A 70,616-nucleotide genomic window follows, 5' to 3' on the forward strand; every position below is an offset into this window, starting at 1 on the left:
AATCATGTAAGCGTTGTAATGTTTTGGTCTGGTAAATGTTTGTGGCAAGAAAAATTCAGGCTGTTTAGTTTGATGTGAATAGTTTGCTGGCTTTACTATTTTGAGTTTCACAATGTGCTTTCATTTTGCTTTGTAATATGGTATTTATGAGGGTTTTTTGGACAGCCCTTTTTGTACCACTACCCGCCTTAAATTCTCTGTGATCATATTATGTCTATCATGGGTGATTTTTAAGTGTGTGTGTGTGTGTGTGTCTTTATCCCCAAAGATATTAGATGCCAAATAAACAGAGTATCTGACAAATTTCACAAGATGTGGTATGAAACTCGTCCCAACTTGCAGATGAAAAGTGTAATAGCAACACTTACATTATCACACTTGCACTCCAGTGAATAAGTGGGCATGTTAGGCTGTTGATTGTGGAGGTTTGTTTGCTTTCTGTCTCCTACTTGCTCTCTCATGCACATGCGCCACTCCTCTCTATCATAAAGGAGGAGGTCTCTCTCTTTAACCTTTGTGTGTGTGGCTAATTGTGCTAAGTGGAGTAGCTTAATAGAGTGGAAAATAGTCCTCATAATTTTCCCAGAGAGCTAGCAGTGACCTTCTCTAAAGACAACGGCTATCTCCATTCTCTCTACATCGCTGGTTTTATGATATGAAATGTCAAACCACTGGGTTCCTCAGAATAATTAAATCAAATAAATTATTGCACCTAGGCAGAACCATCTTGTAGCCTAACCCAATTATAATGCACTGTAAAGCTAATTATTAACCATGATTACAATTAGTCTAATTTGAATAAATGTAGTCATTAGCGGGTTCATTCTAGTCAGTGAGTATGAACTGTGGGGGATGATGGTCTCTCTCAATCTCTCCCACTCACCGAGGGAAAGGTGTGGATTTGCATCATTCTCTTCCTCCATCTTCATCCCATTTTTCACACAGTGACCTTCACAAAATGGCCTGCACCCTTCACCTTTCCTGAGCTTTATGTCTGCTGCTTCTAAGATTTATATTTGCTATTTATTCTTGTGCCACAGTGAGTACACTTTGAAATTAGAGGCACTTTGTGCTGTTTCTATTCTTTCTACTATTTTATTAGGAATCATGCATGTTTATTGTTGATGGATGAGAAGATTGATACGTATATTAGATTGTTAGCTTAGCATAAATACTGGAAACTGTTGGTCTGCCTTTTGTCTGAAGGTGGCAAAGTATTGGATCCATTACACCAGTTTATTAAATGTTTCATCTTATCCATGTTATTGCGTTAATATAGACCAAAATGTCCTCAGAGACATGATAGCGTCACGCAGTCAGCTGCACATCCACGATCAGAATCTCCGGTTTCACCACATACCCAAAGTGCACTGTTGGGTTGAACTCGATTTGATGATTTGATCTTTGTACCATGTTGGAAGCAGCTATCAGAAGATGCTGTGATCATAAAGGCATTGGCATGCTCAGCAACAACACAAGAAAATATCTTTCATGCCGTTACACCAGCAGCAGCAAACTCGAATCATTGATCCAAGACAGGATGAAGACATGCTTTCATCTTTTTGCACCAAATTCTGAGGCTTCTATCTAAATGTTGCAGGACAAATTGAGACTCATGAGACCAGGCAACTTTCTTCAATTCTTCTGTTGTGCAATTTTGGTTAGCTCCTATGAATTGCAGCCTCAGTTTCTTGTTCATAGCCAACAGGAATGGCTGCTTCAGCATTCAGAAACGCTTTTCTGTGCACCTTAGTGTGAAGCAGTCTGTCTGTTCTCCAACCTCAACAAGGCATTTTGACCACAAGAAAGACAGTTGAATGGTTTCAATCTTGTGTAACTTTCATCATTAGACGCAGAAAGGAGATTTCCCAACTTTGAAAGATTATCAAACATTCCTGTTATGTTTGTATATGTGTCTAAAATTTCCAGATTCGTAAGCAAAGTGGAATCCACCCTTCTTTAGAGAAAAGCTGCACTTAAAAACTGTATTTACAGAAATCAAACACTGTACTCTTTAGCATCTCTTAATATGATGTATTAGTACTGTAATCATAAATGCATTTCAAAACTGACTTTTACAGTGCCTTATTACACTGCAGTAAGAGAGCCTGGACAACAGTTTCTTCCCACACAGTCTCCTGAGTTTATAAAGAATAGTTAATGGTAAGAGCATTCTATAAACATCTGGCTCACAGGCCAGCAATGCCAACAAACAAAGAAACAAAGTTATGAGACCCGAAGCTGCTGTGCTGGAACTGGAACTGAACACAGCAAGCACAAGCCTCCCATTTACCCACACATGGCATACTTGCACCCAAAAAAGAAAACAAACATCATACTAACAGTTCATAAATATAGTCCTTCGGCTGCTGCACAGTTCCGATCGGAGAGCTGGATCTCTGCAGGAGGTACCAGGCTTACATGTTTACAGGTATTTCTCCTGGAAGAGGATCTGAGCATAGACTGTGTCGGGGCTGGAGGGTGTGGGGTCGGGGGTGGAAGGGACCGGGGGCTCCTGTCTTGGTCGGACAAGCTCCAGCTCTGCATATGTCAGACTTTCTTCCTGTGATATTCGAGGCTAGAGGAGAGAGGAATTGGGTAAAAGTACGTTCAGCTACAAAAAAAGAATTGTTGCTGTATATATGTGCAACAATTTCAGAATTTACAACTGGAAAAATAGTCACAGACAAGTAAGTTGTCAGCATTTCATCTTGTCAGCAAATTGTAGTTTTTGTCAACTTCCATGGTAAACATCTTTTCTGTTTCCCAGCAGCAGAATCTGTTTACGTTGTTTTCAGGACCTCTTGGAACATTTAGTTTACCCGGAAAACATTTGGTACAACAGGAGCCCTATCCAAAATCCTCAGATCCTCCTGGCTGCACTAATCTAATCAGCATGTTCGTGCTAAAGAAAAGCTCACATCTCCAGTGCTTCGTTTCAGTACAAAATTACAAGAACGCCATTAGACGAAATACTGATGATGCTTAGTTTGAGTAGTTTTCTTCTGTACACACTTGTTTGACACTTTTATTGAAGATATAAAACCAATGAAGCACTATAAATAAATAATTGTGTTTCAGAAGCAATAAAGCTAAATAGAATTATCAAGCTCATAACTGAATGAAGACATGGCAATAAACTGCTGTAGACAATCATGCAGTCGTGAGACAAATTCCCTCTTGCATGCATCTCAATAACAACTGTGCTCGCAGAAAAAAAATCTTTTCGAAACATTAATAAATACATTCTAAAGGTATTAAGTACCTGTGTTTCATAACTGATCTTCATAGTTTTAGTTCACATAGGTTTTGTGCTTGAAGGAAGAGACTTACAGTGGCAGATCTCCTTGGCTGAGTCTTCAACCTTCTGGGCTTTCGAGGTCTCTTTGCAGCAACGGGCACTGAAAACGGAGACAACCTTAATTGACTCAAAATAGCAGCCAGGAGGAATGAACTGGCAAATATTAAATTGTGGTTGAAGTCAAAATTGTCCTTCACAAGCACTTTGTGTTAAACCTAATCACAGTGTTGTTTAAAAACGGACGTGAATTCTTTCTTCTGCTGTTTTCAGTGACAGTGTTCATTTAATTCGTAACACACTAGGCAGGAATTTCACATTCTCTGACTGTTTTGTGCAAGCTTAATTCCTGCTTTTCTGCTTGCTGACAATTTACTGTAATTTACTGTTCTTTGCCAAATTCCTGCTCTTGGGGCTAGGGCCTCTCACGCCACTCTGTGACTCTGGTACCTCTAGTATGTTTCATCTTAGGTTTAAAATCTGAAACCTTACTTTATATTTTACTTTGTGAAGGACACTGCAGGACATTTTACCTTTGGCTGGTATGTGCAGTGGAGGCTCTTCAGGTAGCTTAGGTGGTGCTACTGCTTGTGTTCGGTCGGTTTTCTGTCTCATGTCTCTCCTTTGTGCGCTTGGGGAGGAACTGGAGCAACTACTAGAGCTTGTTACAGTCTCTCCTGAGCTGTAAGGAGTAGATAAAGTTGATCTTAATTTATATTAAAGCTAAAAATACTATTTTAAAAATGTGCAAATAAATAGACATTTAAAAATATTTCTGAAGCTCAACATAACGTTTGTTTGTTTTGCATATATATAATTGGCAAATACTGTGTTTGTCTCCCCCCCAGCTTTCTGATTTCTAAATAAAGAACATACTAGTACCTGCTTTCTGGACATTTGACCAGAGGGTAACTGGCTGTAGAGAAAGAAGCAATAAAGACAAACATTTGATGTGACGGTTTGTTTTAGATACAAATGTGGGAAACATAAAGCCATAAATCTACAGTTGCTTTGGGAAAACAAGTGGTTTTACATTTGAGCCTGTGTCTTCTGTAGAAGTACTGGCAGATTAGGATGAGAGTGAATAGGAAGATGGACAGCAGGCCCAGTGAGCAGATCAGCACAGCACACAGATACACATCTAAAAACAGAGACATCAGAATAGAATAAGCTTTATTTAAGCAAGATGTGTAAATGAGACAGAATTAGGAATAGAGCTGAGAACAGTACCTGCAAACAAAAGCCACAATCCTTCACTTCTACCATCCTCGGGTATAAAGTGCACTGTAGAAACAGACATTTTAAAATGTCATCAGAAACTGTACATAAAAGATGGAAACTGTGCCCAGACTGAGTATCTTTATATTTGTTGATGTCTGAGGGCTGTGGCTCTGTACAACAAACCCCAGTGGTTCTTGGAAATATCCAAACCACTGTCATAAAGCGAGAGTCTGCTTCACCATCAGCCAAACACAACATTAACACACACACACACAGACACACACACACACACACACACACATATAGTAGCTGTGTTGCTGTTCTTGGACCATGTTTGGGGGTTCCCCATTGTTCCACATATCAGCTATCAACAGTGTTCTCTTTGTCCTTATTAACAGGTCAGGGGTATTTAGGGAGAGGTTGAGGAGAGTAAAGACTGTCTCTGCTCTCCATAATGAGATTTTAATATGACTTTTCCACACAGGTTGATGCATATTGTAAGATATTAACTCTAATTGACTTTTAGCCTGTTTCCAGACCACTGAACTACATGCAAAATTGTCAATGTGTCTTCACTGTTCTGTTTCAGTAACACCCAATTAATGTGGAACACTGTGGGTTAGGGAATCTTTCTAGGATGGAAAAAGGTATAAAAAGTAAATAATCATGTTTTTGTTCTTCTTTTGTCTTGAAATGGAAGAATTTTTTTTCACAAATATTTTTCCAAGTCATCAAATATTGTCACTTGTTTTTAAAAATGCTCTTACCACATTCTATCTTTGCCATGAATATAAGTTTCTTTTAAGACTAATAAAGGTGTGGTGGGCCAGGCTATCATGTCTTTGCACTGTTAAGCTAAGATAAAGACTTGTGAAGCAGGCAAACTTTACCAGTCTTGTTCACCAGACAAGGCGACAGTTACAATTGGCTGGAATCTGGGCTGAGGTTAACCACCAGTTAAACCGCACATCTGATGAGAGCAAACACACTGAGGTCACCAGCTTCTCTGTAAGGGAGCTATTAAATGTAAACGCTCACTACAAATGTTTCTACATCATACCAATAGAGATACGTTTATGTGAAATGTAAATACCCTATACCCCTGTTACACCATCAGGTCCAAATTTAGGCTTATCTGAGGTCTTTCAGCTGTGAAGGTAAATGTGGAAAACAAATTACCAACCACTGAAACTGGCAGCTCAGTGAACTTGAACACAGTGTCTCGAAAGTTTACCAGTTTAGAAAATCAGCACGAAGCAATCAAACTTTCTTATTAAAGGTCTGAAGCTGGGAACTAGATATAAAGAAGAGGTTGGAGTTTTGTGAATGAAAGTAGTCCATTGACCTCTTTAGGGTGTAGTCTTTGCTTTATGCCCTGCAGACTGAGATCTGCAGACTAAGGGGTTCCCTCAATATAATTTTTTTTCCTCTTTGTTTACCCTCATAATGTCAGGTCTTCTGTTTCTGGTTCTGTGGTCAATGCATGGCGGAGATGCCTGAGGTTGTGTGGCTTCCTTAGTGGGACATTGCCCTGAATATAGGGCAGGGCGTTGTCAGGCTCTGTCTGACTCGAACCTCTGCGCTTTTCTTGTGTAAAACTATTGAAAGGTAAACTGAGTCACACACGGCCTCCACAAAGTGTGGCAAAGCATCATAAATCTCTAGTAAACCCCTTCACCCAGTGCATCTCACCGATGATCGGTCCAGTGTGTTGCACAGATAAAAATAAATATTGAAGAAATATTTATTACTTCATGTGATTTAAATGATTTCTTAACCCGTTTCTCTTTGTTTTGTTTGTTGGCACACTGAATAAGCTGCAACTAAACTCTCCAGTATTTTTTTATTTTTTTTCCTGAGGCTTGCATAAAAGTAAACCCAAAATGCTGACATCAGAGTTTTTGAACCCTGCCAGCTCAACAACACCCTACCTTTTACTCCTTACACACACACAGGCAGGGATTTTGTTAAGTGTGGTTTGGCTGTGTGAGCTCATTGTTTTGAGATGGAAATGCCAGAGGACTGGGGTCGCACTCAAACATACAGGCATGACCGTCTGCAAATATTGTAAGTTAAAGTTAGAGGACACATTTCTGCACAATCTTTGTTTCTTAGTAGAAGAAAATTGTGGCCCTTCCTTAATTTGGTTGTTTTTATTTCCAGATAACTTGGTTGACATTTTTACTAAAACGAATGTGGGCTAAGGGAATTCTTTGAAAAATAGCAGTCTGAAAATATTCTTTTTAATTATCTCCTGAAACAGTTTTATAGTTTTAATATGCAAATAAATAAACGAATCATCAGCTTAAATAAAGGTAATCATATACATATGATTACATGTGTATATGAATACAGAACAATAACTAGGAACATTGACAAGTCTCAAGTCCTCAATTCTCAGCATCCACCTCATAAGTCAGATGAGTCCATGGGTCTGTATTTTAAGAAATATGGCACAGAGATGTGAGGGAATACATCTTTTTACCTGTCAGCTGTGTGGTGCTGGTACCATTGGAAGTGATTCTCCATATGTCTCTGTGTTTGCGGATCTCCTGAACTTTACAGCTGTAAAAACCCTGGTCCGACCCAGTCACGCTGAGAATCCGCAACTGGTACACCTCTCCCTCAGTTTTCTCGTGCAGATGAAACTTTGGTTGTGGGAAACGGTAGGTGTAGTTCCCATACAGCTTCCTTCTCCTTATGCCCATCTTTACAATCAGAAACTGCGGGTGGTCGAGTACAGGAGGAGAGTTGGGTGGAAGGGAAGCAGGAGGCACAGGAGTAGGAGTGGTTAGAGGAGAGAAGAACCAGTGAAGAATCAGGACACTGGTGGTCCTCTTCCTTTGAGATACCAGACAGGACAGTGTCAGGTTGTCGTTCTCTGTTGCCAAGACGACAGGCCCAGGGGTCACTGTCACATTAAGAGCATGGCATACCTCTGTTGACAAAAAACCCCCACAAACGCTTTGGGTTATATATGCACAAATGTATACAGCTTTCATTTTAATTCGATTTTTTAAATATATCATTTAGTTTCAATCTACTCAGTATGTTCCTTTTCCAAAATGTCTGCTTCTGTTACTGTGTAATACTTTCTGAGTAAGATATCTAGGTAAATGTGTGTCAGAATAAAATTAAATCAAACCATAAGCCTCACAGAACGCTTATATGACTCAATCCTTCTTTCTAAATTAGTAATAAACTAGAGTTAAAAGTGTGTTTGTCTGCTGTCACAGCTTCAAACAATCACTGGTTCTATTTGTGCATCTTCCCATGATTGTGTGTGTATTCACTCTGTTTTAGCAAGGAAGCGTAAAAGCACTGCAAAAGAAACAGCTAAAGTATGACTTTACTTTCCTGGATGTGCTCTTGGTTTAGTCTGCTGTGAGCCAGGGCAGAGACAAAGAGGTCTGGACACAATATGTGTGACCAGACAGGCAAAGAGTAGCTACAGGTGGGAAACATTCATCCTCGGTATGGAACAACCCAGAACAGGCAAGGAGAAACATGGAAGGATAACAGGGACCATCTGGTCTTCCATGCTGCTTTTGCTTAATTTTTTCTTTTCTTTTCTTTCTTTTTCTTTTTTTCTTTTTTGGTCTTGTTTGTTGGGGAATCTCCCTTAGACTCTCTGGGGCTTGTCTAACACTATTTAATGTGGCAACAAAAGCAGCTGAAGTACTTCAAACAACATTATGCACAGCTGAAAAAATATATAGGACATAAAACACGAGTTGTAAGTCTGCTTTACAGCAGTTTTTAGGACACAAATTATATGTAAAAACTATACTGAGGTTTTCTCTGATCACAGACAACAAACCACCCTAACGCCACAACTGGTTGTTTTTTTTTTTTTGCTCTTTTTTTTGTAAACAACTTTTCAGCACCACACTATTAACACAATAACAAATGCACTTGCAAATTGTGATTATTGTAGATCTGATGACCTCTAGATGATAATTGTAGTTGTATGCTTTCTATTACTTTCTTACCAAAGGTCCATAATGCACTGAAACTTTGATGGTGGTGTGTGATGACAGCTCAAGTTACAACTCAAACACATATTGCCTCTTTTACGCCTGCTTGCTCACTTTCTCATTGCTGTATGCTGCGGTAAAGAAGGCACACTTACCTGTGACCAGAGCCTTAGTCAGGACAAGGATCACTACAGAGAAGTACATTTTCCACAGTCAGTGAATCCATAAACCCAGACAACTGCACAGCAACTTACACAAGCAGCTACATTCAAAACAGAGCCTGACTGCACAACCCACCAGAGCCCTTACCCACCATTAACTCTTCTCCTCTTTCTCCTCTTTTCTGTGTAATATGAAACAGTAAAGGCTCTGTTCCCACTTAGAAACTCCCACTCTCTCTCAGTACTCTCTGCCTCCCTCTCCCTGTGGCTGTCTCTCTCTCACTCTCTTTCTCTTGTGTGTCCTGCAAAACGTAGGAAATGTCATTTCCTGTGTTCCTGTGTTCTGAGTGTGTCCTGGACCGTGGCCCAAAACCCCCAGAACTCCAAAGTGATGGTCAAGTCTCGTGGTTTGTGTGCGCGCGTGTGTGTGACATTGTGTGCAGTTCTAAGAAGCATACACAGTAAACTGCTGAAAATGCATTTCCATCACCTCAGTCACCAGGAATAATGCTCATCTTGCATCTCGGAGTAAAGGCCAAATGCTGATGTTTATTTGTGTGAGGTTCATATTTTTGTGTATGTATGCATGTGTTTATGCATTTATGTCGAGGCACATTTGTCCCCGTGTGTGTGTGTGTGTCTGTCTGTGCTGGGACCTCTCCCAGCTGCTGGACAGAGTGGCATGGGTTTGTCTCTGGCTGTGGTTGTCAGACTGTCCCAGTGGTATGAAGCCTGCTGCTTTATTGGGCAGGCTAAACTGCTGAGGCAGGGCTTCTGCTGGCGCTTTGAGCTCTGCCAAAGCCAAATGGAATTACACAACAGATTTAACCCTTAAAGTCGTATGTAGTGTTCTCTTAAGAGGAACTGAGTCTGTGGGAATCTACTGGTTTGTTTGTTTTTTTGTTTTTTTTTTGCAAAGACAGACAGCTGTAATATAAGGTTAAGCCACAGTACAAGTTTTATAAATTGAGGATCATGTGTTAAAATGATACTTCTGATTTTGACTTCTTAACAAAATCTTGTGTTCAGAGTTTCCTTCAGGTTTTTCTCTTCCCAGGTCTTAAGTTCAGGTCTTTGCTCCAGCAGATGATTCACTCTGCTCTGCCCCACAGTGGTCAAAGCAGGTTACTGCTTCTCAGGGGATCAGCAGTATGGTTATGTTAAACTGGAGAGTATAGGCATGCATTCTCACCACAGCTCCGTACATTTAATTGGAGTGTGTGGATCAAGGGAAATAAAAGAAGGCACATTTTCACACTCTCGTGGGTATAATATTAAAAGATTTAAACATTTGGATTGCTTCATACAGTAAAAAGGACACAAAATAAATGCCATCAACAAAATGTTATTTTCCTTTATCTCTCAGGACATATTACTGCACATTACAATAGCACATTGTAATTGTCTTATGCAATCATAAAAAGACTCTTCATTTTGAATCACTCAGGCCCAGGGTACATTTCAGAAGTCAGAACAAGATGTCATTATATTACATTATATTATGGTTGTAAAATAAAATCAGCCTCTTGCATGAACCTTTTTATCTTTTCCTTTTGGTTTATTTCTAACTTTTACAAAGAGGTTTAAAATACAGCCACCGTGATGAGAAATGATTAATTGATTATTATCTGATTCAGCCCATGTCACGCTACTGTTTCACAGCAACCCAGAAACAATTTTTACAAACATTCAGCTTAAAAAATAGACTACTGTATGATATTAATTCTTAAAAACAGCAACAGCCACATCACCATTTTTTCACTCCATACATGGCTGAATTAAAAAAACTATGCTTCTGAATCTCAAAATCTCCAATTTGTGCTTAAAGGTAAAGCCGGCTTGTCAGTAGCAAAGGTTTTTCCAAACAACTTTTGATATACCGTATGATATATAATAAAATGCAATTAGGTTGAACAGGCAGTGCTAATGACACTGTTTACACAAGAAGCATAGCTTAGCTTCTCACATTCAAAGTCAAATGGAATGGTGAACTCTGTAAAACAAGTAAATCAACAGCGAATCTCCAAAAGCAGAAACAATATAACAGTTTGCTATAGAGACTTATTAAAACTACAAACCAAAAACATTCTGAGACTATTTTCACTTGAAAAAGTCATTTGCAACCACTTAAAATCATGTATATTATGATCCATTCACTCTTTACTTTATTAAATATTTAATATCAGTCTTTACTCTCACCAATCAGACACCTCCATAAAGTCCTCCAGTTCACTCATAGCTATTATATCACGAGGATTATATTGCGAGTGGGCTGAGTTATCATTTTCACAAACTGAGCTTCCTGCAAGCTGGCTGTTTGTGTCACACTCTGGGAACGACTCATATGAGCCATGTGTGCTGTAAATTGTGTTACAGGTTTTGTCTTTGTCATTAACTGTGTCCATGTACGGGGTCTTCTCTGGACTGTAGCGATGCCCATCAGAGTTTTGTCCCAGTTCAAAAGCCTGATGTCCAGGCTGCTGGTTCTGGTGGAGAGTTGCAGGAACCTGCGACTTGTTGGGATGCAGGGAATTGATACTTGCAGGCTGGTAGTGTTGGGGATAACCGTGGTACCCTTGATAAAGCACAAAGGGTTTGCCAGCAGGAAAAGTCTGGGAGAAGGGCTGTTGCTGGGACTTGATCTGCATCTCAGGCTGTAGGCATGTTTGCTGGGGTTGAGGTTGCGAGATGCTCTTGCCAGACTCGCGCACATTCAGTTGGATATACTTTCCTGTCTGTGGGTCAAAGAAAGTCTTCTTTTTCACTTGAACAGGCAGGTCCACTACAAAATACTGACCAGAACCGGGGTCTTGCAGCACCTTGCGCTGGGTCAGAGGGTAGGCCTGGGGATAGCTTGACTCTACATGATACTGTGTCACTGGAGCTGGGTGGTGGGCTTGGTGGAAAGTGGGAGAAGAGGGAACATGAGCAACAGTCTTAGGAGCAGCAGTATGGGAAGCAGGGCCAGTAGCATAATGAGACACACCAGGGAGGGAAACGGCGGCAGTATGAGGGATAGAAATAGGACCAGTGGCATGGGGGGAAGCGTGGAAAGAGTGGTGTTCTGTATGGGTGGAAGGCAAGCTGGACCCCGACACAGGAGCATTAGCAAGGGAGACAGGTGAGGAAAAATGAGGGGAAGCCATAGCATGGCGATTAGAGGATCGTACCTCAGTGGATGAAGAGGAACGAATAGTGGAGACCTCTTTCTCAACTCCAGAAAGGCTGTCTTCGCCAACTTTGGACAACTCTTTCTTCATTCTCCGGGTAGTTAGCCTTTGAGCCCTCCGTAGGGCTTTCTCGCTCTTTGGGGGAACAGCTGGAGGCTTGCCCAAAGAACGGGAGACATCACTGCTGAAGCTACATGCTGATTCTGGTCTCTCATAGTCATAAAGACCTCGTATGTCTGCTAGGTCTGCTGCACTGGTGGCAAAACTTTCCATATCTTCAGACATATTGCTGATAAGAGAGCGTGAGTCATCTTCCTCCATAGCAATGCTTCTCCTGGAATAGGGCCTATAATGAGGGATAGGGGCTGAGTGATCCTGTGGTGAAGATGCTGACTGGAAAGTTGAAGATTCACTGATAGCAGTGAGTCTATTTAAACCTGTGTGATGCTGGACAGGAGTTCCAGCACTGTGTCTTATTTTCTCCTGTCCTTCCTCTCTTTTCTCTAATCCCCTGTCACTGGGTGAACCCACCCGGAAATCTTCTCCAAAGCTCTTATAGAATCGTGGCTTAACCGATTTGGTGGAAGTGGAACCTCTGAAGGTGTTGTCCTTTACTCTGAACATTAAGGGCTTGACTCCTAGAGCAGGTGAGGAAGTGTTGGATCGGGGCAGAGATGGAGCTGGAGATGCAGGGGCATGGGGTCTATAAGATCTCGTGTGGGACCCATGGGACTCAGTTGACTCATTTTCTGATAGATTGTTTCTTTGTTGGGAAGGTGAAGGGGAGCATAGCTGCCTTTCTCTTTGTTTTGTCTCTGATTCTGTTGAAGTAATGGCATAGTACTGGAGAGCATCCACCTGTGCTACTCTTTTTTCCTCTCTCCGATTATCTCTCACCTTCTCACTGTCAGCTGTTAACTTTTCTTCTTCTCTCTTGTTAGCCTTGATGTTATTCTCTCTTTGAGCTAGCATGCCTTCTTTTTCCACTCTCATCTCATTTTTCAGTGCTTCTTGGCTGTTTTCATGAAGTTTAGGTCTCTCTTTGGCTTGCTTTTCTTCCTTTATGATGTTTACTCTTTCTACAGCTCTCATTTCTGCCTCCCCTGTTTGAGTTCTCATCCATTCTTCCTTTTTCTGCCTTTGTCTGTCTTGCTCTTCCATTTGTATGTGTTCGATCCTTTCCTCTTCTGAAATATGCATAACTTTATCTCCTTCTCTTGGTTTTCTTTTCTTTTCTGCTTCAGTATTGGCAAGTATCTTCTCCTCAATCTGTCGTTGTTCCTCAATCAAAGCTGCTCTCCTCCTCTGTTGAATCTCTTGAACTGCTCTCCTTTGTTGCTCTCTTTGAGCTACTCTCATCTGTAGCTCTTCTTCTGCAGCTTTCTGTAGCTTTTCTTGTGTAGTTTTCTTCTGTTGCTCTTCTTGTGCAGCTCTTCTTTTCAGTTCTTCGGCAGCCCTTTGTTTTTCTTGTGCTACTCTCAGTTGCTCTTCATGCACAGCTCTTCTCTGTTGCTCATCTTGTGCAGCTCTCCTTTGTTGCTCTTCTTGTACAGCCCTTTTCTGTTGCTCGTCTTGTGCAGCTCTCCTTTGTTGCTCTTCTTGTGCAGCTCTCCTTTGCTGCTCTTCTTGTACAGCTCTTCTCTGTTGCTCGTCTTGTGCAGCTCTCCTTTGTTGCTCTTCTTGTACAGCTCTTTTCTGTTGCTCGTCTTGTGCAGCTCTTCTTTGTTGCTCTTTTTGTGCAGCTCTTCTCTGCTGCCCTTCTTGTGCAGCTCTCCTTTGTTGCTCTTCTTGTGCAGCTTTCCTTTGTTGCTCTTCTTGTGCAGCTCTTCTTGTAAGGTCTTCAGCAACCCTCTGTTTTTCTTCTTGTGCTATTCTTAGTTGCTCTTCGTGCACAGCTCTTCTCTGTTGCTCTTCTTGTGCAGCTCTTCTTTGTTGCTCTTCTTCTGCAGCTCTCCTTTGTTGTTCTTCTTGTGCAGCTCTCCTTTGTTGCTCTTCTTGTGCAGCTCTTCTTTTCAGTTCTTCTGCAACTCTCTGTTTCTCTTCTTGTGCTCTTCTTAGTTGCTCTTCTTGCACAACTCTCCTTTGTTGCTCTTCTTGCACAGCTCTTCTTTGTTGCTCTTCATGCGCAGCTCTTTGTTGCTCTTCATACACAGCTCTTCTTTTTTGCTCTTCTTGTGCAGCTTTTCTTTGTTGCTCTTCTTGTACAGCTCTTTTTTGCTGCTCTTCTTGCACAGCTCTTCTTTGTTGCTCTTCTTGCACATCTCTTCTTTGTTGCTCTTCATGCGCAGCTCTTTGTTGCTCTTCATACACAGCTCTTCTTTTTTGCTCTTCTTGTGCAGCTTTTCTTTGTTGCTCTTCTTGTACAGCTCTTTTTTGCTGCTCTTCTTGCACAGCTCTTCTTTGTTGCTCTTCTTGTGCAGCTTTTCTTTGTTGCTCTTCATGTGCAGCTCTCTGTTGCTCCTCTATTCTTCTGTTCTTCTTTTCCTCAATTTCTTTCATTCTCACTTTTTCTTCTCTTTGTTCTGCTCTAGTATCCTCTTCTTTCTGTTTGACTTTTCTTTCTTCATCTGATCTCTCTGCTTCCCTCTGCTTCTCTCGCCTCTCCTTGATCTTAATAGCTACGGCCTCACGCTCTTTTGCTCTCCTCTCCTCTTCTCTCTGAGTGGCTCTCCTCTCTTCTTCAGCCAGAGAAGCTCTACTCTCATCCAATATGTGCTTTATTTTCATGTCTTCTTCTCTTTTTATCTCTTCAGACATGAATGCTTGCTCTTCTTCTAATTGTTTTTTCGTACGCTGCTGCTTTGCTATGATTATTCCATGCTGAGTTTCAAGACTTTCTTCTTTTAGTTTTTCTGTCCTCTCATCGTCAGTCTTAGGCCCCAGGTCTTTATCTTGATGTTTTTCAAATCTCCCATCTTGCATTTGTTGGGTAAAATTTTCTTTCCTGTTGCGCATTTGCTCCATGGTTGGATGTAGAGAGTCGTTAACTACAAAAGATGATGTTGCTGGTTGCAAAGAATGACTATTTGTCTGACAAACGGTTTGATCTTTTTGGCATCCCTTTTGGGGGCCAGCTTCAGATATTTGTATTGTCTGAGTTTTTGGTGAATGGTTCCTTTCTTTGTGTTGGGTGTATTTTGCTGCATTGTCTACCGGGCTTTCCTTCACTTTGGAATCTTGTCTTTCTTTTTCTCCCAGTTTGAACATCCCTGTTCTTTGATGCTCTTTGTCTGTGATGGGAAATACTAGTAGTTTGGGTACTTTATTCACCTTAGCACTCATTTCTGTCTTATCTGGCAAACTTTTCTCTTTTACAGAGTTCTCATGTGGGTCAGTAGTAAACACAGGACGTCTGCTATGACGGGTCTGTATTAGTGGAAAGAATCCTTCCTTTTTGTTGGGTGGGTATTCCTGAAAAGTATTTGCTTCTCTGTCCTCTGAAACAATTACTTTTAACCTTGCATAGTCTGCAATTGCTGATATCTCTGGTGTTGTGGATAGCTTTCCTTTTGGTTTTGTTTTAACTTCAGGTTTTTCTTGAAATGTGCTCTCCCTTGCTGGGAATGACTTTCTTGAACTTTGTCTTTCGGTTGCCGATACAGTGGAGTGGTTCTCAGTTTGTTTTCTAATGTGATTAGCTTGTTCTGCCTTAGCATTTTCATTATTATTCCATCTCTTCCTAGATCTGTCTGTCTGTTTTGATTCTAGCTTATCTTCTGCTTCCCAATTTTTCCTTTTAGCATCTTCATCTTGAACTGTACTTGAATCGGTTGTTTTTCTTTTACTTTGATCCACAGTGAACACAAAGGCTTCAATCTTTCCTTCATTGTGTGTTTTATTGCTGGCAGCTGTTCTGTTTGGTGGTAACCCTGGAAGTCCCCTTCCCTCTGATGCATCTCTATCAGTTTTGCTATTGTACTGTGGCTCATTGCTGGTTTCTGTTATCCCTTGTACTTGAAAGTAGTCTCCATCTGCTTGTTGTTCACTTGATTCACCCACCAGTTCCTCACATTTCTTTACTTTTTCAAGCTCTTCATTCTCAGATTGAGTATTCTCGCTTGTTGCATTGTTGCTATTCTGTTGATTGCTAAATTTCAGCGAATCAGACAGTTTTCTAACACTGGACAGCACATGTTTGTCATCAGAACTAGATCTCTCAGTGCATGCTTGTTCTTCTGTGCTTAAAGTGATAACTTTTTCTTGGCATCTAGATGATGTAACTTCTTTCTCTTTATTAGCTTGCACTCGATCAAATGGCAAAGTTGCACCATCTTCTTTTCCAACTATCGCCATGTTATCCGTCTCAGTTACTGATGGTACAACTCTGATGGCAATGCTGTCAATGTGCACGTTATCATTCTCTTTTTTATTATCCCTGATTTGGTTGTCATTATATTGAAATTTGTGTGATCCATGTGTGTTTTCATTTTTGAATAACTTGTTGGAAGGACTGGTGTTTAACATTTTTGGAACTATAGAGTCATGTTTGTTTTCCTCAAGCAGCGGTGCTGTTTTGCCATCTGCATTGCTGATGTTGGCCTGATTGTCCACATTTGTCATATCTTCTTTCAGAGCTTGCTTGGCAACCTGCTTTATCAGCATTTCAGCATCATTCATGTTGTTGATTCCAGTGTTCACTGTTGTGACAGCTAAGTTCTCATTGCTATGAGCTGTTTGCACTTTTTGTGGATTTTTCTCTTCATCTGTCCTCTCTCTTAGCATTTTATCTGTGTTGTGATCCTTTTCTTGTCTTGCTTTTATGTCCTCTTTGTGGTGAAGGGGTTGAGTTTCACCTGGCACTTTATTTTTAGCGGGTACAGTGATGGTACCTTTTTTGGTCAAGGTTTCTGGCTGTGTTTCTCCCTGAGGTTTTGTATTCATAGTAGAACCATCCTGCTGAGGATGTGTCCTTTCCTGACACATCTTCATATTGTTCTTTACTGCTTCTGAGAGTGGTGTTTCTTGCACATTTTCAGGATGACTTTCTCTAATAAATTTAGCCTGATCTTCTGTTTCCTGCGTGTTATTTTTCTTTATGACCTCATTTGAAGATGTGTTTCTTTCAGTTAATTCTAGACATGAGTTGGGCGAACACTTATCCAGGTCTGAACTGTTGTTCTCTTTCTCTGTTACATTCATATTGTTTTGAGCATTGTTATTCCCTTGACCAGTGTTCACAGTTGGCTTTCTTTCGTGTACAGTTACCATTATTCCCATAATCTGCAAGCTATGATCAGCTGCAGGTTCTTTTTTCTGACCAAAGACAATGTTTAGTGAAGGTGCTAAGTCTACATAAGCTTCTTCTTTACTTTCAGCCTTTTCTGTCATCACAGGTTTGGAGCTTGCAGCTTTGACACAGGTGGCATCTGCAGGATCTTCTTCCTTTTTGCTGGGAATGTCAGTTTTTATATCTGAAGAGTCTTTAACTCCATCTTTTGGTTTTCCAGATATTTCTGCATGATCTGCTTTCTGTTCATCTTGGTTGATCGTGAGTGGCTGCTCTTTATTTTGCATTGGTTTGGACTCCAGCTTTTGATTTTGTAGCAAGCATTCAGTTGTGCTCATGATATTATGAGTGGTGGTTGCTGCAGATTTAACTGGTATAGTAGCAGAGCTTGAAGGTGAAACAGACTTGACACGGTCCATCTGTACTCCTAAAGATCCCATCTGAGGCTTCAGTGTTGCATTACTGGGTATTGTACTTTCATGCTTTTTAGACGCCTCCTGCGATGGCGTCCTCTGTCGTATCTTAACTGTCTGACTACCAGCTAATTGCTTGGAAGAATTTTTGGATATGAATCCATCTCGTATAGCACAGCCCTTTTCTTTAATTGCTGAAATTTCCTTTTCGGCATGAGCTTTTATCTTGGAAGTCAGAATCTCTTGCTTGGTCATGGCTCTTTCTTTATGAGACAGTGATTTGGGAGGCATAAAATGCTGATCTTTACTTGGGCCTACATTGTGCTCAGCTGACTTAGGTTTCCTTTCATGGGGTAGCAGTTTCGCCCAATCAGAATCTCTTTGCTGTGAAACCTCAGTGTCTTTCACAGGGGTGCATTTTTCTGATTTTTCAACACTGTTGTCCTTCATGTTATCGCTAACAGTGTCAAAATTTGCTCTGTTATTTACATTAGTTACAGAATAATTGGCACTGGGTAATTTGGATTCTTTGGCTGACTCATTGTAAACAGGCTGACTTTCAGAGACTTCACTGGATTTAAAGCCACCTACTTCCTCTATATTTTTTTGGTTAGCTATGATAAATCTGCTTGTAGGACTGTGTTCTTCTGTTGATTTCTCCTTATTTACTTTCTCAACTTTATTAGGAGGTAAAACTTGCTTTTCACAAGGACCATTTAATAAGACATTCCCTGCCACTGATGAATTGTTTTTGTTTGTTGAAATTCTGTTAGTACAGCCATATTTCTCTCTCAGATGTTCATAATCATCACTGCCTCTGCTGGATTGACCACTGCCTTTTCTGATAACTGTTTCTTCCTGGTGACACTTTTGAACGTCCTTATCTTTCTTTAGGTAATTCTCTTTTTCAGTTATATTTAACTTTAAAGGAACATCGTTCTTTGATGTGCCATCCTCTTTTATGATGATGGCATGTCTGCCTTTCTCTTTTTGCTCACCTCTCATTTTCTCTTTTATTTTGGCTAACTCTGCTTTAGCTTTAGCTAGCTCGGTCTTGACTTGCTTGACTTTATCTGGCTCACTTTTGACCAGTTGTGTAGCCGTTAGTTTAGCTGTGAGTTTAGCTGACATTTCCTGCATGCTTTCTGCTTTTATTAGCTCTGCTTTAGCTCGCTCCTGCTTTGCCCATTCTGCTTTTCCCTCTTCAGGTTTGGCATCTTGCGTTGTGCTTGTTCCTGTTGTAGACTGCTCTGTATTCACATGAACTGAAGCTTTTACTTCCTTTGCTTTTCGGAAACTCCCAGCTTTAATGTGGTCTGTTTGGATCTTCTCCACTTCAGCTACATTTGTCTTCACTTCTTTTGCTTCAGTTTGCTGCTCTTTTGCATGCTCTGTTTTTTGTTTTGTTTCTGTCTGCTCTTTCTTAACTTGTTCAGTGGTTACCTCCACTTGCTGGACTTGTGCTACATTGATCCATTTTTCTGTGGCCTGTTCAGTTTTAGCTTCCTCTATTCTCGTTTGCCAAGCCGGCTCGGTTTTTGCCAGTTCAGTTTTTATGGGCTCTTCTTTTAGCTTCTCTGTTTCTGCTCGTTCCGCTTTGACCTGCTTACCCCGCTCCTTTTTAATGTGCTCAGCTCTTGCTTCCTCTGTGATATTTCTTGGCTCATCTCTGACCTCGTGTACTCTGGTATGTTCAGCCTTTGTCTGCTCCTCTCTGGCAAGCTCTGGTTGTTTTTCTCTGAACTGTCTTGTTTGTTCTCCTTTTATCTTCTCCTCTTTAATTTCTTTAATATGTTCTGCTTGGGGTTGTTTCCCTCTCTCCTCCTTTATTAGTCCTGATTTGACCTGCTCTGCTGCGTCTTTCTGCGAATCATTCTGCCCTGCTAAAATTAACTTAGAGGGTTCTGCTTTAGGCTGCTCCACTTGAGCCCCCTGCTGAACTTTTGCCACCTCTGCCTGGGTGTGGTGGGATTTTATATGTTCTGCCATGACCTGTTTAGCCTTGACCTCAACAAACTGTCTCTCCGTCATCTGCTCTGCTATTTGGGGGGCAGATGTTTTGTCTGGGTTAAATGAATTTATGTGTATATTATGTTCAGACTGTGGTTTCACTTCTGAAGGCTGAAGACTCTGGACCTCGTGTCCCCTTGGAATTTGCACATATTGTTTTCTTTGACTTGTTTCACCCATGCCTATATGTTTGTCTTTAGCAGAAGAAAATGTCTGATGGCTTATACATTCATTGTCATTATATTTGTTATAATCCTTTTTAAAATAATGATCTTTCAAATCAGTTTTCTCACTACATCCAGAATATGTTTGAAGCACTCTTTTGTCCTGGTGACTTTCTTGCCTTGTGTTTTCCAGTAAAGCAGCTGTTTCTTGTTTCCATGGAGAGATAGTTGCATTCATGCTGAGCTTTTCTGTATCTTGGCTGTTTGTCTGCCTCCACTTATCCTGTAAGGAGACATTACTGTAATCATGTTTGTTGTGTTTGAGCTGCTCACATTTCTCCACCTTTGTGAATAGCCTTCCCACTGTTTCATTAAAAGGTTGTTCAATGTTTGGCTTGCTTATTAAATATTCTCCACTTTGATTGTTGTCAGCATTTAGCCTTGGTGTTTCTGTAGCTGAATAAGGTGTTTTATGTGTGTATAAAACCCCTCCCATCAGCCCCCTTCCTACATCAGCCATAGTATCCTGCCTATAGGGAGCAAATGATGCTAAATCTTCATGGAGATTCTGTCCATTAGCCAGCTTGCCAGTGTAGTTTTCAGGTAAAAATCCAGTAAACCCAGAGTGATGAACCATCTGCGCTTGCATCTGAGCTCTCTGGTAATCGCTTAAAGAGTATTCTGCATATTGGCCTGTAGTTGCCATTACAGGTTGAGAATTTGACATTGTAAGTGACAGTTCTGGGCTGTGATACTGGTTCATAGCAGCATTTGTCCTGCTGGATTCTTGTAGCTGTGAAAATTGAATTTCTGAATCTGGAAATTCAGGGATATCTATCACAGTATCTCTAGGCTCATGCGTTGGTGGCTGTTTGTTGTTTTCAGGCGTCTCCGCTGCTTTAAATTTGGTAGGACTGTAGGTGCTTTTTACTCGTTTTCTGTTGTCTTTGAGATTGAAGAGCAGACTCGTGGCTCTGGATTTGTAGGTGGACATCCTAATGTCGGGAGTCGCACCCCTGCTTTCAGCTCGTACTGGAGAATGCTCTACAGGTTGAGGAGAAGTTGCATAATGTTGGAGATCAGAAGAAACAGCTTCTTGATGTGCATGGACCAGAGGTGTCAGCAGCTGGCTGATGTTAAATGGCGTGGTGCTTGTGTTACTGCCAATAGCGTTAGGTGCCACTGTTACTGCATTATTGCCAAGACTTACATTTTCTTTTCTGTAAAGTACTGTTTGTTGGTTTTCTGTCACTTCCGTAGTAATATTTTGCTCTGTCATCATTTTGATTTTCTGCTGGAGGGCTTTGACAGAGCTAATGGTGTCCCTCACACGTCGAGACATCTCAATGGTAGGTGATGCAGTCGATGGGCGATGGGACGGAAGCCTGTTGGTTCCCACACTCTGGCTTCTTTTTCTGTGAGGGTAATGACCTGCCAACTCTGATTCACAGCGTTTCTCCACAGCTGAAGCGTTCTGTAGCACTGTAGATGTCGAGGTGGAACGTGGAAGAGCTGGTGAAATCATGGGTGCCAAGTTACTCCTTGGCCGTCTGATACCTGTATAATGACCCTGTGGTTGACCCATCTGTGAAGGCTCCTTGTACATAGGTGTCTCATACCATCTAGCGAACTCGGAACGGTGCATAAAGCCTGAGATTTGTCCTTGCTGGAAGGGAAACCTGTTATGGTCCCTCCACACCTTGAAGGGACTAAACTCGCTGTGTATAAAGACATTAGAGTTGCAGTTGACCTGTGTGCACATGCTCTGTTTATTGTGTGAAGATCTCATAAAAGAAGATGCAGAACTGTGAGACACTGCTGCTACATCAGATCCAAAGGAGTGGAGGTTGGTGTCTCCATATGAGAATGAACCAGAAGAGGGGAAATGACCGCTGTGAAAATTTTGCTGGTATGATGTAGAGAATTCAGAAAGTTCCCTCTGGATACTCATTAGAGCTGATTTGTCCCAGCTTGTCTCATCTTTCCACTCTCTGATTTTGTCATCCATTTCTACTCCATCCCTGTTTCGCTCAGAATTAAATGCTCTGATGAGAGAGGAAACTCTGGAGTTGCTTTTGCGTTGCTGTGAACTCAACTCTGTGGCTCCATTGCTGAGAAAGTTGAGCTGTTCCTCCTTTAAAGATGTTTCCTTTTGAGAGGTTTCCACAACGGAGTGCTGGAATGTGGCAGAAATCCTCCCCTGTGTCCTTTCTCCATGAACCTCCCATTGTGGATCTCTGTGAATCTCACCTCCATACATTCTTCCATAGCTCCAGTCTTGTCCATACTGCTGCACCTTGAGGCTGAAGTTCTCACGTGCAGCTCTCTTAAGTTCTTCCCTTTCTCCGTCCTCTCCGTCCTCTCTGTCCTGTCCGCTCTGGCTAAAGGCCAGCTGTCTGTCTCTCTGAGTGCAGGGTGAAGACAGACTTAGGTCTGAGTCATTATAAACAGCTTCATCGCCGATACAGAGACTCCTGAATGCCCTGTCTGTCAGACTGCAGACCTCACGGTCATTCTCATCCAAGAAGGACCCACCGCTGGAGGTGTCGCTGTAGCCTCCATCGCTGTGCCTTCGATGCCCGCCACTCTTTCGGCCAGAGCGGCGCTTCTCAACAGAGGTCATGATGCAGAATTGCAAACAAAAATGTCTGCCTTCAGTTGTTCAAACATTCATGCAAACATAGACCTCAAAATGACACTCTGCCTGCTGCTGGAGCTGCTGCACCCAGAATTTAGGGCCCTGGGTCAGGATTTTGTAAAGCCAGTAGCTCCTACGGCATCATGCCATTTAGCTGGCCTGTCTCCAAAACAATCCCAGAGTTAGTTGTTTTCCTAGAAGAAAAAAGAAATGGGAAATAGGCCAGGATGAGTGCTATAATCCATCACTATATACAACACAGTTTCATAACACTATTTTGCTCAATTTATTGCAAACTTATCCAAAGAATAAAATATATACAATATTCCCTCCTATGTCATTTGTTGTGGTGCTTACGTTTTTGGTTGCTGGTCTTGATACATTTAAATTTTCTTTTGCGTTAAGCCACAATGTACTGTATGTGGTTCTGAAAACAGCGCTGTAAATCCTTCCACTCAATCACCGTGACCTTCAGAGATCAGAGACATGTTGTGAATAAAACTACACTGTTGCTAGGCGCGGCGAAGACAGCCTCACGTGAGTTATTTAGGGTAATCAAGATGCATCTGTACAAATTTAGATGGGCACGCATGCACCGCAAATTGACTTCGCAGTGCAAGACAGAAACTGAGTAATCAGAGCTTGAAATGAACACACAATGTCACATTTTCAAGTCACTAATGCAGCTGATCTTCAATCAGCCTGTTTCCTGTCTAGTCAAAGAGGGAAAACATCTTATTAGGACTTGTCAAGTGTGACACTGAAACTTTTTTTTCTTTACAAAGGGGGTGGAAATTAGATTATAATATCCTTAAGCATAGCTCCTACTATTCTGGGATTTTTACATGTAAAAATTACCAAATCTACTGCCAGTAAAGTACATGATCTGTTATCTATTTTTTCAAACAAACTATATGTCATTTAGACTCCTTTAAATTATCATTAATTACAAAGAATGTTCTTCTTTCATAAATAAACATGCAAAGCCTTAATCTAAATGAAACTCAAAACATCCAAGGCCACATGTAAGATCTAAGTAGTAGAACAGCTGACACAGAAGCTTTACTTTTCCTGTTATTCACACTCATGAACTTCTTGTGGTGGGCTTCAAAATTCACTAAACTGAATTAGAAAATATATCCACAATTCTACAAATCACAAACCCTGGGTTAAATATTAAAATCTAGTTTAACATATCTGCAATAATGTAGTTTGTTTCTTCCCAGCTGCAGGATATAGGTGAGGTATCACATTCTTCTTCTGTTGTACTGTAAATGGGTAATATCATGGGTATATTTTGGTTAAATACTATGCAGCTGCCAAGCAGCCATCACCTTGCTCAGAGTACCCAGTGGTTCATTAATATCTTTTGACCTGGAGGCTATCCATCTGATACACATCTATAACACAGTTACTCACCACACTGCTGTACTGACCGACTACATCAGCATCTAATAAGAGCAACGCAGAAATAAAAAGTTTAAAACTATAATGCAACACTTTTCTCTATTAAGAAAAAAAAAACAAAAAACGCAGTAGCTTGAACAAGGCCACATGTTCCATGTCTTTGCATTGTCCCAGTACACTCACAACAAGCATCTTCTTTCAGTGTATTAAAAGAAACATTGAGAAAACAATCAAAGCAATGAAAACATTTTAGATTTTTGTTTTCGTCCCAGTCTGTCTTGACTCAAACAAAACATTTGATATATAGAGAGAGACTTCTTAAAAAAGAAGCATTAAAGACGTGCACAATTTTGACAGCCATCCCTCATTCGGCTGCATTTTTTTTTTTTTTTTGCAATGGTGTCTTGTAAAACTGCCAGCTTGATTTCAGCCCATTCTTGCATGTGACAGGTTTATTTTTGTGCAGTGACGGGTCTCCAGCTTAAACCTGACACCAAAGATGACTCGTTTTCAGATGGGACTCCAATCCAGTCCAAAGGAAGACTGAACGGGAATGTCTCTGTACCTTCTCAAAGGATAACAGTAAATGTATACTGATGTCAGCAAGTTTCAGTGGAACAAAATCAAATTCTATAAGTGCAGCTAAACACTGCACAGTACCTTCAGTAAGTCAATGTGTATTACCTTTTTACAAATGGGATCAGAGATTTTCTTATCTCTTACTTTTCTTATCTGTGTGAAAATCATTGAAATTCCAAGCTTAAGATTAATGTTATGTACATCTGTTATGGTCATGTTTTTTGGGGCATTTTTCATGTATTTCTTTCAAATATGAACAAGAATGCACACTGAGCTTCTTGTCTTACCTTTGAGTTTTATATTCCATAATTTGCGCCTTGTTGTAAACTCCTCAAAAGTGTTTCATCTCTCTAAAAAAGCCTTTGATGCTGATCCGATCTGTCCCCTCTCACAGCTCCAGCTCTCAGAAATCCAAAAAACCCCTCTATGTAGTCCACTGTCAGGTCTCTGAGCAGCAAGCAGGACTCGGGGCTGGAGACTAGACAGAAATAGAGGAGTTGTCCCAGGGAGAGTGTCCACCATGGGGGACCAGAATGAGGACTCGGGCTAGCATGTCGGTCTGTGAAATCCTTTGGTGTCGAGTGTCAGATGGATGAAACAAACAGCCTCTCAACTATTTATAAATCTGGACAGCTACTATTGGCCATTAGCAGCCAGAACTAACTGTCAGTAAACTGGAAACGTATTGCAAGTTTGTGAGGAGGTTGCAAGATCTAAACCAAGAGAAAACACTAACTTCCTGAGGATGTGCTATGGTGCTGGGTGTTTGGGAGGATGTATGGAGGGGCTGTAGCTTGGGTGCCCTTCTGGGAGACAGAAATAACTTGATTGTGTTGCACTCAAGTGCCGCCTTCTTTGTTGAACAGAACTGACAAGCACTATATTAAGTGTCAACAAGTGGCCTCTGGCCACTTTGGTTGAATGAAGCTTCATGTTGGAGACCAAAATGAGGGGATTTTTTTTCTAGCATTGTTGGGCTTTTTTCCCCATCTATTTCCTTTTATTTTTTGTTTGACACATCATGTCTGAGAGGTTAATTTTAACCTGAATTTTCACTTTATTACAGTACTCAAACCATGGCCCGTCTAATCTCCCTGACTACAGCCTCACTCAACCCCCAGCAGAAAAGGCCATAAGGCAAAGGAAGGGGAGGAACTGTACCTCCCCTTTCACCCCCATAGCTCCTTCCCCTCCTACAGCCTGCTGCTATAATAGGAGATTGCTGCAGCAGATAGTTTCCTGGGATTCTTGGCGGGTGCAGGGCTGGCCTGACAGGATGATGGACACACACACATGGGCCTTAATGGAAACGCACTCCTCCGCACATGCCCACACACACACACACACATACACAGATGGTTTTACGTAGAGCTCACTAAACTTTAGGAAAGGCTGATGTAATCCCTTTTTAACTAATCTCTTTCCGCCCTTCTAAACAGACTCCACCCACACGCCCTTCTCATGCTCTATTTTCCTCTCCACCCTGGAACCAAGTCAGTCGCTGACAATCAGCTGTATGTTCCACTCATATCAATAACAGATGCAAGTTGCTGTCATAATCTTGTTTTGCTATTTACTTTTGGGCCTTTAATCTACGAGTACGGTCTTTTAAAAAATTGTTTTGATTGATAAACTGTCCTTTGTAACATGCCTCAGTAAAAATAATCTGTATGTCATAAACCAAAAGGCTCAATTTCCCCACTTAGGTTAGACATGATGCCGCTCACATCAGTTTCCTGCTCACTAAGTCCCTCTAGTGGGCAAATTTAGATTACAAAACACACAGTTTTTACAGTTCTGTGCAGTAATGTGGACTTTTGATACAAACCTCTCAAGTTTTTGTACAATGCAGCTCTCCAGCTTTGCTTCAGAATAGCTTTATTGAGAAGCTGCCGGGGACTGTGAGCATTGATCACAAACGCTGAGGATGCTTTTCCTTCTGCTGAGTAAGGGGGAGCAGAGCTGTGGTTATGTGGCAAACAGCAGACAGGCACATTACTTGCTGCATTAAGATATGCTTTGTTTGTATAATCTCCATCCAGAAATGAGCCTAATTGATTCTAATTGATTGGGTTATTGGTCAGCTCCGCTGCAGGAATTAAAAGCAGAGACGATACTTTAGCAGGTTGTTTTGGCCCTTCACTGGACGTAGGCCTGAATTCACTTTATGTCTGACTTTGGGAGCTAGGTATGTAAATAGTAAAAATTTAGTGTTGCACCTAATGTCAAGCAAAAGGAGCTGCATGTATGGATGACTCTTTCTTGAGTGTACGGCCTCTTTCTGTCTTACATTGTCTGCGTGCGTCTGTGGATGGGTGCATGTGCGCGGCGTCTCCCTGTATCAGGACATTTTTTCCCCACATCCCTGCAAAAATATTTCATTACTGCAACAAAAGAAGCCCATTAACTGCACTGTAAGAACAGAGTTCAACTGCTGTCCCCCATATTCACCATGTTTGTCTGCTTTTCTGGCCACTCTCCAGCTAATTTGATATAACAATGCTCCACAAAACCGCCTCAGGACTTTTTTTAGGTGACAGAAAATTATCAATGATGCCACATGCACAGCTGAATGTCAACACCAACTTGACTTGTTTATGAAATATTAAAGCAGTGAATTATGGGCACCATGCAGAACTTAATGATGATCGGAGTCATTATAACTTCAGCATCCTTTGTTTTGGCTAATGATTAAATTCCACAACTGCTGTATTCAATTTTGGAGAGACTGAATGTGTTTTTCTGTGTCTTTTGTATGAGTTGGCCGGATTACGTCGTCCATACTGGTACATTTTGGAGAAGAAGCTGGTTTGTATAAGGATATTGTGTTATCATTAGCTGCCATGTCACTGGGCTCAACATCTTTGCTCTGGAGCTCTCTCATGCACTTAAAGATAAAGCATTATATGAAGGCGCAATGTTTTTGGTAATAATATTTGGGCCATTTTTAGATCCAGGACAGCAGTTGCTACATAATGCAATATTTCTATACCTGCAGTGTTTTATGATATCAAATATGTAAAATTTAAAAAAATGGCCTCCAGTTGAAACTTTTGTCTAAATTTGGGGATTTTCTCTGAAAATGTAACACGAATGTTTTGTGGGTTCATAGAAATTAAAAATCCTACCAAAAAGTCTTAAAGTCACGATCAGTAAAAGATTCACTTTATTGGTATAGTTTTCAGATATTTACAACATGCACACATAATGGTGTGGAAAAAAAAGAAGAAAAAGATGATCTGTGTACAACCTGGCACGACTTCTGACATTATCTCCCTCTCCTGTGTCACCAGGGTGTCGCCTCATCAATTATTGAACCACTACTTCATGGTAATACATAATTTCTTATCAATTATTCATGATAATGTGTGTGTAGTTTACTTAATTGTGTTATTGACTATCAAAAGTAATTTCCTGAAAATCCTCAAGGACGCAAATTGAATCAGCAACTACTGGTTGTGTGCACTGCGGTTAAGTATTCTCAGTCTGATCAGTCGGTCTTATAGTCAAGAGTCATTCTAGTGAGGGGAGATATTTAAGAATAATGAATCAACAAATATATTGCCCGTGATAAACTACGTTGCCCTGAGGTGATGACAGATGATATTTTTTCAAATGTAAATCCAACATTAACAAATAGCATATATCATCTTTAATGGGGTTTATTAAAAATAAAAAAAAATTTAAAAAGGCTCGCAGAGAGGAAGGGTGAGCGCAAGCGTTCCTAAAAGTAAATAAATAATAAGAGTCACGAATGCTCTCCTCTCCCAGCTTTAAAGGAAACTGATAAATAATGTATTAGAACAGATGGCTGGAGCGAGAGGCAACAGGAGAGGAACATGAGCGAGTACATCTTTAATTGTTTTAAAGAACATGTCACAACAGGACTGGTGTGTTCCCTGTCTGCTGGCACTACAGATGTGCTAACAGAGTGGAAGGGACAACTGCCGCTCTCTCGCTGAGTCTGCTTTAGCCTGCCTGGGGTTCACACATAGTCTGGCACATGTACACATTTACACTTAAAATGCCTGATTAATATTAAAGTGCACTTTCACTTTTAAACTCAAAAGAATGAGAGGCGATTGCTTGACCTGATGCCATAAACAATATATTGCCCAAAATCCAGCAAAACTCCTCACTGTCCTGCCAGCCATTTGCACACTTACAGTTTACATGCATTAATGTTTACAACGTAACCACCAGTCCTCCTAATGAAAATGAGAGGAACAACATCAGGATTATTTAAATTCACATTATCAAATATGTCTTTGTCGCACACATATTGTATCTATGTAAGTCCATCGAAAGAGTCCAAGAGCGCATGAAGACAGATAATAGATCCAAAAACCACAGTTGTGCTTTTATGAGGGAACGAGGCCCCAGTTACTGAGCATTTCTCACAATCATAACTTACTGTCAAATAAATAGTTAAATGTTTGCATCCATACAGTGTGATATGAGAAAAGTCCGTCCCAGGCTGTTTCTGGAGTCAGTCATTTGTGCTTAGTTTCTCATACAGCCAGGGTCGAGTAGTTACAGCAGGCACAGTCACACAGATTTAGAGTATCGGTACATCCACGTTTGTGTCCAGCGCCTTTACTTTTTCTCCAGTGGTTCCTTAGGGCAGTGAGGGTGCTTGTCAGGACTGCTGCCCAGGACTGGGACCTTGGAGGCCAAGATGGGACTGGAGCTATCTCCCCCTCTTCCAACAGCGCCTGACACCTCAATGGGAGGACCCACCGAGGGTCTTACCACCCCAGCTGCGCTCACGCCGACTCCCGACAGGACTCCCACGCTGGCACCTGGTCCGGTTGCTGCACCAAGCAGGTTAGCAGACTGCAGCACAGCCTCAGAGTGCTCACGGGCCTTCATGCGCAGGGCGGCCACACTGGCTGTGCGGTTACCCTGACAACCATAGGGTGGCAGGAAGGACAAGCCCATGGGGTCCGAAACGCAGCACGAGCACAAGCCATTACCTGAAAAATGAGAATCAGTGGAATTTGTGATAAGACAACTTAAAAAAATAGATCTTCATCATCTTTATTACAATCTTTATTCATCAGTTAACAAAAATCATATTTACCTTTCAGAGTGGCGACCTGCGAGAGAGCCTGGGCATAGGTGGCAGAGTTAAGGAGGGTGCCTGGTAAGCAGGATGGAAAGAAAGGACCACCAGGACCCACTGTCCTGTTGATACTGGAGAGAGAATAAATACTTAATTAAGTATTAGGAATTACTTAATACTTAAATATCCAGGTATAACTTTAAACAGACAATTTATTCTAGTAATATATATTTAGAAATATCTACAGCTATTTCCAAAATACACTAATGAATTAGAATTATTGACTAATGATATGGAGCTTTCTCCAGAAGTTAATGTTGGCTATCAGAGTTTTGAAAAAAAAAATTCTAGTCTGGCCGACAGTGCTTCACAAATTTCCCCTTTAACAGGACGCTGTTTCACTAAGATAACTGTGACGACGGTCGTCTGTCTGTCTCTTCTCACCTTGGCTGCATCTCCAGTGGTTCTTTCTGCTTTCTGCTCTGGTCCACTGGGGACTGAGAGTTGATGCTGCGAGATGGAGGAGTTCCCTCACTCATCTGCTCTTTCCCTCCTTCAGGGTCCGAGCTCCCTCGCTCTGTCTTCCTCCACTTTGCTCTGCGGTTCTGAAACCAAACCTGCATTTGACAAAAAAAATAATATTAATTAAAAATGTGAAAAAATAAAAAAGTACAACAAATTTAATTAAACCATAAATTAAAACTGGAATTCTAATCTACCTTGCATAATATTGAGAGAAATTGAAACTACATTAAATATATATTCACATTTTTTAAAATCTTGTTAACAGTAAAGTTAAAAGAAATATTCCCTACTTCCTTTGTTCTGTGACCTCTCTTATCAAGAGGCATTTGAACCTGTCAAAGCAATGCTCTGATTTCCCACAGTCCCTGACTTAGCCCCAAAACCTTCAGCATCCACAGAGCTGAGAGCACATATAGCCAAGTTCTGGTATCTTAATCGAATGAAGGTCAGTGCCTATAACAACATTTAATTGAGCAATTTTTCATTATCATATTTTAATGACTTCCCACTGACAGTTGTGCTGCCCAAGAGAGAGGCGGCAATGATGAAGTCGTTTATTTCCCTATTTAGTGATTGTTTGACAACATCAGATTCGATTAGGACTTGGTTCTAGCAGGCATTAATCATGATGTGTGAATGGAGGTTAGAGTCGGTGTGCATGTGCTCTGCATCCCTGCTATTGTACCGGGGGTATAAATGATGTCAACAGCCAAACAAAACACATGCATTCATTCGGCATAAAGAAAGGACAACATTTTGGTGGCAGGACAACAATACAGCCGATGGACTTATCTCACCCCTGCACCTTCCAGCTAGAAGTCGCGCCCCCCCACACACACCCATCTCTGAATGGGCTATAATTGCTCCATTAATCTCAATTTGCGGCGTGCTCTTAATGCGGGGGAGGCCCATTGACACTTTACACAAAAAAAAAAAAAAGGGGGGGGGGGGGGCAACAACACTACAACAGAAAGGAAATTTATTTTCTAATAATAATGTAAGTTTAATATCCCTGCATACTGCGGTGGATTCATGTTCAGATTTAATAATAGGAATGTGGTAATCGGATTAGGAGGGGAATAATTTGTTTACAATCCCTAATTTACAGCGCTGGATTCCATTATCAACCCAGCCATTGGGTTTAAGCGATAGTAAGATGACCCTGGGGAACAAAAGGCAAACTATTATATTTCCCACAATTAGATCTGCGCGCACAACAAAACCCAAAAGCAAATCTGGAATGCAGGAAATTACATACAGGACACATAACTTAATTACATCTGGCCAAGTTTATAACCGCGCATATGTGCAGGGCAGGAGCGGAATATAAATTGGCACATTTAAGGTGCATGCTTGCCCATTTTTTCTTTTATGTACGCGCGCGTGTGTGTGATAGGATCAGGGAGATAGGAAAAGGGAGTTGTGGAGGCTACGGACTTTGCCCTCTTTTAAAACACGTTTTTTCTCTCTCTCTTTTTTGGCTGTGTCACGAGAACGAGATCTGCGCGGATGATGTATTCCTACCTCAGAGACGCGGACAAATTAGTGAAGAACATTATCGCTGGTTAATTATGAATGACCGATTAATCAAGCTAATCTAATATTCACCATTATGTTGATGTTATTAAAGTGCATAGCCGGAATGACAGAGTGCCTTAATTTACCCTCTCTTGCATGGTCAAACGTGCCCAGGACACACTACTGCTGCAGCCATACCTGCACCCTGGCCTCGGTCAGGTTGATCTTCATCGCCAGCTCCTCCCGCGTGAACACGTCCGGGTAGTGGGTCTGGGCGAAAACAGCCTCCAAAGCCTCCAACTGCACATTGGCAAAAAACAGAGGGCAGACTTTTAATTATTAAAATGATTTGCCAGTTGATTTGAATATAAGCAGACTATTCTCTTTCTTTCTTTCTTTCTTTCTTTATTTTTGTAAAGAGACATAGTGAATAACGCTAAATAAAGATGTTAAAGATTAGCCTGTAATTGTAAGTACTTACAGTTAAATACACGCGTGACAATCCACAATTATAATAAAATAATCAACAGATCTTTCGTCGTCTTCTATTTTCATATGATTTTATGGCATCATTGCCTCTGGGCTTTTGGAAATAAATTTGCGATAAAGGTTTAATTTTAATTTTATTTTTTATGTCTGTGGCGAATATCAGGAAAATTCCCCCTGCCTTAAAATAGAAAACTTGCCCAACTTTGTATTTATTTCCTACTCCTGATGAAAGCTAGAGCGCCCTACACCTGCTTTGCTTTAAGAGAAGTTTCAGCTAGGCCCCTTTCTTTTTCTCTGATTTGCATATAGCCTATATATGTATTTTTTTATTTGTTCTGGTAAATAATTACCTGTTGCAAAGTAAATGTTGTTCTGTTTCTGCGCTGTTTCCTACGTAGAAATCCATCGTCAAAATCAGTTGGGGCGTGGTTGCCAAATCCGCCTGAATTCACTGAAAAAAGAGAAAGAGTGAGGGAAATTGGAAACAATTCAATCACTTAGAAAAAAATAATACTGCTTTAATAAGTTAATAACTTCATGATGTATTTAGGTAAGTTCAGTGATAAAAGTGATAAAAGAAAGGCTATAAAAATACAAATTTTGGCCAAAGCAGGCACATTTTGTGTTTCCATTAGTTGCATGAAACATTGACGTTAGGTGTCTAAGGGGAACCATGACGGACTAAAAGCCATGACACCCAACATCTGTGCCCGGGACAAAACGCCCCTTCTGCCCCGGGGCCAAACCACCAGCTCTTCTCACCAAAAGAGAGCAGAGAGAAAATCAGACTTAACCCTTTACATCCATCGCTGAATTTGTGGGAGGAAATATACCGGCTGCTGTTTTGGACTTATATAAATATTACCAGAGATGCAATAAGCAACCAACACTTTCAAGTTAAAATTTGAAAAGAGTGTTTTACATGCGATATTCAGATTCACAACCGAAACCGTTTGACTTACCTAGTTTTTAGTTACATATTACCACGACATAAAAATACATTTTATAAGTCAGTGTTGTTTTAATTAACAATTAATAACAACACATTGTGTTAAATGATTATATTATAATAATTTAGAGAAAGTAATGATAAATTCGGGCCCATTCTCAAGTCTCCGACAGCACACACATTTTACGCGCAGAATCACCGCGCGCTGTCTAAACATCACGAAAGTTTACAAGAACAACTTTAAGAGTAACGTTAGAAATAATCCGTAGCTGGAAAAACAGCGAGACAGCGAACTTACGCGTGTTGGAGCGACAGCACTCTCCGTCCAGCTGAGGTGGACAGTGGAAGTAGAACATCTTTGCGCGCTTAAGAGACTCCGAAACGGAACCTGGAACAAAGACAAAAGTTTCAGCTTAAACCCACAGACCTAGAGTAATGCAGATTTGTGACGGGAGCAACAAAAACACTCTTAAACCGTCAGCAGAAGATATGGAACTGCGCGGGATTTGGCGAGATTCAAAGTTAATGTGTGAGAGCATCCTACCTGCGGTGAGGATGCTGATGTGAGTGAGTTAGCGCTTCGGAGAGAAGTGGCTGCTGCACTTCCACCGACTCTCTGACTCTCTGCCTGGGAGTGTCCAGATCTCTCTGTCTCTCGCTCCCCCCACACTCTTTCTCTCGCTCCTGCAAACACACACACTCACACGCACCCCCACACACTACTCACTTCTCTCTCTCTGTGTCTGTCTCTCTATTTCTCTCTGGGAGTGTCCAGATGTCTCTATAACTGTATAACTGTCTACAGAGTGTTAAGGCTTTCAGCTAGTGTCGCAGAATCTCACGCCTAATTGGTCCTAATCGGATTATCACGGCTTTGTCTTTCTCACCCCAACCCCTGGTGTGTGGGTGTGTGGGTGTGTGTGTGTGTGTGTGTGTGTGTGTGTGTGTGTGTGTGTGTGTGTGTGTGTGTGTCAGAGAAAGACAGAAAGAAGGAGAGGAAAGACATACCCGGGGTGGCAAACGGCAGCTCTGCTCTGGTGCCAAAAAAATTCATCACAAGTGATTGTTATTCCAGAGTCAAGCATATTCCCTAACCATAAACATGCACACATACCCACTGCACTTTTTATTTGGTTCTTTCATATATTAAAAAAAGCAGGATGACTGCTTTTGGGTTTTAGATTGACTGTCGGGTGGTTTAATTGCTCGTCAGGGTGTGTTAGGGGGTCCACTTTACAAGGGTTTGCGCATGTAGAACACTCACAAGGCCAAATTTTTGATTTTGTTCACAGCAAGGGGTCCAGCGATTTATTTCGCTTCCTCAGATAAATGATCTGCTGCGGGACCCTTTCAATTAGTTTTAAAGCGCATCTGGGACGGCAGAGCGCAGACGCCATGCGTCTCTGAGGTGGAGGCAAAATGAGGCTTCGAGAAGCAGCTGAAATTTAGAAGAGGAGTGCGGGATTGGACTAAACCACATAAAGTGCAGAAAATCCCTTCTAATGGCGCGTAATTGGTTCTGTAATATCATTACAGGCGGATAATGGCCAGTTACAGGGCCCCGCGCTATTAAGGGTTTCCCTGGCGTGCAGCGTTTATGTTATTAAAGGGGGAATATAATGATATTTTAGTTATTAAATGCGCGTAATTAATTTATGCACCACTGAAAATAAAGTTGTTATTATGACCTCGGTGAGGTGCGTGGAGAAAATTGAAATCAAATAACGGTTGATAACTTTATCCCAATATTTGGTCTAGACAACTCTTGACAAGAGTGCAGGCCTTAAGAGTGTTTGTGTGTGTGTGTCTGCGTGTGTGCTTCCTGTCAGCGCCTTTCCTCTCCATCCTCTGATGATTGCTTAAAAGACTAAATGCAATTACTCATCTCATCTCCGTAGGTCGAGACACATTTACAAATAAACTTTAACTAGTTCAGGTTTTGCAGATTTTGCATAAAACGATTAGGCCTGCAGAATTTTTGGCCGTCGACTATTTCAGGACCCTGGTCAGCACCACAGTTAAATAAAAGGTATGTCGTTATCGTGTTATTTTAATGTCCTCACATTTATCTGTGTTCTTGATTCAAAACTGTCCCACATGTCTTTTGTAACCTTCAAATAGTTTGGCATATATTCATAATCATACATCTTCCTTTACATCTGTGTATTTTTGAAATAACAAAGCCAGAAAAGCAGCCATCAGATTTACTGCATACAGTACATGCAAGATATGGGATTGCATTTATTTTTTTAATATAAAACACAGTTTTTAAAATGCCTCCAAATAACAGAGAGGCAATATTAATTTGTTTTGAAGTGACCAAAAACCTCTACAGTGTACACGAAAGTTTATTATAAAATCTACAAAAACCTTAAGTGAGGTATAAAATGGCACCCTATTCTTAAACTTAATAGAAAGTTGGTATAATCTGACATCGCTGAGGTTTTTGAAGAACACAGTTTGAGAGTAAACACATATCTGAATATGATATTACACCGTTTTAGTCAAATCAAAGTAAATGAATTCAAGTATCACCAGGTACAAGCAACAATGAAAAAACAACAACAGAACAACCGCCAAACTCAATCACAGAAACTACCTTCAAGACTTGCTTAACTAATTATGACTTCATTAGGTAACCCAAGACTGTACGGCAAAATGTCTTTCCTGAACACAAGCAACACGAAGGTTGCAAGACAACGACTGTAAGCTTGAGCTTGAAGGGGTGTTTAAATGTTCTTCCCTCAGCGAAAGCTCTCTTTGAGTCTCCAGATGCCCTCCTGACCAGAGGTCCTATGAAAGTCACAGATACTCCTGAGTAGCTCTCTGAAAACAGGAGCCTGTTCCTGGGTCAGTCTCGGTTTGAAATACTCGAGCACTTCCTGGGTGGTGGCCTGTCCGTCCACACTCGCCTGGAAGGCTACAAAGTTGCGCAGATCCACCAACAGCTCATCGTGCTCAGTGGGTGGAGCAGCGGGAAGACTCCCTGCAGCTCCCGAGGCATCCTCCTCCTCCTCTTCTGGTTCTTCTCCCCTGGAGGGCATGCTGAGGTGATTACGGGCCTTCATCCGGGCCAGCAGAGAGGAGGATGACAGCGGGGTGGAATTCAAGTCACTTTCTGCACCCTCCCCACTGAAATGAGCTCCCGAACCTGGTTTCTTTGACACAGACTTCTTTATAATAGCAGCATCCTAAACAAAAGAAATCAATGAATACACCTAAAATGGCATCAGAAATGAAAAAACACAGAGTAACATCTTTTAATGAGAACCTGGCCATTACCTTGCATTTGGTTGAAGTGGGAACAGACTGAACAGAAGGTGTAGCTAAGAGAGAATTCTTCTTTTGTCCAAAGCGTTTCCTGAGAAGGCAAACAAGAGAATGACTTAAATACATTTGTATTTGTTTGTTCTAAATTAAATTAGTGAAGCTCTAAAAAAACCAGAAAAAGACAAAACCCCACCGTGTCAGTGTGAGACTACATACTTTGCAGGGGCAGGAGGAGTTTTGAAGCGCAGTCTGCACTGCTGCCGGGAAATTTTAAGAGCTTTAAGGGCATCTTGAGCCACCTTATTGGCTTCTGCTTCCACAAGAACATAGTCCGGATTGGAAGACTCTATGATGGTGTCATGCTGCATCACACTGTGAATACCTGAGAAACACCATGGAAGAAAAGAACAGCACATTTAAGAATAAGAAAAAGAAACTTGCCATTTTGCAAATCTTGTATATAAAAATGTCTGATACTGCAGACGGTACAAAACAAACAAACCAACCAAAAAAAATTTCTACCAGATTTCTTGAACAGCTTTGCCAAGACATAATCGTCTGATTTCTTCTGGTCCTCTGCTGCATTGTCTTCGCTCTCGGATTTCTTATATGTTCTTTTCTTTACCAAATGAGAGATGCGGTGGCCTTCGAATCGAGCATCCCGGGAGCGCTTGTGTTTCTTATGTTTGCGTTTGTCCAAGTCACAGTGTTTCCTCTTCTCCCTGTGTTTCTGTGGGCTGGTCCGGGCAGAGTTTTTGTCTCTGTGCTGGTGAAAACTGGCTGAGTTTGAGGTATTTGTGTCTGGTTTGGCTGCATCACAATCGCTGTTTTTATTTTGTCCCGCAGGCGCTATATCTACAGCATCCTGGTTGGTGCTTGGACTGTCTATTGGGACATTTTGTTTACCCTGAGAGTTTTTACTGCATGGAGAGGTACTTCCGGCCCTTAATGCAGGAGTGTGCGTGCTGTCTGGACCTGTATTAATGCAGGTTGCTGAGGAGTGTTTAGGTGCATGGCTGCTGTGATTTACTTTGTGTGATGGCTTTGGCTTTTCGGGTTTTTTGGGCGCTTTGATGTCAGAACCTGTGCCTGTTATGAGGGAGAAATAAACCAAATTAAATAAAATTAAATCCCTCAAGCTTATTTTAACAACCCAATAACTGGACAATGAAATGTTTCAACAGACCTGCAAAAATAGCACTTGTCTCTGTTCCCTGACCTCCATCTGGATCAGCTAGAGTAAACAGCTCATAGATGTCATTTGACTTGAAGAACCGTCGCTGTTTGGGATCCTTCAGTACTCGATTGGTTAGGAACTGTTTGAAGATTTGCCTGAATTACAGCAGATAAAATACAGAATTACATACTTGAATGCAAGCTGCCATTTCAGCTCAGCATGCAGTCCTGATCCCCTGTCACCACAGAGTAGTTTGGCTGATGGATGAGCACATTAGTTAACCTCACCACTGTAGGTATCAAAACACTATGCCTGCAGTTTTTCCAACTTGCTTTCTGAAAGCACTTTACAGACAAAAAAACAAACAGAGCAACAGTTTAGAAGTCCTCAATTGGCCATTTAATAATGCAGGAATGCTTTTCAATTACCTAGAACCGGGACAGTGCAAGTACTAATATAGCAGTGATGTAAGCAATTAGTCATGTCATTGCCAATACTCATGAATGTGTGAAATCAACAGAAAGAAAACTAAAACAAAAAGGCTCGGTGAGAGGAAACACAATGGCCAACAGAGGATTTTGTTTTTGCAACTGAATATTATCCTTATAAAGTGCTTAGAAAAGTAAACTGCTGTCTGACCTGTGGTAGATTTTCTCTTCAATGGTCCCAGCAGTCAGCAGTCTATAGATTGTTACTTGCTGCTTTTGACCGATCCTCCAAGCCCGTTCGCGAGCCTGCGAGCAGCGTAACACATTCAGAGCAAATGATTAAACCGAACATTCAGTGAGAGGGGAGGAAAAGCGATGTTACAGAGCAGCAGGTGAACCAGGCAACAAGAAATTGGAAATGCATGAAAAGCTGGCATCCAACAAGAAAAAAAAAAAAGTAGGCAATTTAATGTGACAAATCACAACTCTAACGAACATTAAGACTCACATGAGAAATAATTCACTGAGTCAATGTTTTTAATTATTTTACGTGTGGCTGTCTAACCTGTGTGTCAGTACTGGGGTTCCAGTCTGGGTCATAAATGATGACTCTATTGGCTCCAGTCAGATTGACTCCCAGACCTCCGACTTTAGTGGTCAACAAGAAGATAAAAATGGATTTGTCCTGAAAAAGAAAAGAAAAGAGAGAAGCAGAGAAAATACTGGTGATTAATGAACCCAATCTGCAATTTCATACTCTCTTTGATAATCACTTTCGGCTATAATCCTGTAAAAAAAAAAAAATTTCATTAGTAAATTGTTAAAATTTAATGCAAGTAAGATAACAATCTCCTGCTCTCAAATTATTCTCAAATTAAACCCTATTTAAAGACGATAAAACAGCTTTATCTAAATGCAGTGTATGTTGATCAGATTTAGTATTAGATACAACACATTTTTAAAAAGTTTTAGTTTTAAAGAGTGCTTTAATGCTAAGTGATATTTCAACATCTTCCACACACAGAAAATTGAGCACATCCACTTTGAACAACAGATTTTCATCAATTAGCGTCCCCACCTCGGGGTGAGAAGGATTCCACTGAAGCATTTGGTCCCTCAGGGCAGGATTTTCATTGGAAACACATACAGCCATTAGAGATGACTAATCCTTACCTCATTGTAGCGAGCGATGAGAGGCTGTCGGGAAGATATTGTAGTCGTGCCGTCCATTTTCAGGTACGAGTAGTTATTCTCCCTTACAAATACCTCCAAGATGTCCAGCATCTGGAAGGAGTGGGAGGATAAAGACAGCAGAAAGAGGAGATAAAGACGGGGAAAGAAGGGCTGAGGTTTGGATTATCTCTAAAAGGATTAGAGCAGATTAATATTACATGGACAGAGATACCGACAGGGAGGGTCTCAGGTTCCCTCTGAGGTATAATCTCATTGGTATTGACTGCAACAGCTGGGGCCTCCATCACATATACACACTCTCTCACTTCCTCACTTTTTCCTTCTGTCTCGCACGTTCACAGACACACTAAATTTAACAGGCTTATAGGTAGCTGGCAACACGTACATGACATGACACCACAATTTAAGATGTAAAGGAGGAAAGAATTATCTTGGCTTTACAAAAATCTTTTGTATTTATACAAACCTTTGTTAATGCGTCTTTAATACTGGTGCTTATTTCAGGAAAGTGTTCCTCACCTGTCTGGACTGAGTGAAGAGCAGGACTCTGTGGCCCTGTCTGAACCAGAGACGTAGCAGCGACTCCACAACAATCAGCTTGCCCGAGCGCTTCCAAAAGCCAAAGTGTTCCTCTTCAGTTAGCTGGTCCTCAGGGATTCCTCTCAGTATCCTGGGTCCGCCTGAGAAAAGGTCCGGGTGGTTACAGATCTTACGCAGAGCTATCAAACCTGAGAACACCTACATGAGACAAAAAGAAAAAGGAGATTCCTTCATGAACGCTGTCAGCAGAACTGATGTCAACTTTGATAAAGTTACAGATTTTTACTCTGTTGCACCTTAAAAAAATCTACAGGAATGAGTTACATAATTTATTTAAAGACAATTTAGCCAGTTTTCCTGATGAGGGCCCAGTGGTCACTGCATTAGTAATGGTGGTTAATGGACTGAGAGTGACCACTGAATACGTCTGTAAGAGCACGCATGTGTGCGTATATGCATAATCTGTGGTCACCTCTAGCTCTCCAACCACGTCCATTTGGTCAGTGGTGATAAATGGTAGTTTCTCTCTCAAGGGTCTCACTAATGTGAGAAACACAACTGTACAACCTTCTCAAATTGAACCTCTTAAACAATACCAAAGTCAAGCTATTAGGGGTTTAACATAATTTACATGGCAAAAATTATTTCAATTCCACAGATTCCACTTAAAGGTGGGGATCTTTAATTGTACGAGAGTTGATAAAAATCCACACAATGTCTCTGTGAGAGGGAGGTAAACGGAAATGCCTCTGTTAGGTGGTTAAATAATGAATGTCTTGTTCCAGGAAGTCTTCTACTTTGGCTTTTCTTATCCTCGTAAAGTGTGTGTCAACCAAACACAAAAGCAGAACACAAACTATGAAGGCTCACCTGCATGTCCCCATTTAGTATTTGGTAGACCTCTTTGGAATCTAAGAAGCTCTGATACACTTGACGCTGCTCTGCTGTCAATCTGCAAAACAGAACCTACACACAGACACAAACACACACAATAGAGGGCAGTGTAAGAGTTTATAATGAGCAGTGAACATCCACTTTAAAGCCCCTTGATGAAGTGAAGTGTTTGAGAAGAGAAATTAGAAGGAAGCAACGGCTTTTTTTGAAGCCACCGGTGTCCTGAGGGACTGACTTAATGAGCAGAAGTGGACTGAGAAGTCCACCAGCGTCAGCCGCAAGGACAGACCAGAGACCAGCCGCCTTAATGAATACCTGCTTCTTTTACTTTACTGGGACTTTATTAGCTGGTTTCACCTGACAGGGGCCATGCACATTCATCAAATACTCCTTAGATGTGGCACATAATAGTCACATCCAATCAGATAAACATCTCCCCTGTTAAGAGATGCAGGCGTTAGACGCTGTTCAATACTTAGAGCAGGGTCAAGTGTCTTAGAGTATGATGAATACCTGTTCATTTTTGTCAGGTAAGGAGAGGTTAGCCTTGACGTCTGCCTTCATTCTTCTGAGCAGGTAAGGATTTATGGTGTCCCTCAGCACACATGCGCATTTAAATGCTGTCTGGACCTTAAAAAAATAAATAAAAATCACACCTTTAAGGATAAACAAACTGCTTTAAAACAAAAGGAACCTTCAGGTCAGCATGCAAAGCAAACACATACACACTCCTGTCAGCGCTCATGTTTCCTAAGGCATGGCTGTTGTTTGGCCACTCATCTGCTATCTCTCATCACCTCATGTTGCTGTCCCTCTAAGCGGTACAAGCCATTCAACATTGATCTGAGTGCTGCTGGTCTCGAGGGACACAGCCTTCTTTCATCACTGCTGCTGGCCAGTTCCAGTGGAAACAGAGGGGGGGATTGAGACACACTTGGTCCACACTAGAAGCCCCACTGCAAATGGCCTGCTAAACTGTATGTAGGGTCAGTGCTAAAAGCCAGTTAGTCTCTTAAACATTAACTCACTGGGGATCCACGGGGGGGATCAAAGACACCCTTGGCAAAGCTGGAGGGGACAATAACATGGTGGTATCTTGAGCTCAATGGGGTAAAGTGGAGAGGAAAGAAAAAACAAAAACGAGGAAGGCAGCAGATGATCCAGTGATCTCGGCACAAGCTGTTGAGTGGATTCACTTGGGGCTGCAAATGCATGCCTCAGTAATAGAGCCTATGTGCACATGCTCATAAAGCCCCACCTCAATCACATATGGGTTTTTTTTAAAACATACATCTAGTTGAACATACATGAACTTTATGTATCATCTCAGGGCCTGTTTTGCTGCTCTGAGAATTTCGAGAAGAAGATAAGGCAGCAGAGCGTTGCCCTCTCTGACCATTTAATAACATTAATAATTAGTAAAGGTTTTTATTATCGACAGCGGAAGAAGCATCAATAGCCATCTTAAATAATTAAATCTATTCAGTCAGTGAGTTATTAACGATTGGACACTAATGACAAAGGGCTACAATTTAGCTCCCCGCCTTTCTACTTTAGCCTCTCCCTCTCTCACACACTGGGGATGCACAGAAGTTTTCTTGCATGGGCCTACATTATCCTGCACTGCACCTAATGGCTTCCATCAAGCTTTCCAAAACTGTGCATACATGAATAGAAGGTATTTTCAAATTAGCATAGCCCATTTATGCTCCACCCTTATGATACAGTTACAGAAATAGTAGAGTTGTTGGATTAACTGGCTCCTGTCTGGAATGATATTACCATTACAATAACATTACTCCACTTCAAAAGAGGAAAAGGACACAGAACCAGAACTGAAATAAATTATTATTTCACAATTTTGTGTGTGTACCTGTACAGGAGATGCATTACTATATCCACCCATAGTAATTGGCACGGAGAACTGCTCCATAAAAACAGGCAATGTCCCCAGTTTGCCGGGGAACACAAAGTCAAACAGAGACCACAGCTCCTTCAAATTGTTCTGCATTGGTGAACCTGACAGGATGAACCTGTGAGGAGTGCGAAACTAGAGAAGAGAAAATTAAAAAAAAATTATTATATTAATTACAACCGCATGAACTTTGCTTATGTTCATGCATGTGTCCATGCGTATATAATACCTGTTTGCAAGCAACAGTAACTCCAGCATTTGGATTCCTGATCTTATGACCCTCGTCCAATATAATGTAGTGCCAGTCGTAGAGCTGTAGGGTTTCCTGCATATTCCTCACAGCTGAATATGAAGTGATAAGGATACCATGACATGCTGCTATTTCTGGAATGAGCTTTTCCTGCAACATGGGGGAAAAAAGCAAAGACACAAACCTTAATATTTAAACCTTAATATAAACCAGTGCAGTTATTAACCATGTCTAGTATCATATACTAGAGGGAAAGAGTGGGAGGTAAGGTCAGGAGCTAATACTGTAAACAGACCTCTAGTGCCCCCCAGAGGGAAAAAAAGATTGTATAAAACTCATGAACAGCTACCTTGTTGCTAGTGAAGGACCCAGTTTCATGTAGGACTGCCACTCGGAAAAGAGGCCACCAGGTATGAAACTCCTTCACCCACTGGTGCATGACTGTAGCTGGGCACACAATGACTGTTGGACCCAGACCAGCATACCTACAGCGAAACAAACACCACAGACACGTGTTTAATCGAAAACCAGAGATTAAGATGGGTAAACAATGGAACTGTGTTCATTAAACTTTGGATAACCTGAGCAGGCTTCAGTAGCAAATCACAGCCATCATTTTTACAGTGTAAAATAAAAGGTCTTTTCCCTATTAAGTAAAATAATGTATATGTGCTTAGATTGCAATGACAATATATGATGCATTCAAGGATGAGGAACAGCGCACAGCGGAATGACGCAACTACAAAGCCTTGTACTTATAATAAATCAAAGAAAGTGTGTGGAGATATCCGCAGCTCCTCTGTGAAAATCTACAAGAACTTTGCCAAACACACACACAGGCACACACAAAAGATACACTAATGGGCTGGTATGAACCTCTGCCTAGTGGAAGCTATTGATACCGGACCATAATTGAGTTTGCAAGCAATCAATTTGTGGGCGTCTATAGTAGACAGAGTATTGACCATCAGGGAAGCTCCACCCAATAAATGTACGAGTGTTGTTCGAGGAAGTAAAACCAGATTATCAGCAGCGCTCCGTCATGTTTTTGGCGGTTGATTTGTTGTCACCCACCTGCTCTACCCCCACCTCATGAGCCTGAAATTCATTTTAAGTGTTCACGCAGACACTCACTCTAACGCATTCTCACTTTCAACCCCCCCTCCTCACACACAGAGTGTCAGTGTTTTCTCTGATGTCTGCAGTAAAAAAAAATAATAAAAAAAGTGAAGAGTCTGATAATTGAAACATGTTTAATAATTCAGATGAACACTCTCAAGTAGAAATCCCCCTAATCAAATATTCATACCATACAGACACACAGTCTCTGGACACAGTTTGTGTGTACGCATGTGTGTGTGCGCACACACCTGTAGTTGGACCCTCTGGTTCTCAGTTTGCTGTAGCTCAGTCCGGCCAGAAAGCTGATGACCTGGATGGTTTTACCCAATCCCATCTCATCCCCCAAGATGCCCCCTGCCTGCTGACAGTGGAGTTCCCACATCCACCGCACACCCGTCTGCTGGTACCTGAAAAGGTCATTGACATGAATGCAAACACTTGAAACACATGGTTGTAACAGCAACCATGGACAATCCACATAAACACACATAAAGGGTTGCCAGTAATCTCATAGATCAGCAATGCTCGTCAGTGACCAGTCCACGTTGCTCAAGTGTCATTAAACTACATAATCCTAGGAGCTGAAGGGGCAATGAATCACGGTGAGTATTACACTATTATTAAAACCATGCATAGTAGGTGTGACAAACATTGCAAAGGCAATATGGAGTAAAAATCACAATGAGAGTTGGGCTGGCAATCTTATCAATCACATAAAACTCAAACTGATGTTTTTCTCTTAACCGTTTCATAGCACCCCACAGATTTTTTTTAACAGTAACTACCAGTGAACTTCAGAAGCAGTGAAGAAAATTAAATTTGCAAGGCTCGCTGATGAAATAATCATTATTTTTTCAGAGCAGACTGTGATGCAGAACAAAGTACACATATAATCTTTATGCGAAAAATGTTTTATTAGTCCTTGTTATCACTTTCTCACTTGATAAAAGTGGCTCTATCTACATGCATGGATATTTAACATAACTCATTCCCATAATCAATGTTTCAGACTGAACTTACTTGTAAAGCTTTTTCCAGAGAAAACCAGGAACTTTGAAGCCTTCGTCAAATTCTGCATCGCTGTCATCGGTTAGCTCCTCACCCCTTTCTCTCTTCTCCTCCCTTTCTCGAAGACGCTGACGCTTCCATCTCCTGTTGAGAAAATTAATATACACTGATGAAGTGTTTGCACACCGATGTGATAAAATGAATTTCTTTATTTTAGTTAGAAGCTCACAACCGCAAGGGGTAAGCTCAGTGAGCCTGGGTGCTGAGAACAAACACCTGCTTCGTCTTTTAAAAAGACTAATACACTACCTGAACAACAGTGAAGAATTCAACCTGTTTAAACTTTCAGTGATGAAATTGTTGTTACAGATGCAAAATGAAAACAACTAAGTGATCCAAACTAAATCAGACATTTCAAGTGAAAATAGTGCAAACCTAAACAGGATAAGTGGAGACTGGATAGAAAGGTGTTCTATTTTCACCTCTCGCACTCCATGCTTTATGTGAGCATTTGTCTACACAGGTGTAAGGATAGCGAATGTTTTGAGTTGAAGGTATTTCCCTTGAGCAGTGGAACATCTACAGCAAAAAGGGAAATGTTAAAGGAAAACAGTTTTAATAGTGCAGGAGAGAGGGCAGTTAGAGGCACAGTCGTCGCACAGCAAATGAAGATTGATACAGACAATTAGTAGTGTGAGTTCCCCAGAAAGGTGTGAGGTACAGAGGATAAGAATCCATCTTCATTTGGGCCTGGTCCTGTCACCCTGCCACGAAACTGGTCCTTAAGCTAGGCCTGGGAGACCACACTCTCTAATTAAGTCAAGACTAAGCATTGGTTCAGTTAATTACACTTTTCTGCCCCCACTCCACATCCCACCCAACTACAAATACTGCCCGCTCTAATAATATCATTCCACGTATAAGCTAGTCTCACCGTCCATGCCGTATGCTGTGGAATTGACATTCAGTCACTATAGTGTAGAAAAAGGACACATGCCAACACAATTTATTTGGCAGCTATAAATATGAAATCTCATTAGGGCTGCTCTTCCATTAATTTGAGCATTAGAGTGAGTGAGTGTATAAAACCATGTGCAGGAGGATAATTAGGCCAGTGTGAGAGCAGAGAGAGAAGAAGAGCAGGGAGTGAATTTGCTTAGTCAAGAAACAGCTGCCAATCTCATCTGGGATTAACTCTCTTTCTGCACTATGGAGCCAGCAGAAAAAGAGACAACTGCTTCCTCCTTAAGTAAAAGGAATAACAATAGCACACAGCACTGCCATTACAAATGTGATGCAAAGTAAAAGGAACAATCTGGTGGGTTTTTGAGCATGGCATATGCAGGCATATGTTGCTGCTTTCGTTTTGTAAAAAGTCTGCACACCTTTGCACCCAACCACAGATCTAAACATGAGTTTAAAGCAATGTTAGTAGTGCATGACCGTACCTTATTCGCTGCCTATAATACTCCACATCTCCATCATCTTTGTATTTTTTCGGTTTTCCCTTGTCATCATCCTCTTCATCTGTACTTTCAGGGTGGTATTCTTCCTCACTGTCACTTTTCTTTACTTTTTTCCTCCCTTTCCCTTCGGTTTTTCTCTTGTATGGTTTCAACGCATACTCTTCATCATCATCATCTCCAAAGCCCTCCTCCATGGCTTCTCTCTCCTCTTGGTCAGGATCTATTCCTTCATCACTGGGGAGGTACTCTGACCCCTCGCTGTCTGTCTCCTCTCCTTCAGTGTGACGTTTTCTCCGTTGCTTTTGGAGCTGTGGCTCAGCCTTGGGCCGGGCCTTAGGATGGGCCTTTAAAGCAGTTATCTGGAGCTTTCGCATGCGCTTACGCAGTTTTTTATCCTTGGTAGATGAAACCGTTCTTTTGGTTTTCTCTCTTGAATCTCCACCGGTTCCAACCCCAGAGCTTCTCTTCTTCTTAAGGAGAGGGACTCTCTTCCTCTCAGTAGCCAACTTGGCCTGGTCTGCCAGGTACTGGTCAAAAGCAGAGTTCTCCGCAAGCATCAGTTTTCGAGGCTCCTTCTTTACCTCCTTCTGTTGGATTCGGGTTCCAAAAGGAGTCATGTGACCTTTCCGGATAAGCTCTTCCCATTCAGTCTCCTGAGATGGCATGAGCATGCTGCCCAACGTGGATGGTCCCGCTTCTGGTACAACACACACAAATACAGATTCAGAGATTTTCTTAACTGCCAGAATCAACATGAATGACTACAGGAAAACTCTAAAGGATTCAGAGGGGTCTATTTATGTTTTAGAGAAGGAAATACTTCGGCTAGTGTGCAGGAAGTATGTACATGAAAATATTTCTTGCTAGCTTGAATTTTAGGTGTGAAATACATATTATGTGTATTGTTATGTGTATTGCACAATATTATGTGTGAAAACAGACTTGTGTAGCAACAAACAATACAAGAGGAGAGTTGTCACACCTATTTAAGCCTGTGTCAGAAGTGAAATCTGCTGAAGGCAGAAAGCAAATGGACACCCTGCTATTCTAAACAGCCATGAATGCACAGTAAATTTCCTTCATCAACCTAATATGGACCATAATCAGTGAATGCTACAAATTAGGCATCTTGGTCGCCACATAAATTGCTTCCATCCACTGATTAGTGGTTAATGTTTCCAGTCAGTACACAAAAAACAACACATTACCTTCCTCTCCATCATCTTCTGCCAAAAACTCAAATTCCACCCTTTGAGTGTCCTCTCCTCCCAGAATGGCTTGAAGTCGCTTCTGTTTGGCTCTGACTTTCTTCAGCTGTTTCTCCTGTATGACAAGTTTTTTCATCACCACAATCACACCATTATTATTATTATGTTATTACACCATCATCATATAAACCAATTACTTTATTTTAAAACGTTACACATGTAGTATTTTACCTTATTTTCTTTCTGTCTTTTGACAGACTCAATCTTCCTACTGATGTCTTTACTGGAGGCTGCATAAGGAGAAAGCTGCTCAATAATCTTGTTGATATGTTTTAAAGATGCTGTAACAGACCTGCAACACACATGATTAAAAGCAGAAGATTTATTAGCCCCTTGACGTTTTGCTACTTGTTAATAACATTTTTTTTAGTTTATAGCATCTCAACACAGTAATGTGATTACTTCAACACAACACACACAAACCATTTGCGTTTTTGTTTTGTTTTTTTAAATTCCTGTACCTGACATCATCCAACACAGACTGATACTCCTTCTCGGCTTCAGCTTTAACAGCAGCCTGACTGGCCTCCTGGATCGCCTCGTCCACTTGCTGCAAAACACCTTGTTCAAGTATGTGCTGGTCATACACAGCCACACCAAGACCTTGGAGCTCATCAGCTCCCGAACTGGCAGAAGCTGCTTGGATGCGCTGTCGGTCAATCTGCAGCAAGGCTCCAGACCTTTTCCCAACTAAATGCACCAAAGATAACACATGAAATGATTTTATAAGGATATAATGACATTCTCCATCTCCTCTCTCAACATGCTGCACAGCTCACCGCTGTTGCCCTCCCCAGGTCCAGTGTTGGCAGGATAGGCTGCAGCAGCCTCCGGGGCCTGACTGTTTTCAGGGAAAGTACAGACTGCTGAGCCGCCTGTAGCTCCATCCTCCTCCGTTCCTCCCGGGGTGAGGGCAGCACTAGCCGGGCTCGAAAGAGAGGAGGGCACCTGGTCCTCTGTACCGTCTACAGGCATAGTGAAGCAGCTGCCAGAAGTGTCAAACAGATGTCAAACAAGTCATTTAAGCCATTGTCTCGTCTAAGCTGTTAAAGAACTGCTTTAAATAGAGAAATAAAACTAAACAGTTATTGCTTGTCGTCTTTTTATTGCGTCCAAAAAGGCTTCGTTAACTCTGAACGGTATTATGTAACGATCGGAATGTAAACCTAGCTTATATCCATGGCTACTAACGATTAACGGAAGGGTCTTTTAAACTAATTATGTGAATGTGGAGGCTCGTAATGGGAAGAAATGAATGTAAATAATACCAATTTAAATTAAAGAATGTACCACAATAGCGGTTAGACGCTGAGTTATAGGATAGGCATAAAAATGAAAGAAACATTAAAGTCTCTCACAACCTATTGTTTACGTGGCTAGGCTAACCTGCTAAGCTAACAGTGAGCCGAACATCATCAGCTGTTCAGCTTCAACAAAAAGAAGACGTTCAAAGGACCAAACATGTTCAGATATGTTTCTAATACAGCACCCACTGGTTCTCGCTGTTTGAGTAAAATCTGGTCCATTAAGCCCAGCGTCAAAGGGACAGTGACAATGAGATACTCACAAAACGTGCAGTTATACAACATCACTGGCTCGCTTTATGTCATATTGCTCACCAGCCGCTTCCTGGTTTCCGGTGTTAGTGAAGGCATCCGTTCAATGATTAACTTGCTGAACAGCGCCCTCTGCTGGTTGACAGCAGCAGAGAACATTGCACTCTAGATGGCGCCACAAAACCACTTATTTTTGCCTTAACATTGGAGAAACTGTGAACCACATTTTCAAAAACAACTCTTTTCGTTTTTAGGGAACTACTTAGACACTTCAGTCATTATTAATATGCAGGAATGTGACAAATTAAAGGAAAATGCCGAGAAGATTGAAGATCTGGTGGGTCTGCTACCTGCTTTGCAGGCATTTTTTGTTTTGTCTCCTTAGAGGGAAGGATCACTGCAGATCAGCACAGAAGTTATGATCTTTATCTTGTGATAAAATTCTTTTTTGCACTAATGGAAGAGGATGACAATGATCCCATTTACAGGCACAAAGGATCACAGAGTGATGAGAACGTCATGAAATAACATGAATCATACACTATGACCCTGACAGTCATCAGACCTTGGCTTAACTGAACAGTGATTGTTGATTTTGGATAAACATGTTAGGCGGAACTCTTTATCACTGAAATTAAAACACCAAATTAGGGCATTTTCTTTGGAGAGTAGATTTCTTGGGATTTGTAGAGTCACACAGAAACTTTTCTGGTGGCACGTGGGGCTCCCACATGTTACTAAGACACTATATATTATATTTTTCCTCTAATTTGCCAAGTGTCTGTGATTTTTTTCTGAGTCTTGGAAAGCCTACACTTCATGGATGAGGAGCTCCAAGTATTTGCCTCTGAGAGGAAGTTTATTTCCACTTTAATGCAAAAATAAATGAAGGGCTTAATTAAAATTTCCTCTCCATCTTGCACTTTAGCGCATGGGCAGCAGTCAGTAATCTTTTCAAACAGTGTTATCTGTGTAAGCAAACATATCTATATAAGGATGAATATTGCTGTCACCCTTGGCTTGTGAATGTAGGAAAATGGAGACATTTGCCTGTTTTATTTGCTTAACCAGTAAATGTGGGTCACCTTCAGGGGAACCTCTCCAGAGATGAAGATTTGAACTAAAAGAAAAGCGTGCTGCAGCAAAACCTTTTAGTTTAGTTAGTTGAAGACCTGCAGAGTGTAGAGCTGTGATCAGGTAGCTCACAGCCACAGTGTTTTCCTTGTTTTTTTCTTTTCTCTCAGGGTAGTGTATAAAATGCCGTTCTTGACTCCATACAGGTGTCAAGAAGGGTTAAATAAACTATTGAGCTGCTTATAAATCATCATAGGTGGCAAATAAACTGATGCATTCACACGATGAGCTGCAGAGAGGAATGCAAACCTCTATCTTCCCCTTCCATCGCTCACGTATTTCACCAGTACTTGCAAGCCTTTATCGAGAGAAGGAGGAGATAATATTTAGTACACAGCTGTGCTTTTATGTGCTTTATAATGTAGGGAAAGTTCAACTGGTTAAATTTAACTGATAGACCATGTCAAGCTTGCAGGTAGCAAAAGTGTTTATCTTAAATGGATGCAGTTGTGATAAATCCCACTTCTTTGTATGCACAAAGGCGTATGAGGGTTGGGTGCAAATCTCCCAGGGTGCCGCGGAGTACTGTTAACACTGCTGCTCTGAGCTACTTTGCATCCTGACAGTAGAATAACACAGGGGGCAAGATTTACAGGCAGTGTTATAGGTTTGAATTTATATGTGTGAAAATCGGGGTGGTCCTTGCTTTTTATGGATTTTGTGTCAAAATACTCTAAATGTTGATACATGCTCCAGTATGAAGTTGTGTTTCATCTGCTGTCGCTGGCACACTGTCCTCCTTGCTTTCAGTAACGGTAACCTTTATTATCGTTCTGGGACCAGACGAATTTCTTGAGAATGAAATAATTTTACAAGAATTTGGTGAGGCAGCTGGAGAGACAATCAAGGGAGTTTCTTGTGGTCATTATCTTTGTTTATACAGTCTCATAAATCCAACAGTTCTCATAGGTGTGCAGAAGATGTTTTTCTCCTAATTTAATTTATAGGTTGTATTCTGAAACACTGGATCACAATAAACAGAAGGATGCACGTCCAAAATGTTAATCTATGTTGATATTTTGAGGTGGCTGTGGCTCAGGAGGTAGAAGAGGAATAACCCGCTAATCTGAAGATTGGTGGTTTGAACCCTAGTTGCTCCAGTCTATTTGCCAAAGTATCCTTGGATACCAAGATAATGAACCCAGAGTTCTTTCCAATGTGTTCATCAGAGTGTGAAAACCAGATAGAAAACAGTCCGATGTGGAAAAAAGTGCTAGTATGAATGGATGAATGGCACATATTGTACAAAGCGCTGTAAGTGCTTGAGTAGAGTAGCGCTTGAATACAGTCTCTATAAGAACTGGTCCATTAGCTGTGTTGATGAACCGGATCCTTTCTTTAGCCTCGTACTAAAGATTTTAATTTTTAAGACTTTCCTTTGATGTGTGGACCTGTTTAGACATCTTTGTGGGGACCAAAAATTGGAATGTTACTATACTTGTGGGGACCAACTGTCACTCGAGAGGACAAAAGTACCTGTCCTCACAAGTTTGAAGGCAATTTTCAGACTCAAAATTTTTAGTGTCATGGTTACAATTAGGTTATGGTTAGGTTTAGGCTAAGAGTTAGAGTTAGGTATTCATTTTTGATGGTTATCGTAAGCAGCTAGGGATAGTGTTATGTCAATTAGACATAAGATATCTAAGATATCAAAACGAGAAAGTCGCTCTCTCTCTCTCTCCCTCTCTCTCTCTCTCTGTGTGTGTTTAAAAACACACAGAGATAAAAAAGCAAAACTGAAATATGATAATTTCATGTGGTTCTTTCCCCCCACAAAACCTAATGTATAATTTCATTCTTCTCTGAATGGTCATGATGGTGGAGATAGGTTTCTCAGAGTAATTCCATGGCTCTGGGACATTTTGTTTCCCTCCCACTTCATTCTTCAAGTGAATATACTGGAGATCTGTTATTGTTACAGACCCTAGTTTCTTCTCAATACACACATTTACACAAGGAGAACAAATGAATGAATGAATGATTTATGAAAATCTGATTTACAAAATATATGACAACTAAATGCATTGACAAATTATTTTATTTGATAGTTGCATTTGATAGTGTTTTAATTCAAAACGTTTGCCTCTTTCACCTTCTTAAATATGTGATCATATGTGTATCTGTTCATCCTGTTTTGACATTTTATGCACTAAAACATTAACTGATTGAGGAAGGAAATAATTGGCAGAGAAATAACGGTGAAAATAATGAGTTGTAGTCCAATAATAAATGTTTTCTTACATATGTACACTTCAATTTCCGTGTCTCAGTTGACACCTAATACATTTGTGGGTATATAAACATACACATGTAGGCCACAGGGATAGAGTTACCCTATGTCACACTTCCATTTGTCACAGTGCACACATATAAGCATATAAAAGCATGACTTCAGAGGACATTACATTGAGTTACATTCATTTCCTGGAGATTCATTATAACCATAACTACTATTTGACTAACCTTAACCTAAAATTGAACCTTAAATCATGTCTACACCTTACAGTTCAATCATTTATGTAATGATGGCTTATTTTTTGTCGCTATGAGAAAGACATATCCTCATGATATGACTTCATAAACAGATTTTGGTTCCTAAAAGAAAGAAAGAAATACCTGCCTCACATAAAAGTATTAGTTATCATAGATACCTATAAATACCTATAGATAACTAAAAAATGTGTGTGTGTGTGTGTGTTGTGTGTCTTTGTGAAATTTATTAACACAATGAGCTATTGTGATCCATTGTTTGGTCCATTTAAAAAAAAAAAATTATTATTATTATTTTTTTAAATTCTGGGAAGTCTACTTGACTTTGAGTCAACAACCGTCACAGCCTTCACTTCTATTTGTATTGTGAAATTCTTGTCCCTGAAAAATCCCCCTATAATTTTGATAGAGCAAAATAAAAGCAAAACTGAAACTAACAAACTCACTGTGGAATTAAAACTGAACTTAAAAAGGACATTTTCTCTATTATTACAACATTAACTAAGTGCACTAACCTTTGGATCAAACCCAACGGTAACCCTAAAAGAAACTCTTAAACAGCTCTTAAATGGTGCAAGAATGGTGCAGGAAACCGTAAGTAAGCACCAAACAAGCTCACTTGTCCTGAAGCCAATAGTAAAAATGCACTGCAGCCCTGAACGCTTCTATTCATCACCCTACACCGGGCATATGAGAACGCAAACATCTGACGAGGTTGGATTAGACATTAAATGGTCTTTAGCCTTACAGCTCCCTGGAGCAAAGTTAGTGTGATGTCTGGTTGTCACAATTTGCATCGATGTGAGAACACTGCAGGTTGTCTTCTGGGGTATGTTCAGCCAGTGAGTGGTCATCACATGGTCTGCCTCCTGCACATCCCACCCAGGCAGACAAACTCTCCAAAACCAGCACCCAAGTTAATGTGTAAAGACGGCTAAAGATAACTAAAAAAAACCACACACACACATAATAAATTCCTCTAATTTCAGCTGCTGATGTGTGCGGCATTAAGTTGAACCCCTGCTTTGTGCTTCTTTGTTGAGTGCCTGCTTCATGGCCCAGCCGAGCAGACATACGGCCTATGATGTTCTCTTAAGCCTCAAAGCGGTTAATAAATCAACATGAGTAAAGCATTGTCATGTCTATATTAATGTATATTCCAGCCACAGCATGCTTTACACATGTGTGTCAGTGTTGGCAGTGCTAATGTCTCCCATGTGCTCTCCTGTCCCAGCTAATACATGTCTGTTTGTGTGTCTGACAATAATTACAGGGGTGGGCTAGGCTCTCATCCGGGTGCATCAGACCACTGCCATGCTGCTGTAAATGTCTAATTCATCTGGATGTGATTCCAGTCAGCAGCAGGTGTGCATTTACACATAACCACATGACAGATGTACACTGCTGCGCTCTTTTAAATTTCTTGAGAAAAAATTTGTTTTGGAGGTGAACAATTCAGAAACGTTAGGCCTGGGGAAAACGGCTTTAATAATCAAATAAAAGGTTTCAAAGTGATTCCTAGAGAGCACAGGAAATCACCTGCATGCAAGCTCCAGCTAAGGCTGAGCACATTTGAACACACACTGTATGCCTACCTCTTCCAGGTCAGCTTGTGTCAACACATTAGTGTGAGTTCACACAGAAGTGTGCATTTAGTAGTCCTCAAACACAGCTGGAACAAACCACACCAGAGAGAATCAGGATGAGGTCTGTGTGGTTCAGTGACACATCACATGAAACCACCAGAACCGCAATGTGGGCAAAACGTATCGTATGAGTACTTGCGTGTTTATGTGTGTGTGCCTTTGTGTTTCACTGTGCGAGAGCTGGCTTAGCTCTCCATCACTCTCCATTGATAACTAGACTCTTCTCTTTGCTGCGGCTTGGAGGACTCCAACCAGTGATAGCTGCAGACCACAACACAGAAATCAGGACTTGTATGATGATATACAGTGGCAGCAGTGCCTCACAAGACCTTGACCTGAAACACAAGCAGAGGGAATACAGTAGAACGGATGTAAAAGATAGCTTGAGCAGAGACTAGACAATTCCAGACCAGAGTATATTTTACTTTTCCAGAGGTCTGATTTCCAGCATTCGGTTCACAAGTTGCTAAAACATACATTTGTAGTTGTCAAACTGATGATAGATGTACTGTGGACAGTTGCCTCTGGTAAAAAAAAAAAACAGCAGTTTATCTGTCAACTCATGTGCACAGGGAGCACCTAGAAAGGCTGATAATGTAAACTTCCTATAACAGGAAACCTTTAAACTACTAAGATTTGTTAACCTCCCAAATGTTTAAACTGAGTTATGGCTCATGCTCGACAAGCTACAAACAGTAAAAATAATTGTGAATTCAAATCTAACTCAAACACTTCACCAGTACTGCACATCTAACTATGCAAATGTTTTTTCATTCAGTTTTCTCTCCACACATCTCTCCATCATTCAGCTTTCCAATGTGTTTATTTACAAGCTAGTAACACTAAAGGGAACCTTTTAAAACCCCCACTATCAATACAGTTAATTATCATCAGCTTATCTTTTGTCTTTAATACCCTCTTATTGACTGGCATGGAAAAAAAATTTCCAAACTGTCAAACACTTCTCACTTTTCTTTGACTCGTTTGCCTTTGAGCTGTGATTTTCCACGCCTTTCAGCACTAACTGTCAGATTCCTCACATTTCTCTGTGCCGCTACCCTGCGGTGCGAGATAGGTTTGATGCTATTGTGCCCACATGGGATGCATCTATAGAGAAGTTTTGAACAGCCCTATTGTTTGTTGTGTGCTTGTTCTCTCAGTCTAATAAGAAACATGTGTACCGTCATCGGAAATGTGTGCTGAACACACAGAACTTTGACTGTTGGACCTCTGCGCGGAGACCTCACCCAGTGGGAAATTATATTGCAGATTGGCAGTAAACTGAAGTGATACAACACAACATCATGAGTCAAAGGTGGTGGAATGCTGAACCAAGACGTACAAAGGATCATAAGGGTAGATGATAAAAAAAGGTGGACTTCCTTTTTAAAAAGTGGATTATCAGATGTTATTTGGGGGGGAAAATGAAAATACTGGGAATTCCCAAAGTTGGGACAAATAAGGGCACAAACAATAAAAGTAATGAGTGAGAGTAAGATTGGTGACAAAGGTCAGCTCAAACTTCGAGTTCAAAACTCTCTCTTCCTGCCACTGCATACTCCAGTTTGCTGGGAACAGGAAACAACTCAACACTTCTTCATAACTCTAGACTTACATTATCTACAGTAAAAGTTCAGCCTCGGGAGTGTTTATCTGCTGAACAGACTTGGATAAAAAAACCATTACATTTTGAAATTATTTATTTATTATCTCAAAGGATTTTGCTACTTTGGTGCAGATATATATTGAGAAACTAAGTATAAAAGCATCTGCCTTGCGTTATGGCTGGGGAGTTCATATGAAAAGTGAGTTTATCATTGCTGTTGGGTCACATTTAAGGTTGTGCAAAAGAACACATGACCCTGGCAAGTTTTTCATGAGCCCAGAGGTCACAATATGCTTGCAATCTAAGAAAGAACATGAAATCCTTTAACTGGGCAAGCAAAGGCAATTTATTATATGTCATTCATTTGGCAAATGCAATTTGGGGTTCAGTGTCTCTCGAGGAGCTGGTGAATAAATCACTGACTGTCTTTTATTAAATATTCTTGAAACAGAGAGAGAAAAAAATATAAATCGAAAGACTTTTATTAGGCATCAAAAAAATCAAATTTGATTCATGCTTATTATTGTTTATTTTTCGTACATTTTCCAGTTGTAAGATGGTCTGTGGTTGTAAGATTGCTCAACTAAAACTATGCATTAAAAAGAGACAGAAACCTTCGGTCCTTATGGAGTTTTTGCCTCAAGGGAGTCTTTTGTCCATACTCCCTGTGTCTGCCTGTCCATCTCTGTGATCCCCAACTGATTTACAACAGGAGTGTGGGGTGTTGTGAGGGGACGATATGCTGCTAGGGGCAGCCCTTAGTATGTCAGCATTTAGAGTGGTTGATTTATTCAAGGGAAGGCCCATGGACCATGGAGTTAAGGCTGCTCATAGCCGACAAAGCTAGGAACAGGCCCCAGCCTACCCTGGGAATCATAAATTACCCAAAAGCTTTGTTAGCAGCTTTGTCTTCTGCTCCTGCCCTTCTGCCACACTTACCCTTTATCCCCACTGATTTGGCCCCTGTCCTCACTCAGCATGATTAGAAGCCTGCCCCACGCCATCCAGCCGGGAGCAAACAGAGCCGTGGGGTATGTAGCAGTAGCTCTACTTTGGCCGATAACAGAAAGGCCTAAGTGACTTTGTTGCTGTCCCCAGTGGAGTGAAAAGCAGCGAAGCTACATCACTCTTCACACTGGTAGCATGCTGCTAGCACATGTAGAGATTTGCAGATTTGCAGACTTTCTTTCTGTTTTTTTTAAAACTCTCTTTTATAATCCGATACATGTTAGAATGATATGATGAGAAAAAATTGACCAGTAAAAGTAAATGCATGCATAAGATTAGCTAATCTTCTTAGTGGACCAAATCAAACATGCTGCTGTCTTCTGAGACCAATTTTAATCGCAGATGCAGAATTATTTCCAGCTGCACAAAGCTATCAACTGTGGGAGGCAATGACCAATCTAGTAAAACAAGCCAGTGCATGGCAGTAATATATGAAGTGCTTCACCAAATCCCTTTTACAAAACACCATATCAAAGGTCAGCAGTGACTTATTTTAGATGATCATAAGTACTCTCTGTCACTTTCTCATGAAGTATTTTCTCTGCCAGTATGTTCTGGTTTCTACACTTTCAACAGAGACTTGGCAAGCCAGAGCTTCAGGCTCTGATTGCAAATGTATCATGTGTCCCATCAGAGTATAAAGAGTGCATTAAATTAGCCCGGTAAGCATGAAGTCTATTCTGTGTTAAGACTGAGTGGCACTGGCCATAATGTGACCCTTTATTGTAGGGTTTGAGGTAACTCCACATCAATTGCCAAAAGTATACACGACTGAAGAACAGCAGATTTATGTATGTGCACTAAAGACACTTCCAGATAAATGAGGAGTACTGCTGGGAAAGTGAAAGGCTGACTCAGGAATAGATAAAATGCCAAGAGCCTTGAGTCTTGAAAGCCTGTAACCCAAATCTGATATCAGCTCTGGGCCGAAGAATCAGCAAAGGAGACATGCCGGTGAGTAAAAATAAAACCTTTGTGTGTGTTACAGGTCAGCAGGGAAGCATAAAATGAATGCTTTCATTCGCATTCTTATTGTGTCTTTGTGCATCCTCTGTCCTCCACCACATCCTCTGTCCTGACAGTTCACAGTCACCTAACACAAGGTGGGCAGTCATGGAAAATACAGTTAGTTCTCTGCTGCTACCAGCCGAGTCGACTTCCTTTCCTAACCCACAACTGCCCTTCCTTCCTGGCTCTCTTCCCTCAGCTCCCTTGTTAGTGATTGTTAATTGACAAAGAGGGGAGCACATCCAACCAAAAATGCAGTAATGATAATTCAAATGTACACTGTTTTTCAGTTTTAAAGTTTTACATATTGGGGTGTAATAAAAAGAAAATCTGTAGTTTTTTAGCAGGTGTTACATTTAAAAAAAAAAAAAAAATACAGCCTCGAAGGAACAACAGCACATGACATATAAAACTGCATCATTAATTATTTGACAAAAACAAAAACAAAATACAGAAACGGTGTGTAAAATGACTAAGTATGCCCTTACTCCTTCCACAGGTATTAAGGAAGAACTACATCATCCAAGCCTCAGTTAGCATGTTGTAAGTTAAAGTTCATGACAGTTGGAAAAAGACTGGATAAATATGGCTTGTTTAGAAGAGTTTCCACAATAATGCCTCTTCTCTCTAAAAAGAACATGGCGGCACAGTTTAGGTTTGCAAAGTTGCATCTGAATAAAGCACAAGACGTCTGGAAAAATGTCTTTTTTACAGACAAGACCGAAATTGAGATGTCTGTCTTGTCTGGTCATAATGAACACTGCCATGTCTGACAAAAATCAAACACAGCATATCAACACAAACACCTTAAATCCACTGTCGTGTACAGTGGCGGAGGGCTAGCGACTGGGTTTATTTTGTAGCTGCAGGACCTGATCACCTTGCAGTCACTGAGATGACCATGAACTTCTCTGTATTCCAGAGGCAAAAGTGAAGTCATCTGTCTGACAGCTAAATCTTGACCCACGTAACAGGTCATATAACAGGACAATGAACTGAAGCACACCATCAAATCTGCAACAGAAGAACAGAACAGAAAAGTGTTGCAATGGCCCCAAGTCCAGATCTGAATCAAATGTGGTAGTAGGACCTTAAGGGTCCCAGTGAACTGAAACAACATTTAAAATTCCTCCCAAATGATCTGAGAGACAAATATCATACAGAAGTTCTTCTTCAAGCTCGTAAAGGTCATTCTACAATGTCTGACTTAGCTTTTTAAGCTTTTTATTAATGGCATGGTGTTATGTGTCACATGTTGTTCATCTGAGGTTATAACCAGATTTGAAAACATATATATTTCCTGACATGTAAAACCTTACAAGGTATAGTTTCTTTTTACCATGCCTGTAAATGCATGCAGTGGAGAGGAGGTGGGGCAGGGTCTAGGAATCACTTCCACTGGGATCATTTCAGATCACAGTTTACTTTTTAAGTAAACAATAAGATGTTTGTTTCTAATTCTGGTCGGCTTCATTCTCCAGAAAGCAATAGGTTAGCCACAATAAGCTTTCAACAAGATAATCATTCGGCTAAGGTAACTAATGCTGCAGACACCAGTAAAGGGAGCAAATTGCAATTACAATTAAGACTGAAGATGCGGTTGCTTAATGAACACCTTTGGTAAGCAGTCAGATTTTGACAGACAGAACAAAGTTAGTGTTCAGTATTTATTCATGTGTTGTGACAAATACTCCAACACTTGTAGCTTAATTGTATTATTGACGAGAGCACATCTCTGAATCTCTCTGGAGACATGGATATAGATCGGTACACCAGAGGCTATCAGCTGAGCTATCTCATCATTAATCCACACACAGGAAAATGTCAACCTGTCAATTAGTTCAACATGAGTTCAACAGCTGGGCCCACCAAGAATGTACTAACATCTAGGTGCTTAATGTCCAAACATAAGAATGAATCTTGTCACGTAACGCTTTGTAATACAAAAAATAAGCAGGCGGGTGGACTTTAATAGGTTACACATTACTGTTGACAAGAGCCTCATTGTTCCATGAAAGATGTTTCCTGTTTCACAGTGAAAATTTCCTAGGTCCCTTGTTGTGTATAAAATTATTATTTGCCCTTTGTTGAGATTAATGATACTTTTTAAACTGTTTTTTGTTGTCTCTGTCATTTTTAATCTCATTTTTGCAAGCACCAAAATTTCTCATGTCAGACCTCGTGACACCGCTATCCATTTATATTCGCTTGTAGTCTGTGTTTGGGGGCAAATGCTTAAGGTCATGCCATTTTTATTGTCAGTATTCAGCACAAGCTATTGTGTTTCCTGCATCGGGGCACATTTTATATTCCAGAACTAGTTTTCCCTCGCTCTGCAACATCCTGAGGAGCCATGAACCGGGATAATGGGGTCGTCATCTTGCCACATGTTTATGGTGACCCGGAGTCTGTCCAGAGTGGACAAGCAGGGAAACTCCTAGCTGAAGACAGTGATGCATAGTTTCAAGCCAAAACAGGAAAATTGGGACCAACAGAAGAATCCAACACATCTTTATTCAGTGTAAACAAAGCAATTCTTGGAAAAGGCTGGCCACAACTCTGCTGCATGTAAACATGCAGGCTATATTAGTAGGCCACATTTCTATTCAGTTTACAGTTTTCAGGCACTAATGACAAAGGATTTTTTTTTCACATGTCTACATTGTTTTGGGAGCTTTTTATTAAAAATGTGATTAATATTTAAGCATTTTTATTCTCGTATCTATCGTATATAGTTAGCTATCTTTACAGTTTTCTGTAGAGGCTGAAGTTAGTGTGCCATGACACTGAAAAAAGGAAATGTCCTAGGCAATTTCATTCACCAAGGTCAGCATATTTCATCACAGAGAACTGGTCTAGCATCGCTTAAATGCTTCCTTAGTATTACGGCACGATCAGGTGGTTGAAAATGAGCACAGATGTGTAATTTCCACAACGAGAAAGAGATAAAGAAGTTTGTCGAGTCTGGGGTGAGAGTGAAGCCAAGAAGAAAATAGTGTAAGAGCTTGAACATAATTACTGGTTATAAAATAAGGGTAAAAAGTAAGATGCCTACTGGCTTTTCCCATGATCCAGAAAAGAAAGTAGCAATTTATCTACATTTGAAACCATTAATATTCACTTTTTAATGATCTCATTATCTCAGTGATTTTGGTGTCTGTTTAAGATACTGTCTACAGAAGAAAAAAAAACACATGACAGCAAGCTGGCTGGGGAACAGTTAGGAGTGCATGTAAAAAAATACATGCACTCCTTGGCTGTAAAGACGTGAATTGAAAGAGTTTTGACTTGTTACGGTCCCTTTTGCCAACAAAAATAGGAGGGAAAGTTGTAGAACAAAGCTCTGTTGGTTTGCAGAAAAATAATAATTTTCATAATTCTTTTTTTCCTTCTCTTGAGCCGATGAAGTCCGCATTCAGGAAATCTTTCATCTTCGAGATCATTTTCCATGACTTTATTTGTAGAGGTTGCGCGCCAGATTATGCCACAGCTTTCAAACTGAGAAGCTAATCAAATACGCCTTTCTTTAACAAACCACACACACAAAGAAGATGTTTTTCACAAAGTTGGTGCTTTGAAAAGAAAGAAAACTACTTTTCATTTATTATTACAACTCAGTCTTTTCTATGCACAGTGCCATAGCTGCATCAACACAACTGTGTGAGGTCTCACCTGCCCATCAGCTCTGATGCTGTCTTTTGTGCTTCACAGTTAGCAGTAAAAAGCTGCTGATTTAACATTCCTGGCATCTGTTGACAGATGTTTATTTGCATTTTATTTTTTTTTAATCCATAGCGTGCTTTTGCATGCATCATCTAATGCATCTGTTGAAGTAGTTTTACTATGACTGCTGGCACATACATGTTCTCATTGCTTCAGAGAACTGGCACACAGTCCATATGACGTCTTCCAGTTCTCAGCAAGCTTTTGTTAATCACCTCCCTCCCTCGAGGGAAGCACTGCTGTTCTGACTGCTTGATGCCCATTGAGAAACCACTCCCAGAAACTTTTTCTATGAAGAAAGTCATTCATTGCTGATTCAGTGACAAGTTAAATATGCTGGACATGAGCCCCTGGGGCTGAGCTCCAATTACGTAGGAAAAAAAAACTTGAAGGAATCAAATCTTTTTAAAGGAAATTTTAGAAAATGTGCTTTTTTTTTGCATCTTGTATTGAAAATGGTGCCAAATGTAATAAATTTAAGGTCATACTTGACGTAATTTGTACAACTGGAGGGTAAACACGATAACTCAGTGCCTTCCAGAGGTTTTATTTTTATGAGATTCAGCTACATTACTCCGCCCACCCTAGAAATAGCAAGCTGTAGGTTTGTTTTGTTAACAGTAGACAAAGCCAGGCTAGCGGCTTCCCACTGTTTACAGTCTTTGTGCTATGCAAAACTATCTGGCTCTACCCTTCAGACACATGGCATTAATCTTCTGATCTAATTTTCTGCCAGCAGATATTACTGAACATTGTGAATTATCCTAACCACTACATTGTTTAAATATGATTAAAGCACATATTCTATTAATTCCTGACTTACCCTTAAATCTTAAAGACATCTGTCATATATAAATAGATAAATGGTACTTTGGTTTGTGATATTATGTGAACCAAGCCCTTTAATTTTAAGAAGTTAAAATCAGCAACATCGGGAATTTTATCAGTCAAGTCTTCTGAGATGAAAAGGCATCTGAACATCGCTGTTTTATTTACACTGCAAAATCAAATGCAGGAAACTAATATGTTATGTATAAAACTGAGTTAGTGACAGTTGCATCACATAACACGACACTCTCATGCTCATTTCATTTTTAATGGCTATAAAACACCAAACTATTTACTGTTCTCTGTGATAAGAGTGATTTTTCACATTTGAGAGGAGAAACAGCCTCCTATAGCTTTCCTCCCTTCTAGGTAAATTCCAGTTTCTCGTGGCTTGTTGTTTACTCAGCTGGGGTCAGTCAAGTGCTGCTGGTAGACGGAACCTCTCATTTGTTCTGCTGTTATCCACCAACAGCTCCTGAAACCTCTTAAGCCCGTCTTTATTATCCTTAACACTTACTGAAGGGCCACACTCAACCTTCCTGCCCAGATCTCTCTTCCCCTCTTCTGCCCTCTCCCTCCTGCTGTCTCCGCTTGCCATCGTCCCTTCCCTTCTTTATACATTTATATGTAACTTTTTGTTAAAATTCATGAGTGCTTTCTATGTTTTCAGAGCCCCTCTGAGAGGTTAGAGGTCAGTGGAGTTTTATGGTCCCACATTGCCAATTCTCCCAGAAGGGTTTGGGGGCTCCTGAGACTAAACATCTCAACATCCTCTCTAATGCGTTCAGTTTGTATCAGCCTCAAGATCCAAGTGGTGTGTTTGTATTCCTTTTTAACAAGCCTCCTCTGGTAAAATGTTGCAACTGTTGCGGTGCAGGATCACGTTGCAACACAATTTTACTTTTGTGTGGATTTATTAGCAGGTAGTGTGCTTGATTCCCCATTTTTTTAAGCTCAAAAAAGTCTTCTGAGGAGAAAAAAATTAAATTAAATGAGACAGGCCACGTGGGAGCAGGACTCAAATGTTGCTCCAAATGTGGTTTCTCACACTATCATCACACACATCCTCTGCAATGGAATCTATTTTCAGAGCATTTTAAATTCAGTTTTAAATTGAAGCAGTCAGTCACTCTGCCTGCATGAGCTTTCAACACATCAAATGCAATTTAGTCTAAGTAGGGCATTTAATGCTGAATGATCTAAGAAGGATGATGTCTCGCTGCAAAGCCAGTATCACATGCATCACACAAATCTCTTACTGGAACCAATCAAATGAATTGATTAACCAATTTAAATAAAACTAACTGAAAAAAAACATTAAATAAAAATTGGTCAAGCTCCCATGATTCCCAGAGTCACATTTAATGGCTGCTAGTGATCGCCGGACATGGTTGTTTGCTTGGTTGGCTTAATTGCACCATAATTTTGCATCTACATCAGCCCGTGGCACTCACCAACATCTGTAGGTGATGTTTTATTGGATTATCATTGGTGGCAGAGGGCTGCTGGTAATTCCTTATGATAGATAACAGCCTCTGTCAATGAGAAAGACAAATAAACATCCACACCAGCACCCCCATGGTTACATCTGAAAACAGATCCTCTCTGCCTCCTGGGGCTAAAATAACAAACTCAATATCTGCTTTAACAGATACCATACCTCCCCAGAGAGGTCATACTTCTGCAGCTACATTTGAGCGCTGTTCCCCACAGTCATGACTGCAAATAATGTGGACTACATGAAGAGTTAGCACAATACAGCACATATGGACATGTGGCTTTGTAATGTGCCTATAATAGGCGACAGCATGCTCCACTTTGAAGTGATGCAGGTCATTTCCAGAGCAGTAACATGTATGCTTTAGCAATCTGTCAGCGTTAATTTCGGCACCTGATTTCGTTTGTGTCACAGTGTCAGGGTTTAGCTGAGGATGAGTGACTAAACTGTCATACAAAATTTTCATAGTAATTTTTTGTGGTGGTTTTACACATATCATCTTTAAACTTTAAGGTTTTCTTATTACTACTTAGTAATATGTTAAGATTTGCCTACTGTTTCTTTAATAAATGCTAGCGTGAAGGCCTGCACAGGTTCATAATTTGTTGCTCTTTCTTCTCCAACGACCAGTGCAAGTAGCTTAATTTAGTCAATAAATAAACTAGTTTGCAATCTTATCTAACACAGTGCACCATAATGTTGCTTAAATGCACGATTGACAAAAAAGATTTAGACATAAAAGACAAGGTATTCTGGCGATGGAAGCTCAAAGCTGTATTTGTATATAAAAGTGTATATAAAAGTGAGCAAAAAAAGTAAAAGTAATCATAAAGATCAATTTATTTCCACAGTGGAAATATTAGTTTTGAATTTGGTAGCTGATGCAAATGAAAGAAATATAAGAACTTTTATCTCATATCTAGTTTATTCTCTATTTTTAGCTTTGGGAACATTTGCATTTAACTGTGGCCACATTATTTGTTAATAAAGTTAAAACCCGTTTTGTTTTTTTTGTTTTTTTGAGCTTTCAACCACATTGTGTAGTCTTATTATTAGCGTAAGGAGCACCATGAGTTACAAAAGATACAGATCACCACCAAAACCAACTGATTGCTCCTTGAATCTCCTTTCAGTGAACATAATAACACATTTTCTTCACTGAAAAGTGTAAAAAGAATAATTCAGTTACTGCAAAGTTATTTAAATTGTAAATTAGTTTGCTGGTTATTGAGATGTTCTGCAGATTTGTCCAAGAAGACAAAACAAAGTGGAATGAAAACATTGTTCAGTACATGAGAAACCTAAACAAAAGGTTCCCATGCTTTGGAGGTCAGATTCTGCAGCGCATTTCTTCAAAGGCTGACCTCTACTGTTTTTTTTGTTGTTGTTTTGTTAATGACAGCAGAGATGCTTCTTCCAGTAAAAATAAAATGCTTTCTTTCTCTTACATTTGGCCTGAACTTGAATGCCTGTGGAGGCAGGTTTGGTAAGGTTTGGTGCCTCATTGTGAAGCATCAGTGCAAGAATGAAATGGTGAACTCGTTCCAGCTATGGGGGTCTGTAGAGAGAAAAAGCTCACCATTGTGCATGTGGGTGAATAAATCAAAAAAGCGAAACAAGGAAATTGAAAAGTCTGCCAAAGACTATATTTCCCTTAAACTGTCATTCAGAAACTGGATTTGTAGCGGTTATTGTTGAACGCAGAGGTCAAAGTGAAACTGTTTTGAAATGTAGTCATTTTACACAAAAGACCAAACATAGACTTACTGGAATTTAGCTTGAGGATCCTCACCCATTAAAATAAAGAAAAGAAGACGAAAAAGCCAGAACAGCGATTAAAGCATGTGGGTTCCTGTAAACATTTACTCAAACTGAATAGTAGTACTCTACAATGAAAGTATTTGAATGATAAACGATAAAGTACTTTGAATCATTTCCTTTGCTTATGCACACATGTTGAATTTGCTTGATGGAATCCTGATATTTAAACCTGAAAAATGAGATCGCTGTGTGTTTTCAGCTATGAGCCTGTGGTGAGTGTCAGTCTAGTTCACTTCTTTGGTGTATGACTAACACATGTCAATACTGGATTGTTTGCCAAGAAATTTCATTCCAGTGTCCCCATTATGATATTATTCTTAGATAATGGCTTTGGTGATCTTCAATTCTTTTCTCGAATTTGTACAAATTTCACATGTAGAGTTTTAATTAAATTTGAAATTAAAATGACTTCAAAGCTATCGGATGGACTGTGATTAAATCTGTCTGGTACACACATTCATGTCCACATCAAAATGAGCACGAGAACTTTGGTGAGCAAACTAAGAGGATTAACCGGGAAAACGTGAATGTGACATGACCTGTTTGACATTTGGTCTCCCGGTCTACAGACACTTGGCTTTCTCCTTATTGTTCGGGCCTCAACATGCCAATCATCATTCATTTTTATCACTCGATCAGAAGCAGGCACTTTGAAAATGCAGTGGGGAAATCTGATGACTTCTTTTTAAGCTATGTGGGAATGCCATGCTTTACTGGACAGAACATGTTGGGAAACTGTCTGAGTTGGATTGAGAATTACGCTGGCTTTCACACGAGTGTTTTGTTTTTCAGCTTTTTGAGAACTGAAAAGATTTATTGGCAGAAAGTATCCAGACAAAGCCAGTAGGGGAGGAATCAGACATAACCCCATGTCGCTCATGAAAAATCTGGATTTAGGTAAACTGCTGTAGGTTTTCTTTGTTGTCTGTCTCTGCTTCCACAGCACAATTTGGACTCAATTTCACATTCATAAATGCTCTATATAAGGACAGTATATATAAACAGAGAGCCCGAGTAATGAGTTTGTAAGAAATAGCATTGAGAGCAATTTTCAGGTCCGTCCCAGGGGCTGGAGGGGTAACATGGATGTAACCTTAAGCATTTTCTGGATTGCAGAGTAATTACTGAATGGGACCGCAATAACAGCTTCACTCTCTGGAGTGAAATTAACAGGCCTGAGAAGGTGTGAGATGATCTTTCACCCCAGAGGAAATCACACACAAAGCAGCCACTCATGTCTCACACACACACAAACAGACAAACACGCATTTAATTCCACTGTATTTTTTCATAAACTGTCCAATAAAATGCCAAATTATTCCTCTATATCATTTCCCTTTCATCTGTCATTCTACTCTTTTTTCTCTCCATCTTCTGATCCTTTCGTGTTTTGTCTTTCTTTCACATGCAAAGTCTTTTACTCATTGTAGCTGGAAAGCAGAACTACTTTCTCCTTGACCTCCTTCTCATGTCGGTCTGCCCTACATCTTTAAATTATTACCCTGATTCCTCTTTTTTTAGTTACTGATGCTGTAATCATGTCTAGCAGGTAGTTTCATCCAAGAATTCGCTCTCCTTTTATATCCAATAAAATCTGTCGGAGTTGAGGTAAATAGGGCAGGCATGTAAATCAATGAGCTACCCTGTTCAATGCTGTCAGCAAACCCATCTTTTCTGAACCGCTATGTCCACAGATGTTCATTTGACAAGGATGGAAGGAGGACAAAGATATGCTAATACTCCCTACAGTTAAGAAAACACATAAAAGTCCTTTTTGTCATTTTTGATTCTTCTGTTGTGAGTTTTATTTTGACATATATCAACCATGGCTATCACGTTTGTGCCACTTTTATTGTGTTTGAAATTTCATTCCTGACATGTTGACAACATTCATTTTCATATTAACTCTTGATGGTTGGTTGCAAGCAATAAAACCCCAGCAGGGGGTCGGCGGCTGAAATAAGCTCTGTGCTGAGCTAACCATCCAAAGCGAGAGCAGGAATGGATACTGCAGCAGTGCTTTTCACAGAGCTGAATTAAACTCCCACAGCTAAGCAAGAACAGAGAAATTTGTCCACAACTGTGAAAATTACAGCCTCTTTTTGAAAGTGGGAGGGACACTGTTAGCATGCTTGCGGGTGTATATTTGTGTCAAGAAAGGTGGTTGTCGATGCTGACATGATTGTTTATGTAAGTGGCCTTGAAAAGCTGGCAGTGAGTTTGTGGAAGACGGATATGGCCGGCACTTGGTGGTACTTTGATAGAGACACAACCCACTTAGCAAGAGTATTTCTTTAACGTAAGGCTGAACAGTTTGTTGAAAGCTTTAGATTTTAATGTGTTAAAGGAATACCTCAAATGACAGCAGCATGCTCTGTCCGAGTGTCATTAAATGTTGCTGAGGAGGCTTGTCAGCTACCACCCAACAACAGCTTTCCTTTCACTATCCCATTCTTGCTACTGAGTCTCCAAATTAGGCCAGCGCTGCAGGCTCTCGTCACTTGAAAACATTCACTTGACACCGTGGCTTCTCCAGCTGTGCTTTGTAAAGAGAAATACACTAAAAGAAGACAACAAGACTCAATTTAAATGCATGTGACAGTTTGAGAAGGAACAGCTCACAGTTCAGTCTCTTTGCAGGTGGAGAGACGTATTCAGTTACTCTAACAAAGTGGAAGATTCACATGTTGGCTGCTTTGCCAGCTTTGTTGAAGTTTCCACTTCGAGGAAAGCAGAAAGCACTCTGTTAGAGTTTATGTTGCCTGTGTGGGAGGAGGATATTGTAGCATAGCAGTTACAGTAAGGTAACAAAATCTACAAGGATGATGTGGTGCCAGCGTTAAAATAGCTTTTATTGCTTTGGTGAAATCTGCACTTTTTCACATAATTTTATCCAGTCCAAGTATCATTTCTTTCTTTGTCCGTGATTTGGGTTTACTTAATATTTAGGATGAGCCAAACTTTTTGAGAAGGTTCTTTTGTTGTTTCCACTTCAAATCGATTCAGTTCATATCTGCTTTATTAACATGTTGCAATTTGTCAGAAGTAAACCCAAATGGCTGAACAGTTTTTTAAGCATATCCATGCATGAGAAAGTTTGTTTTTTGGAGCTGAAATTAATCTAAACCATGTGAGAGTACGAAAGTAACTTCATGGCTAATAACTGTAACTTTTGCAAATATAGTGTAGATCTTCTGATTATTGAAATCCATATGGGTTTGGTTATAAATTTCTTAGTAAGCCTCTTAGCTGATTACTAATCTCACAGAGCAGATGTTGTGTCTGTATCTTATTGGGGCAGAAGTCACCAATGGGATTTTATCTTTTATCACTTGAGCCATTATTCTTTTGAATAACTGCATGTATGGTTTTGTGCAGCTTCTGCCTCAGTGTACACAGGCTTTATGCATGCACGTGTATGTTTTTTTTCTGGCGCAGGTTTTCAGAGTACACTTTATGGCCAGTCCTGCAAAAACCGTGTAACTGTGCATCCTGATTTGTGAGCTTTCATGAAGAGGCCAAAGGAAGGGAAACACACCTCTGCAGTCTCTTTAAGCTGTGCCAGATCAGTCTCGGTTATGCTGTAATTCTGAAGTTCAACGTTCATGTTATCAACACAGCTTTTATGATCTCTGGATCCTGGACTGGTGAGAACACTCGGTAAAGTACAAGTGCTGCTATTATTTATTATAGTAATTGGAATGCACTATTAGAGTTTTCCTTAAATAACAGCTGGTAGCTGAACTCTCTCCCTCTTTACTGAAGTCAGTAATAAACAGACAGGTTACAAGATCTCTTTTACACTATGTATCATACAATTCATACCAGATTGATAGAATTCCTTTCAGTCTGGCTATTAGAAAACCTTTGTTCTAGCTTCTTTTGATGTGTTTTATTTAAAGTGCAACAGACAATTGGTTTGTCTGTGAGGTTGTGTTCGTTTATAACAATAGATGTGATTCCAGGAAAATGTCTCTGAGTCAGCCAGATGGATAGAGACAAATGCACCAAGCAAACTATAAGGTGGATAGACTTTGCTGTTCCTTTGTGCGCATGGCAGAAGGCTCTAAGCTTTACTTGATTTACTTGGTGTGCCTCCAGTGGTTTCCTGTGAATTTGGACCTCAAGGGCAGGTTGCGAAAGAGGAGAGCTGGATGCCTGCGTGGTGTGAGATCATCTTGCTCTGATCCAGTTGTGCTGTTTTTTTTTTTATCGCATCTGGAAAATAATATTCATTAGTCATTGTAAGTTTAGATTTACAGAAACAGTCACTATTATTGATGTAAACACAAAAAAAATGTGGGTACTGTTGGGGGAATTTGTGAACTTGTAGTGATACAAGACAAAGTGAGGGTCAGCAGCACAAAGTGGGAAGGTACCAATTCTCTGACACAAACAATTGAAGCAATTACTAATGGATACAAAGACTACAGTTAATTGGCAAATGAAGGGGTAGGATATTTATCAGGTGGTTACCTAGACAACCAGAACCTATAGACTGTCTGCTAGTGACTTTAGCGCTAGAGGCTAATTAGTTAGCAGCATGCGTACAATGACAATGTGGACATGCTGCATATATGTATGGACACAAGTACTGGAGTTTAAGTTCAGTTACGTTCAAGTGTGAAATAAGACGCCAACTTTGCAACAAGTAAGTTTGTGAAATTTCTTCCTTCCTGGACATTCCGCGATCACCTGTAAGTGGCATCGTTGCTGTGTTAAAGAGCATCAAAGAGCATCTCAGCACCTCAGACGGCGTCTCAGCCACAAAGTGCCAAACACCGTAACGCTAAGCTGCTGTTTGCTGAGGTGCATATTGTGTAAGATGTCAACCCTCTGCTGCCTCAATAACTGCAAAGTTCTGAACTTCCTCTGGCAATAACATAAGCATAAAAACTATGCAGGTTCATAGCATGGGTTTCCATGGCCTGTAGGTTTAATGTATAGGTGGTCCT

At 40.6% G+C, this 70,616-nt stretch overlaps 4 protein-coding genes across 6 annotated transcripts; all 4 read right to left on the reverse strand.

Annotated features, from left to right (window-relative positions):
- Positions 1-2,028: 2,028 nt before the first annotated feature.
- vstm4a (V-set and transmembrane domain containing 4a) lies at positions 2,029-8,855 on the reverse strand. The gene is made up of 8 exons (XM_006807996.3): positions 8,652-8,855; positions 7,005-7,457; positions 4,529-4,582; positions 4,332-4,439; positions 4,181-4,214; positions 3,832-3,980; positions 3,334-3,401; positions 2,029-2,578 (listed from the first exon to the last, which is right to left on the reverse strand). Exons 1-8 carry the CDS (start codon positions 8,698-8,700, stop codon positions 2,426-2,428), a joined length of 1,068 nt encoding a protein of 355 aa, XP_006808059.1. The 5' UTR covers positions 8,701-8,855; the 3' UTR covers positions 2,029-2,425.
- A 1,139-nt stretch (positions 8,856-9,994) lies between these two features.
- c13h10orf71 (chromosome 13 C10orf71 homolog) lies at positions 9,995-25,010 on the reverse strand. Of its 2 annotated transcripts, XM_087850245.1 has the most exons (3): positions 24,553-25,010; positions 11,828-22,473; positions 11,398-11,553 (listed from the first exon to the last, which is right to left on the reverse strand). In XM_087850245.1, the coding sequence occupies exons 2-3, from the start codon at positions 22,262-22,264 to the stop codon at positions 11,533-11,535; spliced, it is 10,458 nt and encodes a 3,485-aa protein (XP_087706371.1). In that variant the 5' UTR covers positions 22,265-22,473; positions 24,553-25,010; the 3' UTR covers positions 11,398-11,532. The 2 variants fall into 2 exon arrangements, with proteins under 2 accessions (XP_087706370.1, XP_087706371.1); XM_087850244.1 differs by having other exon boundaries at positions 9,995-22,473.
- Positions 25,011-27,545: 2,535 nt separating this feature from the next.
- Positions 27,546-33,425, reverse strand: drgx (dorsal root ganglia homeobox). The gene is made up of 7 exons (XM_006807997.3): positions 33,356-33,425; positions 33,110-33,199; positions 32,213-32,313; positions 31,572-31,673; positions 29,775-29,947; positions 29,349-29,461; positions 27,546-29,241 (listed from the first exon to the last, which is right to left on the reverse strand). Exons 2-7 carry the CDS (start codon positions 33,165-33,167, stop codon positions 28,862-28,864), a joined length of 927 nt encoding a protein of 308 aa, XP_006808060.2. The 5' UTR covers positions 33,168-33,199; positions 33,356-33,425; the 3' UTR covers positions 27,546-28,861.
- Positions 33,426-35,000: 1,575 nt separating this feature from the next.
- On the reverse strand, positions 35,001-49,018 carry ercc6 (excision repair cross-complementation group 6). 2 transcript variants are annotated; one of them, XM_006807999.2, is made up of 22 exons: positions 48,963-49,018; positions 48,123-48,328; positions 47,805-48,033; positions 47,515-47,635; positions 47,284-47,398; positions 46,058-46,772; positions 44,622-44,753; positions 43,850-44,008; positions 42,829-42,964; positions 42,459-42,629; positions 42,188-42,364; positions 40,828-40,944; positions 40,291-40,386; positions 39,400-39,618; positions 38,860-38,970; positions 38,252-38,371; positions 37,898-37,992; positions 37,268-37,413; positions 36,604-37,170; positions 36,298-36,463; positions 36,094-36,172; positions 35,001-36,002 (listed from the first exon to the last, which is right to left on the reverse strand). In XM_006807999.2, the coding sequence occupies exons 2-22, from the start codon at positions 48,316-48,318 to the stop codon at positions 35,556-35,558; spliced, it is 4,314 nt and encodes a 1,437-aa protein (XP_006808062.1). In that variant the 5' UTR covers positions 48,319-48,328; positions 48,963-49,018; the 3' UTR covers positions 35,001-35,555. The 2 variants fall into 2 exon arrangements, with proteins under 2 accessions (XP_006808062.1, XP_006808061.1); XM_006807998.2 differs by having other exon boundaries at positions 48,911-48,994.
- Positions 49,019-70,616: the final 21,598 nt, after the last annotated feature.

This window comes from Neolamprologus brichardi, chromosome 13 (assembly GCF_056152115.1).
Source record: "Neolamprologus brichardi isolate AB-2024 chromosome 13, ASM5615211v1, whole genome shotgun sequence".
In the NCBI taxonomy this organism is placed as follows: Eukaryota; Metazoa; Chordata; class Actinopteri; order Cichliformes; family Cichlidae; genus Neolamprologus; species Neolamprologus brichardi.

What these genes read in the sequence shown, in the direction of transcription:
- c13h10orf71 (XM_087850244.1), bottom strand. Translation starts at nt 22,264, where the DNA reads ATGACCTCTGTTGAGAAGCGCCGCTCTGGCCGAAAGAGTGGCGGGCAT.
- vstm4a (XM_006807996.3), bottom strand. Translation starts at nt 8,700, where the DNA reads ATGTACTTCTCTGTAGTGATCCTTGTCCTGACTAAGGCTCTGGTCACA. An exon ending in ATTGTGGCTTTTGTTTGCAG is followed by an intron (nt 4,440 to 4,528) that starts GTACTGTTCTCA and finishes CTCTGTTTTTAG; the next exon opens with ATGTGTATCTGTGTGCTGTG. An exon ending in ACTGCACATACCAGCCAAAG is followed by an intron (nt 3,402 to 3,831) that starts GTAAAATGTCCT and finishes CTCCGTTTTCAG; the next exon opens with TGCCCGTTGCTGCAAAGAGA.
- drgx (XM_006807997.3), bottom strand. Translation starts at nt 33,167, where the DNA reads ATGTTCTACTTCCACTGTCCACCTCAGCTGGACGGAGAGTGCTGTCGC. An exon ending in CAACATTTACTTTGCAACAG is followed by an intron (nt 31,674 to 32,212) that starts GTAATTATTTAC and finishes GCCAATGTGCAG; the next exon opens with TTGGAGGCTTTGGAGGCTGT. An exon ending in CCACTGGAGATGCAGCCAAG is followed by an intron (nt 29,462 to 29,774) that starts GTGAGAAGAGAC and finishes TTCTCTCTCCAG; the next exon opens with TATCAACAGGACAGTGGGTC.
- ercc6 (XM_006807999.2), bottom strand. Translation starts at nt 48,318, where the DNA reads ATGCCTGTAGACGGTACAGAGGACCAGGTGCCCTCCTCTCTTTCGAGC. An exon ending in GACAAGTGCTATTTTTGCAG is followed by an intron (nt 37,171 to 37,267) that starts GTCTGTTGAAAC and finishes CCCTCATAACAG; the next exon opens with GCACAGGTTCTGACATCAAA. An exon ending in ACTCCTCCTGCCCCTGCAAA is followed by an intron (nt 36,173 to 36,297) that starts GTATGTAGTCTC and finishes TTGCCTTCTCAG; the next exon opens with GAAACGCTTTGGACAAAAGA.